This window comes from Solenopsis invicta, chromosome 1, assembly GCF_016802725.1.
Source record: "Solenopsis invicta isolate M01_SB chromosome 1, UNIL_Sinv_3.0, whole genome shotgun sequence".
Lineage (NCBI taxonomy): Eukaryota > Metazoa > Arthropoda > Insecta > Hymenoptera > Formicidae > Solenopsis > Solenopsis invicta.
Genome location: NC_052664.1, coordinates 10,535,468 through 10,607,556, shown reverse-complemented (window position 1 = coordinate 10,607,556; position 72,089 = coordinate 10,535,468). Strand labels below are relative to the sequence as shown.

General features: G+C 31.5%; 1 long non-coding RNA gene across 2 annotated transcripts; it reads left to right on the top strand.

The window, feature by feature from the left end:
- The first annotated feature begins 24,393 nt into the window (after positions 1 to 24,393).
- On the top strand, positions 24,394 to 42,951 carry LOC120357903. Of its 2 annotated transcripts, none has more exons than XR_005574909.1 (3): positions 24,394 to 27,496; positions 32,863 to 33,021; positions 42,865 to 42,951. It is a non-coding gene; the product is annotated as an uncharacterized LOC120357903 (long non-coding RNA). The 2 variants fall into 2 exon arrangements; XR_005574908.1 differs by having other exon boundaries at positions 24,401 to 25,136.
- The last annotated feature ends 29,138 nt before the right edge of the window (positions 42,952 to 72,089 follow it).

The window sequence follows — 72,089 nt, the reverse complement described above, 5'->3', positions numbered from 1 at the left end:
ATATTTTATTCCAACGCATATTTTCTTATAATCCTTTCGACGTGCTATTGCCATTAAACATTCCAAACAACAAGCTAAGTTGAATGATTGTAGGTTTAAATTTGTACTCTGCTTCATCAGAATAACTTAAACTTTCATTAATCGTTATTATTTTAAAAATATAATAATAAAATAAATAATATAATAAATATAATAAATATGAAAAAATATTTATTAATTTAATAAACAAAGTTTACTCTCTAGACAGTCATGGAAAGAACAGTTATATCACAGCATCTACAAAAACTAAATAAATTTATATTGTGTTATTAACAAAATTATATAGGATGCCTAAACATGTTTAACATTTTAGCAACCAAGTTAAATATTCGATACAATTTTTTAAATAATTTAACATAAATATTTTTAGATCTGTAATTCAGCAAAATTGTTCTTTTTGTTCATACATTCGAAAAAAATCGTGTGTCAAAAGTTAACTTATATAAATGATAAGTTTCGGATGTTAGGTGAACCTCAGCATTAAAAACTGTTTCATTAGATATACAGTTGGCGGTGTAACATTCATTTCAAATGAATTGGACATATTACTGATCTTAAAAAAATAAAACAATTATCATGAAAGCTTGGGTAATAAATAGTTAAAAAGTTAAAAGTTAATAACTTTTAACTTAATTTCATTAATTTTAACTAGTTATTTTTAAACATTTATTTATGAACTTTTTTCTACGTTAATTTTTTTTATCTGTATAAATGACAGTATAATACATCGGTCCTCAGAATATGTAAAACAAATGTTTAATGCAGGTGGTTTGCTATTTGATGACTTACGAGGAAAATTAACCAACCGTCATTTAAAAATAACGCTCTTATTAAAATTTAATAATTACTTTAATAATGATAAATTTTAATAGGATTATATTTTATCGATATATCATATGTAAAGTTATATTTTACATTATACGTAAAATCATATTTTTAATAATTTAATTATAAAATGTAAAAATTGTAAAAGAATACATGGCTATATATAAAAAATAATATTTTTTCTTTATTTCATATAAACTTAAATTATAAATAAAACAAAAAATTTATTTGATAATTTATACTATAATTGTTTTGTTATTTTGAATAATGTAATTTTAAAAAATTACAATATTTCAATTTTATATAAATAATGATTTTAAAAATTAACTTTTATCTAGAGGCGCGGTTGCGACTCGCGTCTATGTAGGAGAAGCGAGTCGCAGACCGACCCTCTTTTACGCGAGTCAGCGAGTTCCAAGCACGCAAGATTATCAGATTTCAGTAATGGCTGAATCGATCAAGTTCTGAGTAGTCTCAAACGATAGCTTAGCCCCGACTTGTATAATAAAAGTGTTTCTATTTTTTCTCTCCGTGCCCTACGAGCGGAGATATCGCGACTAAAAGTCTAAATATTTTACATTTCATTTAAGAAACGTCGTCGTCGCCCTCAGGAATTCTCCCTTTCATATTTTCGACACGAGTAGCGCTGGCATACATCAATCAGCCGTATGCGACTTGTGGTGTACTTGTGGTGTATGTGGTGTAGTACTTCTTGTCATCTTGTCATCATCATCATATCCGTCGTGACAGGTTCTTTAACCTGATCTTTATTCGTCAGTCATTATTAACAATAATCTTGGTAAAAGTCTCTGACTAGCTTTGTTTTATTCTTTTTTATTGTGAATTTATATATTTTATTATAATTTATTGCAGACATAAAGATTGCATTGAACATTGAGCTACAAAATAAATTATGATCAGAAATATTTAAATAGTCCGTCAGTGGAGGAGACAGACATTGCGCTGCAAATAAATAATAAAATATCATTACAAGAACACGATGCCGATATTGAAAAAAATATAATATAACAATTGTCAACTTTGAACAATCCGTTTTTCATGAAAGCTATGGAAGAGTACATGTCATGTGAATTATATAAAAACGATACGGTGGATGCTCGTATGCATAATACTCATAATTCTAAAGCAAGATCAGGTACATAATTTAATCGTATATATATATATATATATATATATATATATATAAAACTAAGTGGTATTTACCTTTTGAAAGAAAAGGTAAAAAAAGGCGCCTATGTGTGTGCGCGCACCTAAAAATCTTTATTTTTTCAACCCAAATAATATGTATTAATTAATATTTTCTACAAAATCTCTTATTCCAACCTAAGTGGTATTTACTTAAAATAAATATCTTGAAATTGTGCAATCTAATAAACATGATATACGTCTAATAAACATGATATACGTTTATTCAAAAAAATGCATGAAATCTTTTAAAGTGCGCCTATTATGAAGAGAATATACTTTTTCTACAAAATCCATGGTAGTATTTGTATTTTTTTGAAAAATATTCCTATTCTAACCCAACTGGTAGTATCTTTAATTTTTACACAAAACCCACGTTGTACTATATCTTCTCTGTATTGTCATTGAAAAATCTTCCTATTGCAGAAATTCAAGTGATAGCATCTTTAATTCTCATTGAAAAATTTTATTTCAACTCAAATGGTATTTCAACATTTAATTTCAAAGAATTAAAGAGGAAACAATACAAAATGAGAAAATTTTATTAAAATAAAAAATTTTTAATGTACAAAAACATGACTCTGCTAGATAGGAAAAGCAGAAAAGACATAAGAAAGAATGCAATAAATGTAACACTTGTAAAATATGCATTATAAAAGCAATTTATGAAATAAGTTTTAGTTTTATTAACATTTAAGTAACATCGTAAGTCAAATTAAGATACCACCACTTGGATCTTAAAAAAATAAAGATGAAAAAACTCTTTATTTCAATAAAATGTTCTCATTTCTGTTAACATATAAATTATTTAGGTTAAAATAAATTACAAAATTTTAATATGTTATTTATTTTCAATTAAATACTTGGGTTGGAAGATTTTTCAATAACAATACAGAGAAGTAGTAGAAGAAGATAGTAGCAATTAGGTTTTCTATAGAAATTATTCAATTCTTCTCATTGTTTTTTCTATCTAGCAGCGCCATGTTTTTGTACATCAAAAATTTTTTATTTCAATAAAATTTTCTCATTTTGTATTGTTTCCTCTTTAATTCTTTGAAATTAAATGTTGAAATACCATTTGAGTTGGAATAAAATTTTTCAATGAGAATTAAAGATGCTATCACTTGAATTTTTGCAATAGGAAGATTTTTCAATGACAATACAGAGAAGAGATAGTACCACGTGGGTTTTGTATAAAAATTAAAAATACTACCAGTTAGGTTAGAATAGGAATATTTTTCAAAATAATACAAATACTACCATGGATATTGTAGAAAAAGTATATTCTCTTCATAAGAGGCGCACTTCAAAAGATTTTTAATACGGCGAAGATGACTCCAAAGCCAGTCAAAACGTTTGTTCATTTTCGTAATTCAAAGATGAATAAATAATTTGTATAATATTAATACGATTGCGTACTTTTACCCGCGCTGACTCTTATTAGCCTAACTCCCGATTACTATTTGTTTTATTTTATTTACTATTTATTTATATTATTTTATAGTTTGTTCTTTTCACATATTTTATATATTTATTTATTTACCATTTATATTTTATTTTAATAATTATTTTATTATATTTTTTTTTTATATCTGTATCCATAAATGTATTTATAATTAAGGTGAAATTTTATGGCGCTTCTATAAATTTATTCGCTCTTCAAATTGGCCAGAATGCAGATAAAAATAAGGTGAAAATATAAAAGTATTATTAAAGGATTGTTACGTCGAAATATTACGATTTTTTATACGCGGGTAACCTAACTACAGATAAAAATTCAATATTATCCGCGATAACAAATGACAGCTGCATACACGGCAGCCCAAGCTCCATATCTTTCCGTCACATTTAACATTTCAATAACAAGAAATTAAAATTAATATAATTTGACACGATTGAAAAAAGATGAATAAAGCCAAAGCGTTTCATTTACTATACATATATAGAACATTGTTTACGTAAGATTTAATACATCCATTCTATCTTACTTTGGTCGTGTAACTGATCTTCCTTAAAATTATCAATTTGCTTCAGCATATACGAGCCGTTACATAAGATATAGATAACAGCTCGTACATGCTAAAAACAAATTAATAATTTGAAGAAAGATCAGTTAATTTTAGTTGAACTCCAAATTTAATTTATTTAAAAAATAAGTTAATCTCAAATTTAATTTAAAAAGGTTTATTTTTAACTCTTCATAACAATATCGATGACATTATAACGATTATACCGATACTTGTCAAGAATAAGGATCTTCGTTAATTTTAACTTTTTATTTAATTTTATCTTTTTAACTGTTATCCATTCTGTCCATTCTGAAATACACTCATAAGTTTTAATTATTCTTTATGTTTTCTGTTATACACAAATTTATGTGTCCGAAATGGCTTAGTTTTAAAGGTACAGAATGTCATGTTGAATACACAAAGTATGCACATACACAATTCATTTTCGAAATTTTTTGTAGAAACAAAATTCTTTTAACTTTGACACTTGTATTTTTGAAACCAAGTTGTTTCAAATATTTGATTAGAATGAAAAATATAAGTTTTAAATTAACGTGAGAAATCACTTAAAAAAATTTTTTAGAATACCTATGGAGCTTTCTATATAACAATTTATGGACATGTAGCATACAAAATACTCATATTTGTAAGTAGAAGTGTTTAAGATCTTTTTTGTTTTTGTAGCACCGCGCGCGATATTTTATTTATGTTCTGTGTTATATCAGCAAGACGATTCTTCATGAAGCATTTTGTCATAAATCCGTCAATCAGTCTGAATACTTCATAGGGTATAATTATGTTTCTTTTTTTTTCTAATAACTTACAATAAAAGCTTTAGACGTAGAATTACCATCTGACAAATTTTTGATTTAAAAAATTTTACTTTCTTCACTTGTTAAAATTAAGTTTATTATATATATATTTATGTACATTTTATTGTCATAAAAAGCATACGATTACAAATATTAAAAATTTTTTTTATTTAATTATAATTTTTCCGCATATTGATACAGCAACGACCAAAATATCTATCTCTACTACTTTAATAAATATATATTTACAAATTGAACAAGAATGCCTTCTGGTCGCAGCTAGGTGATCTTCGTGCTTGTATTACTTATGTGATTTTATGCACTTTCCTCAAGTTCAATGAACTGCGCGCCGAATTAATTTTCAGTCATAACATAATTCTAAATTGAAAAAGATTAAGTAATATTACGTATTATTAATTATTAACCCTTTTTAAGATTGTACATTCTTTGTTTAAGAGCGATAATCGACATCATAAATTGCTCAGAATTATGATTACTTATTTACGCTAGTATAAACTAAATTTCTCTGGTCCCAAAATTATCCTAGTGGTTTTTCCCCCCTTTCTTTGTTACTCATTTAATAATTAAGGATATAACGCTAGATCAACCTTTAAAGTTTATACCTAGGTTTTAAGGTTTATCTTAAGTTCATATGATTAAGTTGACTTATTTTCTTCCTCTATAAAAAATTTTGTTATCTGATTTTGTTTTCTTTTATTAATTGTATCTATTTCTTTAATCCCAAGCTTATCTTAGAGGTATTTCCATTGCTTTATCTATTTATTTCAACAGAATTATTTCATGAAATATCTATCTAGGATTAGTTTGAGGTCGTTCTCCCTTTTTTATATTTCATTTTTTCCTTTTCTTATTTTATTAACTTATAATTATGCTAATGTGCTACTTGGTGATTTATGCTAGGCATCGCAGAGTTTGTTACTTCCTTAGTTCGTTGAGCGCATCCCATGCGGATGAGCAGTTTTGAGGATTGTTTATCTCTTCGTTGCTCCCGCATTTTAATTTAAATGAGATGGTTGCTGATGGTTATTTCTCACGGGCCGGATGATCCGCATCCACCTTTCTCGTTTTTCCAGCAGCAAACGGGTGAGCTCTCGGATCTTTCGGGGTCATCTTGCTTTGGCACCTTCTGGCTTGATGTGAGCAAGCCGACATAGGATGGCTTCCCAGTTCCTTTCATGGAAGCGATCCTCTAATTGATGTAAGTCAAAGATAGACCGTCGGATCACACGGCCCCAGTCGCGCAAGGCGACCAATACAGTGTTCTCCGCCAGGAAGTGGGTCACCACCCTCCCTCTGCCATCCTCCTCTTTCTTGGATTGCTACTTGTTCGCCAAAAAAAAAACGGGTCCCATGAAGCGCAGGAATCTAGCTCTTCTAGACATTCTGCGAGTAAGATTCTCCGGTAACTCCTCTAGGTCTTCTCGGGCGTGGTCTATATGCACCCAGAATAGGGTTGGTGACTTCACCTTAATGACTCTGATCTTCAGTGAACCGCGGGTCAAAAAGGTAGTGACGGATTTCATGATTATCGGAGGTAATGTTTCTACTGGTTTCGGAGTAATTTTATACCAAGCGTCCCCCAAGAGATACATAGGCGGAGCAAAGGTGTTGCAGTTAATTTGAGTGCCTTGTCTCAATAATATATGGGTTTGGGGAGTCAGAAATAATGATTGATTTCCTCTTAATACAGGTAGTTGCTCATAGCAGTTTTGAGTCTGTGCCAATTTTACTTTGACCGGTACACATTTTATTATGTGAATTACCTCTCCGGCTAAGAAAGCCATGTACCCAGGCCCTCTCATAAAATGATAGGCAAAAATGTCGCGTGATTGTGTTGCTATGGTCAAGGCGTTTTGCATCATTCGTAATTCAAGATTATGATTGAAAATTATTTTGGCGCGCAGTTCATTAAACTTGAGGAAAGTGTATAAAATCACATAAACAATACAAGCACGAAGACCTAGCTGCGACCGTAGAAGGCATTTTTGTTCAATTTGTATTGATACAACAACGATCAAAATATCTTTCTCTACTACTTTAAATATATATTTACTTATATTCGTTAATTTTCAATAAAAAATAATTTATTAAAAAAATAATTAGATTTAGACAGGTATAAAATTACTTCTATTACGGCTGCAGGTGATGCATATTCTGATTTAACGTATACTGAAATGGAAATGAAAAAAGCAAAAAATGGTTAAGAACGATACGAAACTGAAAAAACTCAATGCACGTGAGAATAATCCGTTTTTCATGAAAGCTATGGAAGAGTACATGTCATGTGAATTATATAAAAACGATACGGCGGATGCTCGTATGCATAATACTCATAATTCCAAAGCAAGGTCAGATACATAATTTAAACGTATATATATATATATATATATATTATCTTTTCAAAAAAAAAGGTAAAAAAAGCTCCGATGTGTGTTGCGCGCAACTTATATTGAAATTGTGTAATCTAATAAAAATGATATACGTTTATTAAAAAAAAATGTGTGAAATCTTTTAAAGTGCGCTTATTATAAAGAGAATATACTTTTTCTACAAAATTAAAGTAGTAATATTTGTATTTTCTTTGAAAAACTTCTATTCTAACCCAACTGGTAGTATCTTCAACTTTTATATAAATCCCACGTGGTACTATCTCTGTATTGTCATTGAAAAATCTTTGTATTTTAAAAATTCAAGTGATAGCATTTTTAATTCTTATTGATAAATTTTATTCTAACCCAAGTAGTATTTCCTTAAATATTATGTAATTTAATTCAACCTAAACGCATTTTTTCAAAAAAATCTTTTAAACAATCAAAGTGTACTATTTTTATATTTCCATTGAAAAATCTTTCAATTTTAACCCAAGTGATTGTATTTAATTTTAATAAGCTTCAATGGAATATATAATATTTAATTTAAAAGATTAAAAAGGAAACGGTACAAAATAAGAAAATTTTATTGAAATAAAAATTTTTGATGTACAAAAACATGGCGCTGCTAGATAGAAAAAGCCGAAAAGACATAAGAAAAAATGCAATAAATGTAACACTTGTAAGATATGCGTTATAAAAGAAATTTGCGAAATAAGTTTTAGTTTTTTTAATTTTTAAGTAATTCTAATCGTAAGTTAAATTTAAGATACCACTTAAATTTTATTAAAAAAAATAAAGATTCTTAAAATATAAATTATTTAGGTTAAATTAAATTACAAAATTTTAATATATTATTTATTTTCAATTAAATACCACTTGGTTTGGAAGATTTTCAATGACAATACAGAGATAGTGGCAATTATGTTTTGTACAGAAATTATTCAATTCTTCTCATTGCTTTTTATATCTAGCAGCGCCATGTTTTTGTACATCAAAAATTTTTATTTCAATAAAATTTTCTTATTTTGTACCGTTTCCTTTTTAATCTTTCAAATTAAATATTATATATTCCATTGAAACTTATTAAAATTAAATACAACCACTTGGGTTAAAATTGAAAGATTTTTCAATGGAAATACAAAAATAGTACACTTTGATTGTTTAAAAGATTTTTTTGGAAAAATGCGTTTAGATCGAATTAAATTACATAATATTTAAGGAAATACTACTTGGGTTAGAATAAAATTTATCAATAAGAATTAAAAATGCTATCACTTAAATTTTTAAAAGACAAAGATTTTTCAATGACAATACAGAGATAGTACCAGTACGTGAGATTTATATAAAAGTTGAAGATACTACCAGTTGGGTTAGAATAGAAGTTTTTCAAAGAAAATACAAATACTACTACTTTAATTTTGTAGAAAAAGTATATTCTCTTTATAATAAGCGCACTTTAAAAGATTTCATACATTTTTTTTAATAAATGTATATCATTTTTATTAGATTACACAATTTCAATATAAGTTGCGCGCAATACACATAGGCGCTTTTTTTCATCTTTTTTTTGAAAAGGTAATATATATATATATATATATACACGTTTGAATTATGTATCTGAACTTGCTTTGGAATTATGAGTATTATGCATACGAGCATTTTAACTTACGTTAATTTATTCTTACGTAACTTTAACTGACAATGAGTTAATTTTTTATTCATATAACTTTTAACGTAACCAAATTAATTTTATGCGCCATCAACTTTAATTTAATTTAGATAAAAATTTATTAACTTACCTAACCCTGAAGAAAGTATATTTATATTATTTTCTTGTACAATCCATACATCTTCATTATTTCTTTATAATTTATATTTAACTTACATGAATGATAACTTAAAGCTTTTGACATTTCTTGAACAATGTATCCAAACTTATTTGATACTGTTGGAAATATAATATTCTTTTCAGATAATTTAAACATATTTATACTTTTTGTTGATATTCAGGAATTCAATTTAACGAGTTAGTACAGCTATTGTCATAGTAGGTACAGTCTCAGAAGGTAATCTCTTGATTGTAAGTAAGTTGTTTAGGTTTTAAAATTAAATATAATGATACGAGAAAATATAAAATGCAAGATACCCCTTTTTCATGCGATTTGCAACTTTTAATTATTTTTGGCAGTTTTTTCACTATTGTCTTTCAGTTTATTCTCTAACGTCTATTCTCTTCTTTTTACTTTGTGTCTCGCATTGTCTATTTCACTTGAGGAAATAGAGAGGTGCAAGCGTTTCAGCTTGCGAACTGGGTTTTAGACATACCTGATCTACATCTATCTTTCTTAATTTAGTTCGATTATAAAGAAAGAAAAAAGGTGCACAAAGGTGTACATGAAAAAGAATCATTATTATTTTATCCTTTGAGTCCGCGCGTTTCAAATTGAGCATCAACAAACGCATAGAGCATTATTTGTTTTTCTTTAATGTTCCATGAACATTAAGAGAAAATAATGCTTTATGCGTTTGATGTACAATCCGAAATAGCCTTTTCAATGTATTATCCATTGTCGAAAAATAAAAGAAATAAAACTATCGCATCAGTGATAGCAATGACACAACACAGAGCGTATAAATGTTCCATCTCTTATTCGAACGCTTCTCCGCAAGAAAAAAAATAATAAAATAAAATTTTTAATAGTTTTTCATTAAAGTAGCAATTATATCTGTATAAATTTTTCCTTTTTTATCTATTTACATTTATTTTTCTCATTTTAATTTGATTATAAAGATGTGAAAAAAAAGTTTACGAATGTGAAAATGAATTGTGATTATTTTACACACCTTACGTTATAAATTACAGTGATAACAAAAGAAATATTATTGGCGTACAAATAATACTTAAATACAAGTCAATTCATTTTCTGCATGCTTTATCTTCTAAATATATTTTAACAAATCATAATAGAACAAATATCAGTTTATTGCTCATTCCAAGGTGGAGAGTATTTTTTAATGAGAAAATATTAAAAAATATATAAGTTGCTAAGCATAGATATATCAAGCATGAATCTACTATAAAGTAAGACAATGACATAGTAACAGCATAAAAAGAATAAATTCATTTGATTAAGAAAATATTGCATAAAAATTATGCAACAATACTGCACAATGCAAAGCGTTATTTTACTTTTGAGTACGATACTAGATTTTATTTTATTTTATTAAAATATAATACTAAAAAACTACATTCTAGAACGTATACTAGATTTTTAGTGACAAAACAGTAAGAGACTCTTTTTTCTACTTAATCTTTGATTATCTGACTCCGAAGGAGTTACATTATTACGTTTCTCTGGACGTCCACTGTCAAGTACTCTGGTCGAGGGTCCCGACTGCACAATGCAAAGTGTAATTTTACTTTTGTTTGAGGACGATACTAAATTTTATTTTATTGTATTAAAACATTATACTAAAGAACCGCATTCTAGAATTTTACTATGAATTTTTGGTTTCAAAGGACTGAGAGGCTTTTCTTTTTCTGTTTGGTCTTCGAGTACCTGACTCCGAAAAAGTATCACCTTTCATTGGACGTTTATTATCAGGTATCTTGACCGAGTCGCCGAGGGTCCTGACCATGTTAACTGACAATGAATGAGAAGCTCTCACTCTATGCGTATCTCTTTCGCTGTTCTTCCCGGCGCGGCGCCTTTTTGTCTACTACACACACACACACACACACACACGCACGCACGCACGCACGCACGCACGCACGCACGCACGCACGCACGCACGCACGCACGCACGCACGCACACACACACACACACACACACACACACACACACACACACACACACACACACACACACACACACACAGCCATATTAGGCATAAGTATAAATATATCAATATCTACACCAAACATGTGTGATGGTATTATTATACTTGTTCAATAGCAAACGTTCTGCAACTGTGCGAGGGAAAGTAATAGCATACTGCAACATAATTATAATTAACAGTGTTGATATTTTACAAAATTAAGTAAAGCAAAACTAATTGTAATCAAATCTATCCTGATTAACAGTCAACAAAAATAAAAATAATTAAAATTAGTTCAGAATTCTCGAAAGTTAAAACAATTAGTAATCGGGATTTAAGCTAATGAGAATCAGCGCGGGTAAAAGTGCGCAATCGTATTAATATTATACAAATTATTTATTCATCTTCGAATTACGAAAAATAAAAATAAACCCACTCAGAGTAGCTATAAGTATAAAATAGCTAATGCAAAATGGAAGATATTGTCAGATGATACACTATAATTTGATATATTTATATTTTACATTAGAAACGGTCATAAATGATTTACAAGACAGTGAAATGCAATATTTGTCACAGCATGTTTTCTGGGAAAAAGCATTCTTATTTACAAAGACATCTGCTATACATATGCGCATCCAGAAATAGTGACAGAAATACGAGAAAAAATTAGACTTACAAATTTATCAAAATATATCGATTTTGATGAAGAAAATTATAATAAGATAAAATGCAAACATTATGATGATAAATTCGTTATATTTAACAAATTAATATACTTTTTACATCATTACTTGAAGGAGCATAATATTTTTATAGCTCCAAACGATAGAAGTTTATTTGAAAATTTATGTGTAATGATTCAACAGACAATAGTTGACAAGAATAACTGCAAGAATAAATGCAGATGTTGGTACCAACGGACCGGAAAAACAATCAAGTTCGTAAGACGCAAAAACTTAACATGGTAATCTTTTACATAAAGAAAGAAGTATTTTATATGTGATTTATGTAAACGTATCTTCGGCCGTACTTTATGTACAAAATACAAAAACACTTTGTAACTAAACATCCAAGAACAATAAAGACAATGAAAAAAATTCTTTTAAGTTGGTTTAGACCGATATTTCTCATTTGACGTCATGAAGAGAAAATCATATTAGACAAGATGTATTATTGAAGGTTGCATTATCAATATATTTGATGGAGCATTAAGAAAAATATCCTGAAAATAACGATTGGATTAACTCGTTAAAAAATTTTGTGCATGCATTATTTTATAAATATGAATACAACAATGTTTGAAAATGTATAAAAAAATGACGTAGACTTAATGATATCACAATCCATAACTAACGAGAGGGCATGAAGTAAGATTAAAGAGACGTAAACTGCAGAGATTGAAAGTGGTCAAAAAATGTTCTGTGGACCATAGCGTCCACGGAACATTTTGTCAATCTTTGGCCAAATGTTAGACAAAGATAAAATAACAACGTGTATCGTTTTATCTTTGTTTAACATTTGATGAACAACAAGGGTAAAATCAATATCCAAGATGGCAACATTATGGTCCACGGAACATTTTCCGTAACCAACTTATTCTCCTTAGCCTATACAGTTACATCTCCTTAATCTTCCTTCATGCAAGAGGGACAACACAAATGTAAACGTTGACCATTGTCAACTGCTAGGTGGATGTTTGCTCTATGCAGAAGGTAAGAACCTCGATAAATATTGTGAATATATCATCTTGTAAGTCGTTTTTAAATATAATTAAATACAAAATTCTTATCAAAAATAGCAAAATATTAAAAAATAAATATTTCATACTTACTTATTAAAAAGTTACCAACAATTTATGTATATATTGTGTTATATTAGATATATTGAATACATGTTTGCAAAAATATACAGTTATTCAAATTAAATAAAATTTCTTAGAAACATTTATATTGAAATTATAGTTCTAATTTATCACTTATCTGTTATGTAAATATGTATTCATAATTGATAAAAATTCTATATTTGAGATGTTGATCAAGTATTTTCTAATTCAAGTAGTACTTGCGACTAGACAACAAGTTTAACTGATAATTAAATCATTAGAATTTAACCTTTCAAACAATTGGTCAAAAATATGTATTAGGAGGCTACATTTCATAGTGAAATGTGGAATAATTAAAAATTGTAAAATTAGCGACAACTCCTGACGACTATTTGCTTGTTATATTATTCAACATATGTAACGATTTTATGAACTAATGTCAATATGTAATAACTATTATATATTGATAAGAAGGACAACAAGGATATTAAAAACAGATTCCAATTTTGAAATTTCAAAATAATGAAATACTACGAACGTGTTAAGGATCAATAGGAAAAGTAATTACTTCAAGTTATAAAATAGTTATTTGTATAAATTAAATTAGTGCTTTTAATCGCTACTTGCTCGCTTTGATGTATTATTGTACATGTAATGTCACTTTATGTTGAACTAAACATCGACTTTTATAATTATAATACTTATTAAATGTACTTAATAGATATTCTGGTATAAACTAATATTCAACATTTTTTATGTTTATCTATTTATTTCATAATGTATTTTATGTAATATTTTTTAGTGCTGCAAATAAATGCGAAAATAATATTTAGATTATATATATATATATATATATATATATATATATATCATATTTATACCAAAAAATAATTAATATTTACATTTTTGACAAAATTAAGACTGTAAGTTAATTTCACTATATTGTAATATTGAAATCTGATTATTGATCTAATTTTTACGTAGGATTTATTATATATCATTATGTATCTATAATATTGCTGTGTATAATTAAAAATTATAATTGTATGTGTTTTAAATATTATAAGTATTGTAATAAAAAATATTTTAATGTCATTAATTTTTGAAAAAATTGATTTTTCAACCTTATAAGTAATTTATCAGTATTCTTGTATTACACCTTGCATTTTTGTAGATATAACTATATATTATTTTTATACAACAAATGATTTTTTAAATTATTGATTTATTTATTTCTGCATAATGAACAACGATCAAGTTTTTATGTTAAGTAACGCCAGGTTGCTTTTACGTCTAAATTCATAGAAGTTTTTCAGATCTTATATTTCAGGTCTTTGTTTCGCATGTGGAAAAACATAGTACGCAATATAAAAACAGACTAATCTTGAGATCTGAAAAACAAATATAAATTTGGACTTTAGGATGTATCGAATATAGTGTTGCACTGCTACACCTATGTGTCCTCCTCGCTATCAGTCGGGCTCGAAGTCAGTTGGTCGCAAAAAATCAATATGTGAATTTATAGCATTAAAGAATAAATGTTATAAATATTAAAATAAATATTAATGATAAAGTTGTGTTTTTTACGATTCGATTAAACTTCATTGGATTCGGCGTTAAAGAATTTAAATTCGCACATCTCTAATTTAATCACACAAATATTTCTAGTATATTTGAATATGAAATCGTGTGATTGTGAACTTCAATGATCATATCTTTGAAGTTTTACATGCGCGCAATTATTGGTTATTTATACGTCATTTGGATAAAGATTGTAACTCTTAGCAATGAATAAATTTTGTGAATATAACGCAACTAACGATGTCAACATCAAAATTTATTTGCTATGCTGTTTTCTTTTTTCAGTCTTTGTACTAAATCTAGTATTTCATGTAACATTATCCTGCGTCTCACAGTGTTAACAAGTTTTCGCGTTCACGATTCTCTCATTTTATAATAGCTTTTTTGGTCTAATTCCTTTTCCTCTTTCTTTCACTGTTTATCTGTTCTTGGTCTCCTCTCACACATTTTCTCACTTTCTCTTTCCCACTCTCTCTTTTTCTCTTATTCTCGCTTATTCTCGTTCATCAACCAATGAATGGTTAACTTTATTCCGCCGATTGACCACTGTACGCACTCGCGGACTGTGGCATACGGCCTCCTTCCACTCAATTTCCAACTTTCAAACATTAATGGTACCCGCCCCTCTAATCTTCCATCAGTCTACTCCCAATCAAGCGATTTTTTGCAATCGTTAGATACATATACCAAGTTGTTATTAGTAGAGGCGGAGCTTATTCTGATAACTTATACCATAACTATAATGCTAAAACTAATATTAATTAATTGATTGATGAGATGGTATATTACTAATACTTATTTTTTAAATTATTCTTTATTAATTATTATTATGATTTCAACAATTATAAGATATATTTTTAATAATAGGTTGATCTTTAAATTCGATATATTCCTTAATTGGATCTATTCTCAAGTTTTATCTTATGAAGTTAAATTTATTATAATTATCTTAATTATAATAATTTTAAGAGAGAGGAATTCTTTTGTAGATTTTGTAAAATTACAAAATTATTTTTGATATTTAGTGATATTAGTGCCTTTATTTTTAGTATTTTTTATTGGTATATTGGCTGAATTAAATCAAAGTCCAATAGATTTTGTTGAGAGTGAGTCTGAGTTAGTTTCGGGGTTTAATATTGAGTATTTTAGTGGAGGGTTTGCATTAATTTTTATAGTGAAATATGGGATAATTATTTTTTTTAGGTATTTAATTTTAGTTATATTTACTAATTTAATGTATTCATTATATATGTATATATATATTAATATTTTATTATCATTAATTATTTTTATACGGGATATATTACCTCGAATACGGTGATGAATTAATATATTTGTGTTGAAAGTATATTTTACCTTTTATTTTAAATTATATTATTTTTATTAGAGGGTTTAAAATTTTATTAATGTTAATAATTTATGAAAAAAAATTAATAGAAAATTTAATTTTTTTAGTATGTTTTCGAAACATAAACTTATGTCAAGTTCATTAACTGATGGTAGATTATTTAAATTTAAGGTAGGAATTTTGTTAATTGGGTGATAAAAGGTTAAATCAAATTTTATTAAATAAGGGTACTAGAATAAAGTAGAGGAAATAAGTAACTGATAAGAATTGACTAATTGTGACAAATGGTATTTCAATTGGTTGGGTCCTGGTTCTTTTTCATACGCGCGAATTTATTGCTGTTTAAAAATAATTTTTTATTCTAGCCATCTAGTGTAACTAACACATAAAGAAGAAGTAAAATACGACATGAGTCGTAGGACGTATTTATCTATTTTATAAAATAAAGTGTACAATGACGAAGATAATGAAATACCTTCAGTGAAAATTTATAAACATCTTTTTATGTAAAAAATATAAAGAGGAGAAAAAACAGAACATTATTGAGCAAATTAAATAAAAGATAATATCATAATCGTGCTGGTATATATTCCGAAGTTTGAGTGAATTTGTACATTAAACATAACTTTTTTCTTAATTTTAGGATAAAACAATTAACGTTTCAAAATTTATTGGAACTTATACTGAGATAACAAGAAATATATGAGGTAAATAATCATAATCTTGTAACCGCTATCGCCGAGTCTACCAAAAATAGATTACGAATATTTACAGAGAAGAGCTGATAAGAGGTGAGAAGCGAGCAAAGAAACGAGTATGCAGAGTGACACGCAATCCTCCCAGCTGCAATCATCAAGCACGACGACGCCGACGCCGCAAGGCTGGCAGATAAAAGTACTGTGACAAAAGTACTTGGCCAATCATTGCTTAAAAAATTGATTTTTTTTTATGTTACTTTTATGTATTTAGCTTCAATTTTTTTTACTTTCTTAAGCAAAATTATTTGCTAAATGTATCAAGCATTCTAGAACTATGTAATGTCTATTTAGAACACTAACAAAATGATTTTTTTTGAAAGTGATGGGGTGCGTGAAGTTAGCCCTCCATATTTTAAATCAAATTTTTGCGCCTTAATGTACAAAACTATTTTTTATAACTATCTAAAATTCTAAAACTCTAGAACTATCAAAAATCTGTACAGAATTCTAAAAAAAGTCAATCTTTTAAACAATGGGGGGGGGGCAACTTTACAGTTCGCAGACAGAGGCGCAGGGCAGCTTGATTTGAAAATTCAGGCGTATCGAGGCTGCGAAAATAAACAGCCGATGTCGGAAATCTTATTAATCAGCGACGCAGAGGCCTCATCGGTGAGCACTTTCTCCAGCAAAGGAGAAAATCGGGCAAAAGAAGATTCAGAAATCAGCAGAGGACGGCGACGAGGATCGCAGCGGCACCGCATAAGGAACTGAAGATCGTGTGTGAGCAAAAGAACGCGAGTGCGGCGCGAATAACGTGCAAAACTTTTATTATACTATTATAGAACAAAACAAGCGCGCGCTATAGAGCTTTTAATGATGAATGTATATTATATTATATTATATATATATATATTTTTTTTTATATATATTGTTGAAAAGAACAAAATTAACCTACTTACTTAATATAATATTTAGTTCCTTGAATAAAAATTGAATTGTTTAACCTAAATATTTTGTTCTTTTCACAATTTTTCTATTTTAATATATTAAATTTTTGCTAATAAAACGATAGCTTTATTCAAATCTATCCAAAATTTTATTACTTAACCTCAATTAATGGACATGTTGATCATATGTTTCATTTGTTTAATAAGATAATTATTTATGCTGTACGAGTATTTAGTTATCTTTACTTTATATTTTGGCAAATGTTTCACATTTTCAATTCCTGTAATAAAAATTTAATTGCTTCAACTTAATGCAAGATTTTGCAACAAAATATTTGTATCGACGAAATAAATCTCTATGTGCTTTATGAAACTTTTTTGTGAAAGTGACAAAACATAAAAAAAAATTAATCGCCTAAATTGTTCGTTAAATTACATCAATAAGTAAATGAACTATGTATTGAAGTCATTCAATAAATTTTTTAATTATATCCAATGTTTATTTTGTTATCTCAACTTTATCTTTCAATACAGATTTCTTGTGTTTAGTTTAAGAAACAAAATTTTAGTTGCTTTATATTTTCGCGAATATAAATTTTAACTTTAATTTAATAAAATAACATAAAATTTGTATTTATTGAACTATATACGTTATTGTTTCAAGTCATTTTTTGTTTAAATATAAAGTGACTTTGTAGATTGGAGTTAAGATTAATCAAAGACAAAAAATTTTATCTGAATTCAACACGAACAAGTTCATATATCAACAAAATATTGTATTACAGTATCACTATATGTTTTCATAATTTCATAAAACCTTCAATTTTGTTGATTTAAAAAAATGTTTTGTTCATAATAGTAACAAATTATTTTTTGTCATCGTAATAATGTTTAGTCAAACGTATCGGACTAAATATTTTAGTAACATGAAACAAACTTTGCGTTTTTCAACAAATTTTTTTTCTCAGTGTACACATATGTGTGTATTTTATATCATACTATATTTCAATATAAAGTATAAAATATCTCGTAAACTATTAATCTTTCGATAATTGTATCTTAATACTTTCATACATAGACTAATGAGATAAATTTATTGGTGTAAACAAAAAAACATAGTTGCTTTTTAAAAAAATTATGCAGTTTGTAATATGTAATTTCATTCTTTTAAACAATACAGCACTGATTCTTGCGGTAAGACTTTAAAAAAATTTCCACCTTTCATATTTTATGTGCAATACTTCTATTACTCGTATAAAATCGATATTAAAATGTTCTAAGAAACATATTTCTAAAGTAAACAAAAATCGAAATTTATTATTAACTGCAATATAACAAAAATTGGTTACGTCGGTGTGAAGAAAAAAATTTAAGTAACCCCGCGTGCGTTCTTCGGAATAAATATTTAATTTTAAAGTTTTACAATTAGTAACAAATTTGTATCTTGATATAACTTGATAATACGATGTCTGGGGATGATTTTGATATCATAACCATGTGAGCAACAAATTCTTTGACGATTGGGCAACTTTAAAGCACGAACCGCGTGTTCCCCGGATAAACAGATTATTTCTATTGCGTTAAAGTTAGCAACAAAATTAAATCCTGTTATATTTTGATGGTATGTACAATATCCAAGGAAGATTTTAATACCATAATCATACGAGTAACAAATTCATTGATCGCGTAATTTATTTTAGAACTTGGCATTCGCGTTCTTCGAATAATTATTCTTAATATTATGCCATTAGCAACGAATTCAAGTAATGGTATGTTTCGATGTTACAATATCTGAGAATGATTTTGATACCATAATCATGAGAGCAACAGATTATTTTCTGATTGTTTTTTCTTTATCTGTCTGCTGAGGAGTTTTCCGTTGTCGTGTATACTTGTTGCACGATAAAAGAAATAGAAACTAACATATTTTATGAGCAACAAATTTTCATGTTATTTTTATATTCAGTTTTATTATTATATATACATCTATTGTCCCTCTAACTTAATCTTCCGTTAGCGGAACATTATTTAAAAAGAAAACTAACAGAGCAACAAATTGTTTTTTTTTGGCAATTTTTTAGCAACAAATAAAAAAAAATAGTTTTAATTGATTCTGCTGACTTTGTTTTGCTAACTTATAATACGTGAGTTTTCAGTTACCACTATCGACTACGCGATCGAGTATAGAGAAGAACACACTCCTCCAAAGGAAAAAGGAGAAAGCACGAAGAACGCACACTCAGCTCCAAAGGAAAAGGGAGAAGGAAAATGAGAATAAAAAAGAGAGAGAGAAAGATGAAAAAGTGAAGTTGACTTACACCAATTGAAGAAATTTAGCGGGAAGTTTCTTAGGAATCGAAGTTTTCCTTCAAATCGTTGTAGAGTGCACTGTGGAATTCTGAGATTCGCTTTGGCCTATTTATACGCTTGCTTCTGAATAATTAAAGGGCATTGTAGTGGAAAAAATGTTCTTAATCCGTTACCATAAAAAAAAATTCGACGGTAAACAGCGGAAAATCTTCTTTAACATCGACATATACTTAAAAAAGATCTTAAAAAAATTTTGTTTAAGTTGACGATACATTGATTAGAATACCATTGCTGAAATTATGCGAAATTTGATTGCACGTAATTTCATCAATTTGTATTCGGCAATGCCTTGAGTCATCCGTTGATGTCGATTTCGATCATAAAAATACGCGCTGAGTCGGCCCCGAATGTCTAACTTTGTATAACTTCCCGATTCAAGTTCTCAAATAGAAATGGTTGTATTTTGATAACTCTAGATAGCATTATACTCGAATATCTGAAGTTAGCTACTAAATTTATAATATTAAAATATATATTATACTAAATAATAATATTAAAATATTATGATTTTTATTTATTAAAGGTTGTGAAAATTACAATTTCCGATGTTCAACGTTACATTAACCAACATTCATCTATTATTTATAAGAAATTAATATTGGCAGTATAAATTGAATCTAGTACGGAAAAATGGGACAGGATGCATTTTTCTATACGAGGTTTCTATATTACGAAATTTTCATCCGAGTTGCTTGTGTTCACGAATCGAGTTTCAGTAATTTTTTTTCGGATCCAGAACTCGAGCCGATTTCTAGCATCATATACACAAAGCTTGGATATACAAGCTTGGATACACAAGAAAACGTTCATAGTGCAATTCTATTCTTTTCTCGATATTTTAATCACGATAATATTCTTACATCATGAATTGAATTAGCATCGCCTAATCAGTAGAGGAGCCGAGTAATTAATAATTTAAATTTTATGGTTCTCTTATTTTTTACAGGTATCTTTGTTTCCCGAGTGTTGATAATTATTCACGGACAAGACTATTCCAAAACTCCTTGATATGTTTATTATTACCGCATAGCTGCCGCTCTCATGTTTTGATTGTGTCGCCAAAACATCACCGATAGGAACCAGTTTTCTTAAAAAACTCTGCACTTTGTCTCAAGGATACAATCAATTCAATGTCGCCCACTCAAAGAATGCGGAAAGATTTAAGTAAGATATGTATGCTGTGCATCTAGTTTCCCCCCCCTCTCTCTCTCTAAAAAAAAGAGAGGGTAATAAAAGAGAAGGTAGATATAAAAAATATGACAATGAGAGTAACGAAATTAAAGAAAGAAATTGCAACACTTTCGTGTCCAAGTTATATCTTGGAATGACGAAATTGACCGGGTGGAATCTCACATAAAATCAAATTATGTAGGTGTTTTCATCATGCACTTTATTCTCTTTATATATACTTGTATGTATACATACATGTACGACATACGTATATTATAAATGTCGCATAATTAATAAATTATTTTGATCATTTTTTAACAGATTATTCAATTAGACGGTGCACCTTCTCGTTCACCAAAAGCAACTCAATTTAATAATGGAAATGTTAATTATGAATTACAAATCTGATCAAGTACCCGAATTTCATGTTTAGAAAAATATAAATTTGAAAACACATTAAATCTGCCAGAACCGGAAGAAGTTAATTTTTCGGAAATTTTGAATACAACAACAAGAGTCAGTAAGTTTCTCAGGTTTATTAATTTATTATATAAATAAAGAAAGTCGACAACACTAACAAAAACTAATTATACAATACATCACATTTTTTAATGCATCACATTAACATTTTAATATAAAATAAAATTCTTCTTTAACAATAAATAATTATTATAGTGATAGAAGGTTATATCAAAACAAATTTTGTAACATTATATAATAATAAATTAAATAAAAAGATAGGTTGCTGTTCAATAACCGACGGAAGATACAAATTGGAAGTTCACGTATTAAACTTCGATACAGAAGATTATGATGACTTAAATTTAAAAAAGGAAGATAAAATAAAAATAATAGGAATGATACAAACAGGTAAAGTATAAAAGAAATGAGTACAAATTTATATAATATAAAAAATGTGAAACAATTTATACACTTTTTAAAAAATTAAAAAATTTTTTTTTATTCGTGTGCACCAATTACCATATCTATTTATCAATTTATTAAAATATTTATACTTTTAACTAAATATATACTTTTTATAATAAATCTACATGATTACATGGACATTTTTTCCCATTTTTAATTTAAAGGGGAGCACCAGACATTGTCCCCTCCGATTTTGTTGAACTTTATATATGTTATAAACCTATCCTCCCATTAATTCATCCTAAAGTAATAGGACCCGCCTCTCAAGCATTCGCGAGAAAAACGCGTTTAAAGATTTACGTGTGCGTAATGTACTGTGTAGTAAGAACAGATTGACACCTAAGCAGCGTAGCCTAGTCTGTAAGGCGCCTGACTACAATGCTGCATATTACTGGTTCGAATCTTACTTTTCTCATTTTTTTTTAATTTCCTTGCAACGTACTATTGTGTGTGGTGTATGTTTTTAAATATTTAGCCTATAAAATAACTGTTTTAATTATACAATTAATTATATTTCAGAAATTATAAAATTCATCTATTTATTAATGTTTTTAAGGTTTTGTGAATAAAAAATAATATGATTTTATTATATAATTTTAGAATGTGTTAATAAAATATTATTAATTATATGTTGAAATTTATTTTCTATTCAATTAAACAAATTTCAAATTATTTTTGCCACGATTTTTCTTCTTGTCGCAACGAATTTCGGCTACAAAGACAGTCCCTTTTGGCAAGGATATCTGTGTAGTTATACACGCGCTACCTGAGAACTTGTTTTCTTTGTAACACTACAAGGTCGTTTAAACGGTTTTGAGACCGTTGGGTTCATTCGAGCAGTAGCTAGCGTTCAGAGCATACCGTGTGTAAATTGCAGTGCGAATATATCATTTATAAAAATGCAAGAACCAACAAGTTCCAGTGCAGAAGAAAATATTTCAAGCCCGGAATCTCCGCCGAATGAAAATGAAAAATAACCTAACAAACGCTCTTATTTATTGCAAGAGTTTATTAGTAGCAGAAAATCTGCTAATACTCACAAAACCTTAAAAACATTAATAAATAGATGAATTTTATAATTTCTGAAATATAATTAATTGTATAATTAAAACAGTTATTTTATAGGCTAAATATTTAAAAATATACACCACACACAATAGTACGTTGCAAGGAAATTAAAAAAAAAAAATGAAAAAAGTAAGATCCGAACCAGTAATATGCAGCATTGTAGTCAGGCGTCTTACCGACTAGGCTACGCTGCTTAGGTGTCAATCTGTTCTTACTACACGATACATTACACACACGTAAATCTTTAAACGCGTTTTTCTCGCGAATGCTTGAGAGGCGGGTCCTATTACTTTAGGATGAATTAGTAGGAGGATAGGTTTATAACATATATAAAGTTCAACGAAATCGGAGGGGACAATGTCTGGTGCTCCCCTTAGTATATTTAGTATTACACACACACACACACACACATACACACACACACACACACACACACACACACACACACGCACGCACACACGCACGCACACACGCGCGCGCGCGCGCACACACACACACACACACACACACACACACACACACACGCGCGCGCAGCTATAACGTAGTAAACAGGAACAACAAAATATTATTCTAACACTATCATTCTCGCGATGAATGTAACAATTATGTCACAACCATTATGTCATAATATTATTATTACATCATTAACCCCATACATTATTAATCTCACGATGCATGTAACAGAACAGTTATATCTATAATTGTCAAAACGCAATCTCCACGATGACAGCGGCTCACGAAGTAAGCACAACGCGAGAACCAATGAGCATTTTGGAAAAGCGGCAACAATAAACTTCGAGAGACTGCGACTATCGATTTAACACGGATTTTTTCAGAAAAGAATATTATTTTATTAGTTTATTTTTAGCTTGTTTAGATTTTAAACTCATAAATAATATGTTAAGCAAGTATTCATTAGTGGGTGATAAGGTAATAAGCATAGGATGTAATTTACCGGTAAAAAAGCCGAATATAAATAATTAAAGTCAATAGCGTTTAGAATAATAGATATCACCAGTAAAAATGCAAGTACCAGCTAGATGTAAGATTAGTTGTATAATATTAATCGTAATACGATTACTGCCATATTACAGTCAATCTAAAAAAATCATAGAAAACGCCAGATTCTGTCTGTAATTTTTTGTGTGTAATTTTTTCGGTACTTTTTTCGGCAGTTTTCATAAGGGTGTGTGTGTGTGTGTGTGTGTGTGTGTGTGTGTGTGTGTGTGTGTGTGTGTGTGTGTGTGTGTGCGTGCGTGCGTGCGTGTGTGTGTGTGTGTGTGCGTGTGCGTGTGTGTGTGTGTGTGTGTGTACACGAGGAAGAGAGAAAAAGAAAGACAGTGGACCGAGAAGAAAAGAAAAAGTAAAGCGGCAAAGAACGTACTTTTCGGTTATTGTACTTATTTATCTGTAATTATGCAGGCGAACCAGCATTCGTGCTGTACATTTCAGTCTCGAGCCGCCGGGCGGCGAAAGCCCTATGATGGGAGTAAAATCATGGCAGAAAAACGCCACAGCGCGGCAGATGAGGAGTCAGTATGTAATGGAAGATGTTCAGAGTCGATCTTAGATTAAGTTGGAGAGTATATTATTGTCGTTTATTTATGTTTTTTTCAAAATGTATATTAGTTTAATTTATTTTTGGTTATTATACAAGTGGCACGAAAAAATCGGTGCATGAAATCTAATTTTGAACAAGAACCGTGCGATTTTCGGGAGTGCGCATAAATAATATGAAGGATGCGTAGACCGTGAAAAAGAATCGCGAGTGCGGCAATGTAAAGAATTATTTGACCGTATGCGTGGTCAGAGAATGTGCGCGAAATAGGAACATAAGAAACGATTACGCAAGGCTAAACACGAAACAGCGAGCGCAAGTGATACTTATAATTAGTTGTAAAGAAAGACATTAATAAACATTGTTAATTTTATTATAAAGTGAATGATGGTAAACTTGAGTCATTACGTACCTATCGTCATTACCCGATTCTCAGTGAACCTCAGGGCGTAGGTGGAAATAAAACAATAAAATTAACAAAGTGTATGATCACGAGTGCATTTCTTATCCGACGGACCAGAGACGTCTAGAGTATCATTGGTATCAATTTTAAAATACACTTATATAACCCAAATATTAATACAATTTAAAGGACATTTTGACTAACATCTTTGATATTTTAAATATAACATTTAAAAGAAAATAATGAAAATTATCAGATATAATAATAGTATATATTACATTGAATCACGTACATTAATCAGAATCTCAGGAAAAATGCTTTTTTCTTTTAGATTTTTTGTGCCTTTAACTAAATAAAATTTGTCATAACATTTAAAAACTCGTCACATTGCACTGTTCTAATGTTTTACTTCTTAATTCATTTTGATCTATCAGTAAAGATTAAAATTTTTCAAAACGCTCGTTTTTTAGTTGCGTATTTGCGCAAGCAACTCTTTTAGAACAATGCTTATATTATTTTTCTTTGGTTTTATTGTTTTGTTAACGTTCTCAAAAATATTCGCAATTTTTGAATTATAATTTTTAGTTTCTTCTATATTTTTTGTTCAACTATCTTGTATATTGATGCTTGTATATTATCTACACCCTCATTATTTTTTTCATTATTTTCTTTTTTATTGCACGTATCAAATCGAAGCTGTATTTAAATCTTTAAGTAAATCCAATAAATTTATTGGTTTACTACGTTTTTCTCCATTGAGGTCATGCATTTTCTCAAAATACTTGTCGGCTTTTTCTTTTCTGTGCCAGTAGATTTTATAATACAATTAATGAGTGGAAAATAGGCTAATGAGAATCAGCGCGGTTCAAAGAGCGCAATCATAAGTATAGATATTGAATCATTTATTTAATTCAAAATTACAAAACAAACATTTCGACTCGCTTTGGAGTCAGCTGCAGCGTGACAAAAAATAGAACAGGCAATAGAAATAGAAGCCGTCATCAGTCATCGAAAACGGGAAGCATCCCAGTCGCCAACGGTTTGACAAATCCGTGGTGGCATTTTTAACAGTGAAAATATCGCAAGAGATGATCCTTAACTGTATAACTGTCGTGTAATTATTTTGAATCTCGAAAAATTATTCTAATTGAGACTATATTTTCTCATCGTCGTGTCGCAAAAAATGACACTTCACCATATAATTGTCAAATGATTATTTTAGATGTCGAAAAATTATTTTACTTGCGATTGTATGTACTCATGGATCTCATTTCGAGCTGATGACGACTAATGAAGCTTGAGATAAGTTTTGTTTGAAGAAATCAATTTCTTTTGACGAAGTAAGCACTCAAACGTTATTTGTTTCACCCCAACACGTGCTCACGGGTCCGAATTACAGTTAGTCCGTACTAACTGATCGGAATATTCCGTCTTACTTGAACGTTACGCAGGTGGTTGAAAATAATCAACGGCAAATTCAAATGTATGAATACTGTAAGAGAATCTTAAACATAACAATTATCGAGCGAGCTATAAGGAGCATGATAGCGAATAGTAGCCGAATGGGTCACAGAGGAAGCGAGGGCGCAGAGCGTCAGGTGACGAGAAAAGGGAGCAGGATTGAGGAGACGCCCCGTGGGCGCCCACGAAGCATGCGAGGAGGAGAACATGCTCCCTCTTTGGACGGTTGCTTCTTCCCGTCTTTCCTTCTGACTTCGCGATCCACCTATCCCCTCCATACAACCGCTCTCGGTCCCTACTATGCTACAGAATAGGCTTGTTTTCTATTCCTGCACTAGACTGCACTGGAACGTTTCTTCTTGCTTTCACTAACTTTCAAATATATATCTATTTCATTTTAAGTGCACACTAATTCAGGGAGTTCAGGAACAGAAAACAAACGGTATGTGCACGTGACTCGCGCGTGTGGAAGGGAAAGCGGAAAAGCTCGAGCTATAGTTTGTGAGCCATGCCTGGAGGAGAGCATCGAGAGCGCGGTATGAGTGTCACGTGTAAGAAAGTCGGGATTAAAAATTTGAGTTTTGGTTGGATAGAGTGAGAGAGCTTCGGGGCGTAGTAAGGCCTCCTCCGCTCACTATTAATTATTCTCATTATTATTAAATTAAATTATTCATTACGCGGTTCTTTGGGAAACTTAATTCAAGTTGTGCAAAAGATACGGCGTACCACGTGCGTAAAGTGGTATCGGATTACGTAATTACTGCTCTCCCCGGTTCGGTTTCCGACCAGTTAACCGTCAATACATTCACGTTCGGCAAAAGTAATTATTATAGTTATTGTAAATCTATTTGAGCCAGACAATAAATACGTTCGTGACATTTTGTGCCATATACAAAAGCAGTGAGTTATCTCTAATTTTCATCCTGACCACCCAACTCCATGAACAAACGAAAAAAAAGTGAACGCTGACTCTTTATCGATTTGCTGTAAAGTGCAGTATCTTACAAATACCAAAAATATATAGAATAACTTGACGGTAAGTCGAATATTACAAAAAAATTAATTAATCTTGTATCATTTTGACGGATTAGATCGATTATAATTTACTCAATAATGAAAGATACGCATGATGCAAATATTCGGTGTCCGTTTGTAAGTTGAAACTTTTATCTTGTAAATGGATATGTAGCATTTCGGAAATCAACCGCCTGCCCAAGTAGCGCTCATTATCTAAGATGTTGATGTTCTCCCAATCAAATTCGTGATTACAAATAAGTCTGTGTTCTGTAATTGCAGAGTGACTGTGCGTGTTCCAATTAATGTGGTTGCGATGTTCATTAATTCTTGTTTTTTAATTTCCTGCTGGTTTGGTCCACAATATCTATACTTATCAATATCTATACTTATGATTGGGTTCTTTGGCCGGTATTCATAGTCGATTCTTATATTTAAGATCATCTTAAGTATCATCTTAAGATGCCATCAACCAATCAGAGAGCCGTATTAACATCTTAAGACGTTACTTAAGACGATTTTGAAATAAGAATCGACTATGAATACCGGCCTTTGAACCGCGCTGACTCTCATTAGCAGCCTATTTTCCACTTAATTGTATTTCAATTTCGAGAGTCCGGAACTAATCAATTGTTTAAATTTTGTGAGTTTTAATATTTTATTTGGTACTGGTATTACAAAGTGAAAGATAGAATATATCGCAAGTTACATTATGCGTAAAGCGTGAGACACACAAAAAGCGGAAGAGAAAAGGAGGCGGAAAAAGCCAGACGTGGCAAGTACCAACATAACGAAAAATAACTAAATGTCATGTGTGTTGTTAATCTATAGCAAACAAAAAAAGCGCGAGTTACAAAAACTAACAGATTTCATGTAACGGTAATATCAATGATACGTACATTTTCTTTAGAATTCACCAACGTTGGTGACACTTATCTGCTTTTTGTTGCATTATACATAATTGGTTAAATAAACATTATTTTTTATCTTTGTTGCAATATTAGCCCAGATCTTTTCTCTTGAAATGCATTTTGTTATTAAGAAGATGAAATTTAGTTTGTACAATCTCCAATAGTTTTATTGTTATTTTATGAGTAAATTGTGTAAATATTAAAATATTTAATATTATTTATACATATCTGTAATAAATCTTTAAAAAATAATAAACTGTAATTGCTAAATATTTTAATTATTATTTTCATTAATTATTATTTTATAACTAATTATTCTTCTTTATATGTATATATGTTGCATATTTTTTAGATATTTGACAATGTACATACAATCAAATATCACACAAACCAATCTCACGGAGATAACTGATCTTACTGATATTATTGTCAATAATAAACAGAACTTTACATTAGTAGATGCGGAAAGTATTCGCGAAAATAAACCGCTTTCTTTCCATAATAAAAACAACATAGAACCTGTCAAATCTGACAGTGTACCCTCTAATAATTTAAATTTTGATTTAAAAACGCTTTCGACTACATCACCACATAGAAACACTATTTTAAAATATTATAATAAAATTTATAATACTTTAAATCCTCCATTAAGGGGGTATCCTAGTTTAGGAGACTGAAAAAAAATAATTTTCATAATTTTTTTTTAAAGAAAAAATAATGTTAATAGTTTTTTAACTTTTTGCATCTTTTAGTATAACTATTGTAGAGTACAAAAAATTTTTTATTCCAAAAAGCATTGTTATTTATAAACAAACAAATTAAATTTTAAATTTTACGCGTTGCCGTTGCTTTTGTACAATCTCAGAATTTTAATTCTTATTTAAAATAAAGAAACAATAAACATTTATAATTTTCGTATAGTTTTATTCTATATAAAGCTAAAATATTAAAAAAATATATATAAATTAAAACTTTGTGCGACTTTAAAAAAAAGTTTATATTTCTACTAAGTCCATCATTTTATGCAAAAAATTGTTATTCTTGCTTTTTTTAACGAAGATCATATAGAGTAGTAGTTAACTAACGAGCTTCGTACGAAATTATTTGGTAAAATAGTTTTTTTTTAATCGTGTACACAAAATTGAAGAAAATACAAAAAACTGATTTCGAGAATAACGCGTTTAAAGTTTTCAATGTAAAAAATTTGTAGTTATATGAGTACTTACAATATAATGTTTGGAGGCTAATCTGTTATTCCAGGGACCTATTATTCCATACAGTAATTCCTCAGCTTCCTCATTGAAGTCATTTTGAATTATTCGGGCCACCCTACGAGCTGTTCGGGCTTTTTTTGTGCAACTCTGTGCTGTTGATACTCCTGCCTTGATATTCGTTGCGCATTATTTATATTTGCGTAATGCTTGCACTCTGCTCCAATAATAATGTCTATTGCATTCATTACTTTTAATACAACAGTATCCTTCATTAAAAATGCCGGCGGCAAGAAACGCGGTGATTTGAACGATTTTTACACCGCAATTAAGATGCTTTGGCATCAGTTTTCCTATAGTGAAATTAAAGCTTCTATTTACGTTCTGGGTATGTCCATCCAGACATTGTGTTAATAAATCTTCTTTGATAAGTTCAAATAAATTGGAAGTAGACGTTCTTTGATATCTGAATGGAGTGGAGAGGGATGATTATAATTTTTCAATTTATCCGCCGCCTCGAACTTTCGATATTTGCACCAACTGTCGGCTTTGGCTGGACGTTTGTCGTGCCGCGGGTTTTTATTTGTTGAGCATAAATGTTCTAACGTTGCCCATATTGCTTTGCATATCGGACACAGAACTTATATTTCTTATAAAAAGTAAGCTTTTTGATAAAGTCTGTTAACTTTACCACCTAGCTGGTGGTTTTTTTGTGTTTCGGAGTTGCGTGCCCATTCGTTTTTCCACATGCCCAACGCATTCAAACCAGATATATGTATATAAATGCTGATCTATACTTGTTTGACAAATGTTTTTTCTTTATAAATAGAAGCAAACAACTAAGAAGCGGAGCGTGCTACGAACTATGCCCGTCTACCACGCTTCGGTTATAAGCGCTGCATTTACCGAAAGACTTCGAATTTCACTCTAAAATTTTAAGAACATATTTTTGAAGAGTTGTACAAAATTTGATTTATGAAAAAAAATTGATTTTTTTGACCGTGTAAACTAGGATACCCTCTTAAGAACAAAATTGGTTAATATAATATCAAGACATATTTATAGTTACATTTGGAGATATTAAGTATATATTATAACGTTTTTATATAAAAACATGTATTAATTTTTTTTAAATTATTTTCTAAATTATATTTTTCAGCCGCTTAACACATTTACAATACAATTTAATTAATTCTAAAATTATACACAAGTCTACGAAATTTAGGGGAGCCTTATGCTTTGAACTTTGAGAGATGTTTTTATAAGATTTTGATGCGCTGAAAATGACTGCGTTGTTCGTTTTCTTTTACTATCCTCCATTTTTTTAAATAACTGCAAAAACAGTTTTTTTCGAACTTGATTTTTTTATAAATTTTTTCTGATTAAAAAAAAATGATAGCGAGGTCAGCTTTATAGCATTTTACACAGAAATGTTCCCACAATACTAAAAATATTTTTACGCAATTTACAAAATGTTTTATATAAATCGTAAACAAAAAACTTTGATAAAATCGTAAAAAATGGTAAGAAAATTATAAATTTTGAATTAAAAAAATCAAGTAATTTGAAAAAAAAATTTTTTAAATATTTGTCCATTTAAGGTTTATAGCTGTATGTTTCTAGTTTAAGTCTTTTTTTTTAAATTAATTTTCGACCATTTATTAAAAAGTGTATAATTATTGAATTATTGAATTTAAAGCATGAGTTCCCGCGCGGCGTCACCTAAGTGCGCGATCAGCCTCGAGAGGACATCATAAAAAAATAAAAACCAAAAAATATTGTTTTTGTAATTACTTACAAAATGGTGATGAAAAGAAGAGAGAATCTCCTTTCGAGTATGATCGCGTACTGTAGGTGACACCGCGCACGTGATGCATTTATGCTTTAAATTCAATAATTATTTAAAAAATGGAAAGTGATGGAAAAAACGGACAACGTAGTCGTTTTCCGTGCATCATAATCCTATTGTAACATCTTTCAAAGTTCAAAGCACAAGACCTCCCCCCCACCCCTCTAAACTTTGTAGACCTGTCTTTTTCCTAATAGTAGTTTCAATTATTATACATATATTAGCTGTATCCAAAAATGAGTCACCAACAAGAAAACCTAGAATGGCTAGAGGAAAGTTGATGGACAAATGTAGAAATATGATATATAAATGTGGTGATAAGTATTACGTTAAGAAAAGGAAAAGTAAAAATAGTAATTCAGATGAGCAACAAGAGAAAATATTTGAGAAGAGTACAATAATTGAAATAATCTAGAGGAGAAGAGGGTAATATAGCACTTATTACCATTTCATTGAATAACTTTGTTTATAATCAATATTTTATATTGAAACTGGAACGATTTTATTCGTCAAAGTGTTGTTTAACAGATTCTAAACTCAAAGTAATGAAATATTTATTACTTAGGACGTGATTTATAAAAGTATACACATTGCATAACCGGTAGACGAAAAAAAGTGATGGTAATACGGCTAGCCTAAAAATAATTTAAAAAAAATCAATTTAGTGTAAAATAACACAATATTTTGTTAAAAAAATATATTTAAAAAATTTTTTATTGTTTAGAATTTTCTTGATTTAAAATTTTCTTGTGTTTAAAGACTTTAGAGATATCATTAGAAATATCATTTTATCCTCATTTAACATTAAACAACAAACATAAAATGATATGTTTAATATTTCTAAACATCGCCTTTAGAGTAACAATCGATTTATCGAAGAAATATGTTAATATGAAAATTTTGTTTAAAAAAACCATATTAACAAAATCTTATTTTATTGTTTAATTTTGAACAACTCAAAGTGTGTACAGCCGAATAAAAAGTTAAATAACAAGAAACATTTTAGTGTACATACATTCGTGTGATAATACGCTCAAGTTTTAAAACAATGAGGAAGTATGTATGTTTAATTAAATGGTAAAATATACTTTGAAAAAGTTTAGAAGTGCTCAAAAGTAAAAATTAGCGTTATAACAATTGTCAATTATTATGTTTTGGCATACTAACGCCACTAAAAAACGGTGGGTTACTAATTGAATGACTCCATAAACAATTGTTAGAATTCATCACCTAATAACGGAGATAATGGTGGTAGTCGTAATATCTACAGTAGCTATAATATTCTCTATTCCTCTAATAAATACATAATTAAATAGTTAGATAACATTGTTAAATGACAAGTTATAATGTGCAACTAATTATCTTCTGTTGTATTAAAACTATGGTAAATATATTTTAAATAATGTATTATTTTCAGATATTCAACGAGATATATTATGGCTAAAGCACAATATAGAACTTTAGACTGAAGTTATTGAAAAATAAGCTACAATTTTTTAAACAAGAAGAAACTTTGCAATTCAAAACGAGTTTCTTAAAGAATGGACACCTAAAGATAAATCAAACAATATATTTGGTAAGATATTATCAATCATAGAGTGCTTCTTAATTTGTATTTACATAAATAATTATACATACATGTATATATAAATGTATAAATATATAAATATATGAATACACACACACAGAGTGATTATTAATGAATGTCCCCACTCTTTACCACAGGAGCATGCATTTGTAATTTCTAATATAATTATATGTTACAAATACGTATCCGTCAGTAAATCATGCTCCTATGGTAAAAGTGGGGACATTCATTAATAATTACCCTGTATATATGTACACACACACACACACACACACACACGCACACGCGCACGCGCACGCGCACGCGCACGCGCACGCGCACGCGCACGCGCACGCGCACGCGCACGCAGCACGCACGCACGCACGCACGCACGCACGCACGCACGCACGCACGCACGCACGCACGCACGCACGCACGCACGCACGCACGCACGCACGCACGCACGCACGCACGCACGCACGCACGCACGCACGCACGCACGCACGCACGCACGCACGCACGCACGCACGCACGCACGCACGCACGCACGCACGCACGCACGCACGCACGCACGCACGCACGCACGCACGCACGCACGCACGCACGCACGCACGCACGCACGCACGCACGCACGCACGCACGCACGCACGCACGCACGCACGCACGCACGCACGCACGCACGCACGCACGCACGCACGCACGCACGCACGCACGCACGCACGCACGCACGCACGCACGCACGCACGCACGCACGCACGCACGCACGCACGCACGCACGCACGCACGCACGCACGCACGCACGCACGCACGCACACACACACACACACACACACACACACACACACACAAACATATATACACATAATTATTATGTATAATTATTATATAATTATATATAGAGAGTGATTATTAATGATTGGAACTACTTTTTACCATAAAAGCATGATTTACTAACGCATTTGTAATTTCTAATATGATATTGAAATTACAAATGTGTCGATAAGTCATGCTACTATGGTAAAAAGTTGTTCTAGCCATTAATAATCACCCTGTATATGTATATACACCCAAGGTTTTTGATTCTGTCCATGGGAAAATTTTCTAAACTGAGAAATCGCTATCTTTCTACATACTTACAGTTTATGATTAACGTAACAACCACACCCCAAGCGTATTCTTGCCGGGTTGGTGATAAACGGTAAGGGGAAATAGAAGATAAACTCGGCTTCACGTATGCGTAAACGTGCCAAATATTTCCAAGTCTAACCGAAATTATCCTTTATTCGTTCTCTGGCCCATAAGCTAGCGTGCGTTTTTCCCCCTACATCAATTATCACACCCTCTCTTATCTAAGATAGCAGTTTAGGTTCGGTCTATAGTTTCCTAATAGCGATTTCGGCTAGGGCACACCAGTTGCACATTTCAGGTGTCGGTGCAGCTTTCGTGTTTGGCTAGTCAAATAATGTCAGTCTCTCAGTGGTGCCGCGTGTTTGTCTGGGCTCGATACACCTCACAAATGCATATTGGGTGTACACAAAGTGGACCTGAGAAAATAGTTGGGACCAGTTTGTGTGTCACCGATAAGGTGGCACACCGATGTGCCTCAGCCGAAATCGCTATAAGTCTATGGTAACGACCAATAAGCTCTAGTTGTTTCATTAATCATGAACTGCGAGTATATAGAAAGTGGTGACTTCTCAGTTTGAAAAATTTCCTCATGGACAGAATCAAAGTTCTTGTACACTGCGGTGCAATGATTCGAAAGATCATACTAGATGGCTGACTTACCGACGCCACAGTCTAACATATACAATGTACGCTAGATTGTGATGTCGGTAAGTCAGCCATCTATCCTTCGAATCATTGCATCGCACTGTACACATAATATATGTATATTTAAGGACATATTTAATTTTATTTTTTTTAGATTAACAGATTGTTTTCCGTTTATTAATTTTTTAATTTGGTATATCAATAAGTCAAATTAACCAAATAAGCAATATTATATCAATATAATTTTTTGATAAATAATATATACGTAATATAACATTGTATATTGTGTATAGTTATTTTTGTTGAGTAAGAATGTAATATGTAAGACTGCTGTTTGGTTACTGATATTGTTAGTGTTTATTGAATAATACATTGTTCTAATTTTTTTTAGTCATTAAACATCAATATTGAATGTGTAATTGAGCTACAGAGAACAAAGCCTCTTAACAGAAAACAACCGTATGCAATTCAATTTTATATACTTACAGAAGGACCATATGCAGAAGAAGTGGTTACAAAAATATGCACATTATTCGCAAAAATGCTGTTTTGAGAAAGCGTTTAGATTTTCAAATTTAGTTTACATAAGTATATCAAGTACTTATATAATTTTTCTGTTATTCAGCTATTTCAGAGCCATATAGTAGTTCTTTCTCTTCTTCGTGGGCCTACGGATCACTCCCTTACACCCCCCATGTGTATGCGTACGTGCGTGCGTGCGTGCGTGTGTGATTTACTATTCTTATTTGCACATTCTCAATGTCTCTCTCGCCGTGTGACAGATTTCCTAGCCTTGTAAACGTCGTTTTTTTACACTGTCTGAGTGCAACCGTTGTGTATCCGTTTCAACTTGTGTGAGATTGGAACTGTGTCTGATTGGGAGCGTTGTGTGTCCGATTGAAAAACCCTGCGGTGTCCGACTGGTTTTGTGCGCACACATCTGGGACCTTTCCATTAAATTTTGTATTACTTCTTGAACTATTGATTGAGTTAACAACATATGAGAATACAGATTACCAATGAATTGTATAATGGATTTATCCAGAATATTTTTAAATTCCTTAAATTTTGATTGTATGTTAAAAGTATAGTTCCTTCCTGTAATTTCTTTTTGTGTAATTTGAATTTCACCATTAAAAGAGCAAATAAGAATTGATAACTTTTAGTACATTTACTTGTTATAAACAAATTACTATTAGAATTTTTTAAATTATTAATTAAAATAATACCGAAATGGTACTTTCAAATTGTCAATAGATTGGAAATATACAGGCTAATAAGAGTATATCTTATTAGCCTGTATATTTCCAATCTTATCGCGGTTGTTAATGCGCAAGTTTAAACAATTAATTTTCTTGCCACTGAACTTGCGCATTAACAACTGCAATATACTCTTATTAGCCTGTATATTTCCAATCTATATTAATCCTTAAACACATAAGTGGGTCTGAGAGACCCCATATGAAGTTTCAAACGCTTCCTGTGTGAAGACGAAATGAGATAGGAGGTTCGGACCAAGACGTAAAAAAATTAGAAATCTCCTTTTTTGATTGATATGGTTGATCAACTTTTTTGGTCAACTAGAATTCGAACGGCACGGTAGCAAAGTTTTGTTAGGGTAAATGCGACCCATATAGTGTGTAAGTGAAACTTTTTTGTGAGTATTTTACATAAAAAAGCTGGACAAAATACGTTCGAACTGGTCGGTTTGCAGATGTTACTCGCATGTACTCTGTCCAAATGTTGGAATACTATAAAATGCTGTAGAAAAGGGAGTTTTTTCCAAAATATATCATGAAACACATCAATTTTCAATTTTAGACACGATTAATCAAAAATACCTCATATTCGCCTTGTTACATAAGTACATTTTTTAATAAAAATGATAATAATATAATTTTTTTTCAAAGTATGAATCTTTAGCTTTAAAACGCCGTATTGTAAAGTCTTTAAAAGTTTTTTGTTGCAAAGATATGATTTTTTTTTTAAAAGTGGATTTTTAGATGCCCAAAAATACTTCATATTTTCCATGTTACATAATTATAGTTTTTAAAAGGAATAACTTTGCCAAATATTATTTTGAAAATGTGACTCTTTAGCTTTAAAACGCCGTATTTGAAAATCTTTAAAAGTTTTTTGTTGCAAAGATATGATTTTTTGAAGGAAAAGTGGATTTTTGACCAATTTCTCATTTTTGCTTAATGGTTTTTTCTTTATATAACTTCACAATAAATTATTTTTTGGCAATGCCAATTGTGCAGTCACACTCCTGAGATTCTGAACTTGCATTAAAAAAAAAAAAGATTTGTAAAAAAATATTGATTGTAATCAAAGTTATAGTTTCTCAAAGTTAAAAAAGTGTCCCAGATCCGAAAATGTGTTTCCGTATTTTACAGGATCGGTGTGTTTAAGGGCTAAGTTATGTTTAGTTATAATATGTTTTTATAGATAAACCTTTTGTAAAAAGACCTCCTGCAGTCTGTTGGATAAACTTAATTATTTTGAATATTATGTGTATTTTAAATGAAATATAAGTTTATTTATAATAATAAATTTTTTTCCACACAAACAAAAATTTCTTTTAAAAAAAAAACCAAATTATTTTTCAAAATAATTTTGCTTTTAAAATATTTTATTTATAAGGAGTACACACTGTGAGGTACTTACAATTGCTTTATTCGAAATTACATTTGTGGGCATTTAAACGAAAATATTTAAATAAACGTATTGATGTCTTTTAAACGGAGCAGCTGATTGAAAATCGAGTGCTTAGCAACTGTTAAACAAGACACCGTAACGCCCTGCATTTATTAATAAAATTGCAATTTTTAATTTATGTTAGACGGCCTATTACGCCTTACAACTCTTTAAAATACTTTTTTTAATCATCAAACGATATTGAACGTGTAATTGAGCTACAGAGAGCAAAATCCCTAACAGAAAACAACCATACGCAATTCAACCTTATATTTACCGAAAGACTACATACAGAAGAAATAAGAAGAATTTACTTATATTAATGTAGATTCAACGGTTAGGTATCAATTTAAATATGTATTGAAAGCGTTCGATACATTATTTAAATTATTTTATACTTTTGGGGCGTGTTATCCTGCTCAATCAGAACATTTATCAAACATTATACATTATTCAAAGGTCAGTTTACAAAATTGAAATCTAATGAGATAAGTATATTCCTTAGATATAAAATATCTTATGTGATAAGTATTTTCCTTAGATATAAAATATTTTATATCTAAGGAATATACTTATTATATTAGATTTCAATTTTGTAAACTGACTTTTGAATAATGTAGTATAAATGTTCTGATTGAGCAGGATAACACGCCCTTCATTTCATTACACGAACGCTTTCATTACACTTTTAAATTAATACCTAACCATTGAATATATTAATATAAATTCTTCTTATTTCTTTTGTATGTAGTCTTTCGATACGTATATAAGATTGAACTGCGTATTCTGGTATGGTTGTTTTCTGTTAGAAACTTTGCTCTCTGTAGCTCAATTACAAGTTCAATATCGTTTGATGACTAAAAAAAGTTAGATCAATTTATTATTCACTAAACACCAACTAACAATATTAGTAATCAAGTAACCGTCTTATATAATACTGCAATATTCTACTCAACAATAGTAACATTATACACAATGTATAACATCTGTTATATTACATTTATACATATAATTCATAAAAAAATTATAGATGATGATATAATATTGCTTATTTGGTTAATTTAACTTATGGATTTACCGAATAAAGCATTAAATTAATAATTAAGTTTATAAATTAAACTATAATTAAGCTATTGTGTATTAAAATACTATTATATGCATTCTTTGATAATAATTGTTAATATTCCTGTTAAATCAATCAAAACTTATTAAGTTGATGATGGATCATGAACTGAAAATAAAGATAAAAGATATAAATATTAATCATAAAAGATTTTAATGATTAATGTTTATATATACATTTGACAACACAATTAAAGCATCATCTATTCTGATTCTCAAAAATAGGCGAAATTCAAAAAAGTTTAATTTTGTCAAAAATGATCGTAAAGTAATGTTCAGAAAAGCATTTTAAAGCTCAAAATCTTTAGTTTTGAAATTGATAATTCATTAAATGATTTACTCGATGTTTACTACACGGATTTAAATAGGGACGTGTTAAATCTCAAAATTTTTTACAAATTTTACAAAGTTCCACAACATGAAATAAAAATTGTGCACAAATGCAGTTTACAGTGTTTGAAAGCATGAATCCTTATCTTTAATTTGTGTACTTATTGAGTGTTGTATAATGTTTTTTCACCGAGTTATTCAACACTGAAGCAACAATGGTCTTTTTTGCTTTAATGTTGGATAACTCAGTGAATAAAAATTGCATAAAACTCATTAATAGAGTGTAAATTAAAGATAAGAGTTTATGTTTTTGAAAGATGTAAACTGCATTTGCAATTTTTAATTTATGTTAAATAATCTTGCAAAATTTATAACTTTGTAGTCAATTCCACCAATATTCAATTTTCATAAGGATTGTGCGGGGTTTTTTGTATGTTTTTTTTTAAATGTGAATGAATTAAAGATAACAAAAGTGACAATAAAATCAATAAATTAAATGATAAATGATTAAATATATGTAACTATTTATACATGAGCTAGTAATCACGCTTGATTTTTATTTCAAATTTGTCTTAAGTAATATCTTAAAATACTATTGTAGCTTTGTGATTAGTTAATGACATCTTAAGATGGTATTTTAGACGATTTTAATATAAGAATTACCAGGATTGGAAACGTTACTTTAAAAACATAATGCGTTATCGTTACTGTTATTTTTTGTAAAAAAGTAATTAGTTATTGTTACTCGTTATTGATTTCATAAAGTAGTGCGTTACTGTAATCGATACTTGGAAAATAATAATTCGTTACGTTTTCGTTACTTTTTTGTAATGCTGAAGTATTAAGCTGTTAGATTTTAAAATTACATTATTTAATAATCAATACTATATGTAATAATAAGTATTAAAACTTCAAGTTCTCCAAAATATAATTATGTAGAATATAGCTTTTTTTATATCTATTAAACTTGTATAACAATTTTTCTAATTCTTTATATTAATATTTTATTTATTTTTTATTTTTTTATAATATACAATTTTTATTAAAATTTAGATTAAACATTGCTTTTAGATTTCAAATCTCGTCACATTTTAAATCTCAAAATTAAATGCAAATTTTTTCAATAATATTTTACAAAAGAAATATTAAGTTTTTATATAACAATAAATATAAAGTTTTAAAGGAATTCTGTACGATTTGTGTAAAGAAAAAACATTATCAGTTATTTGAATTTTTGTCAGGAAATTATTAAACATATTAACATATTAACATATTAAAAATTTAACATATTAAAAATTAGAGAAAAACAGATGTTTTTTTGTGTTCAAATCGTGTGGAGTCCTTTAATATAAAAAAATGAGAAAAACTTATTTAGTGTGTGATAAAAAAAACATTCCACGTACACTCAAGAATATCATTCTTTTATTGAATCTTATTACAATTGCGATTTGTAATCATATTTGAATGATTGTGATTGATTACGTGATGATTAATCAAATATTGATGAATACAACAAATTAATTTTAAACTAATTTAATGATTAATCACATATTTACACAAATTTTCCAGTTGTATGTACATTGAGCATTATTTTAATTCAGTAAAATTTACTGTTATTTGATTTAAATAGAATTATTCATTCGGAATACTTGTATCCAATCACGACTCCAACGCTCAATCAGCGCTTGATCGATTGAATAGATAATAAGGAACTAAAGTAATGATAAAAAGAATGGCTAAATTTGTTACCGTTACTATAAAAATATAACGACATTAACGATGTAACCATTATCGTTACAGAAATAAAAAAGTAACACTTGTTACTGTAAAAAAATAACAAAACGATAACAACATCCAACTTTGGTACTAATATGCCAATACACGATAGCTGACAATTGCCATCACTTTAATAGAGCGAGCATTTTTGTCGGCAAAAGTATGCTATTTATTTTTTTGCTCGGATTGCTTTACTAGTTTGTTGAACAATTTAGTGATTTTACAATACTTTTCACCGTTTGAGCACTGATCTTCAAGTCACCAGAAGAAAGTTGTTATTTTATCCTTAAAAGTCACTTTATAAAAACAGTTACTTACACTGATAATATCATTTAATCCACTAGTATAAATTGGTGATGGAGCAATTTCCTTCTTGAATCTATTATTAGAAGTTGGTTGAAAAGAAAGAATTGGTCACGGTGGAGCATTTTCAGTCTTTGGTGAGTTGGAAGCTTTCCTCTTTTTAGCCCTTTTCAGTAGAATTATTTAATCTCATTGTTTTCTGGGAGTTACAGTCTGATTCTTTTTGAGAGAGTTAAATTCATCCTCATCCATGTAGTAGAAAGTCTTTCGATTCTCTAAGTTAACCAATCTAGCTTCAAGAGATTTAATTTATCTGTTAGATTAATTGTTGGATTGTTTAGTGGATTTGGATATCAATACACAAGCTTCTAGTTTAATTATAAAATTCAGTTTACTTATGCTGCTACATGTTTAGACATGTTCACCTAATAATGGTTGAAGTAGATCTGACGCAATCATTCTAGAAACGACGCTCGCTACATTCATACTTTTACAATTCCATAAATAGCTCCACGCTAACCATCGCATAGTATAAATGTACTCATACCTCAACACCATCATGTAGTAGACAATTTTTCTTTATCAAAGATAAACATTTTATTCTAAGTGCTACAGACTCGTCACAAGAGTTACCCTCAAGCAATGGTTGCCCCTCTCTCCTAGATAGAATTCTTGGGGTCTGCCTCTGTAGAGAGTGGTTTGCCGGGTTTACTTGGAATACCACCTGAGGTACAAGTATCTTTTTAAATTTTAGCCATTGCTTCAAAATTGCTAATTTTTGGTCCATCCGGAGTATTTTGTTTTCTCGATACCATCCGGTGAGCATTCCCCAATGTACCTTCAAAGAAATCGCCTGATGGGGGACTAGATAATCCACACGGGGTAACATTTTAAAAATAGTTTTTAATACATTATTTTGTTTTTGTGATACTACTCAAATTATTTTCAAAAATATATAAATTAAATATTAATATTTATTAAATTCAAATTTAAAAAATCATTCTAGAGTTACAATATTTATCCCTGAAACATGTTTGAGGAATATAAAATTTTAAAATATTGCTGGCAAAAGGAATAAAACCTGAAATAAATTGAGTGTATACCTTAAAATCCAGAGGTCTTCGAAATATTTATATTTCGAAATTTTGCAATTTAACTTGAAAGATTTTGGAGGTATACTCCAAAATGTCGGGGACAAAGTCAAAAGTGAAATTGGAGGTTATCCTGAAATTTAGGGTTTCTATTTAGGAGTAATCCCCAAATTTCGGAGTATACACTGAATTCAATCTTTACCCGGGAATATTTGGAAAAACATTTTGAAATTTGAGGGTTACCCCCAAAGAGAAACCCAAAATTTCGGAGTTTATCCCGAAATTTTAGAGTAAACCCTTAAAAATTCAGGGTATATCCCGAAATTTCGGGATTTTTTCTGTAAGGGTTATTCTGGAGTCTATCATTTTGGAGTTTGGATGCAGATTACTCGCGTATATCCTAGATATCACACAAAATTTATGATAAATATTTATTACTATTTATTTTTTTAAATTACTATATAAGTATTTTATGTACACAAAGGAAAAATTATAAATTTTTTTTTAATGTTAAAATGTAGATTATATCTTTTTTACAATATTTATGGAAAATAAAAGAATAAATATTTGTTGTAATATCATTTACATATTTTTATAAATAAAAAATTTATGTGATATTTACGATAACTCTTTATAAACTCTTTATAACTGTTCAATTAGAGCCAATTAGCTACTTAAAAGTGTTATTAAATAATATATTATAAATGTTGAAGAATATTTTTGATAACGATACCAATTAATCTTGTCTGTACTTTTTCAGGTCGGCCATCCATCATCAATGCAAAATATTTGGACTTAAGGTGCAGAAGAAAAGAATCAGTAAATAGACTGAAATTGCTGAGGATATTTCAGAAAAAAGAACAACAGCAATATGCGTGACTATATTCATTTTATTTAAAATGTTAAATTTCGCATAAATGTTTTAATAAATCACGTAAAAGGAAACGCAGAAACATTAGTGAAATTCGAAATAATCTTCAATGCAAAAATTCGTAAAAAATAGCATTAAGGGAAAAAGCACATTAGGAGGCTGTTTGTTTAGACTGTATTTTATTTTTTTTGAGACGGATAAAATAATTAGAATCTATTTAAACTTTGGTATCATTTTGTTCATATTTTTAACTACATGTGACATTTTTCAAGTCATTACATGTAACAAGTCGTTTCTTATAGAAATGTCTGAAATGCAAGCTACCATCTATCGAAAGTCATCAGGTTATTTGCAGGAAATGTGGAGGTCACAGTTTTGATCTGAAAGAAAAATGGCGAATGTTCTGGCTTATTGACATGTTTTCTAAGAACATGAACTAACTTAAAGAAGGATATCTTAATTAAAAGTGTATTTTTTTATTGCAAAACAATTGCAAAAAGTGGTGAAAATTAAAACTTTTTTTCAAACACCCTTAAAACATTCAATTTTCAGAATTTTCAGTTGCAAAGTTGTTCATGTTCTTAGAAAACAGGTCAATAATCCAGAACATTCACCGTTTTTCTTTCAGATCAAAACTGTGACCTCCATATTTCCCGCAAATGACCAATCTCTGATGATAACCTTTGATAGACGGCAGCTTGTATCTTGGACATTTTTATAGGAAACGACTTAAAAAAAAGTCACATGTAGTTAAAAATATGAACAAAATGATACCAAAGTGTAAATAAATTTCAATTATTTTATACGTTTAAAAAAATATAGTAAAAAATCGGATTTGGCTTAAAACCGCGGACGGGTGATCAACGGTTGGCGCTCAGGGTTTTCAGAACTTGCAAAGAAACTTACTGACTAAATTTTGACAAGGGCCGCGTCGAGTTTAAGTATCACGGATGAATCCGAACATCACAAACTCGGATATACGGAATGTGCGACGGATTAAACTGGAGTATGAGAGCAGCGAATGGCAGAAATGGGGAGAATGAACAGCAAGTGATGTTCCGGGCTCTATGCAGCCTTTTTTATATCAAAGGCGTGGGTGAATCAAAACTTTTTGATCCCCCAACGGTTCGGTCAAGTCCAATCAGGATCTCTTTAGTTTGTCTAATTATATTATGATTGGTCAAAAGGTGTCAGTATTGTGAAGGGATGGAAGTAGGATATTTGGGTCACGAATTCCATATATAGTTTTGGTGGCAAGACTAATTCTCGGATGGGGCATGTCGATCGCCAAATTTATGATTCTGCGAGTGAGAAGTGTTTGGTTTAATATAACAGTCTCCGTGACTACCTGTCACATTAAAACCTCACTACCCTCGCTAGTCAATGCGGAATCTTCGCATCGGGCCGTTGCGAGTTTTGAGACCCCGTGTTGACATCCGCCATATAATTTTTATCTTTAGTGCGGTTAATGTTATTAAAAGATCAAGAGTGTATCGCGTGAGGCAACTACTTAAGCGTGTCTTGCCTCAAGCCGATGACCCTGGCTGGTTCGTTTAAATTCTAGTTAGCCGTTGGTTCATGTGGAGACTTGTACTCCCCTTCACTTGTACTCCCCTTCCCTCGTACAGACGGACGACGTTAATGCGTTGGAATTCTTCGGTACATCCTCGGCACTCGTCCGCAGGTCTAATGCTTACCTTTCGCAGAATGCGCAATTTGTTCCACGGCCTATGGAGTCATTATGGACCAGGTTATGTGGAGCAACGCACCCATAAACCGATTTTTGGCCAAAGAGTAATCTGGTCTCGCGTGGCAGGTTCCACAGATCTTATGGTAATTTTTATGACTTTGATAAATACGGCATTTTTCCAGCGTGGTAACACACCGAAGTTTCATCAGGTGCCGATAAGTATTCTGACGAGTTCCTGGAGGGGAGGTGGCACTTTGATTTTCAGTCCAGTAAGGATATATCGGCATTTTGTATGCTGCAATTTACGGTCAAGTAGCGTTATTTAATTAATAAATTGTAGAAAGATAAGGAAGGGTATACCGTTTGTTTTACGATGAAAATTTTTAAGTTTACAACTTAGCTGTTGGTTTCGTTAATTTTAATGTTAGTAGAATTTCTTATAATTAGCGCTCTCTTATTTCTAATAGTTAGGATCAAAAAGAATCTAACAATCTGATATGATTTTGTATAAATGTGATTTATTTCTTATTTACGGGAGTTACAAATTTGATATTTTCAAGTTTGGACATTTTTGTGTCCTTTAATAATCTGAGTTTTTTTCTTTTCTCTTTTTTTTGTTATTATTCTCTTACGCTAATTATGGTATAAATTTTGAATAATTATATGTACGAATATATATATAGGATTCTTTTTTCCTTTTGCGTTATTCTCGATATTTGTAACTTTGAATGTGTATATAAGTAGAGAATTCAGTACAAAACCGAGATTTAATACATAAAAGGTTAGTGAAAAAAACCGCGTAGTGACTTAAGTTAAATTTATTTTTTAGTACATTTTCTCTTTCTTTTTTTCTTACTTTCAGTGGTGTAACGTTTTATTAATTGTATATGTATATAATTTTTAATTTATTGTTTGTATATATATATATATATATATACACATACGCGAACGTCTTATCTTATACTGTGGGAAAGGTATCCACTGTTACTCTATCCTTTTCTTCACTGGCGTGGCCTAAATATATCAGAGCTTCTTTCAGGTGAATCGTCTTATGGATGATGGAATTGTTTTTTGATCCAAGGATGGTTAAGTTTACGAGAGCTGCCCCACGCCATAGAGGGTATTTAATGCGGATCCATCCTCTCTCTCCCTCCACTAGGAGGCGGCAAAGGGCCCGAGTTTTCGCAGCCAATGTGTCCGTAGGAGTTGGCGGGGCTATAATGCACTAGCCCGCAGATGATGGCTTGTCAGGAAAGTTTCTTGAATCTTTCTTCTAGTAAATAAAGATCCTTAAAGAATCTCCAAGTTGTCTTGCTCAAATCGGCCAGTGCTATCAGCGCCATTCCACGAGCTTGATCAACTTTCATGATCAACCCGTGTTCCTATTTTTCCTTTTCTCTTATTGTAATGATTTTATCTTCTCGTATCTGTTTGGGCCATAGATTTAGATATTTTCTCTTTTGTTTCATGTGAAACTCTAGTTCGGTTTGAAGTTTTTTCAGGCTATTTTCACTTGTCCGGAGTTGGACCCAAAAGAGTAACGGACTCTCTATCCTTAAGATGTTACATTTGCGACTTAATTTTTCTGTATCGATGAAACTTGTTTCTTCCATTTTTTTTTTACAAAAGATCGAAGAATTTGTTACGACGTGCCCTTTATGTATCAAGGTTAGGTAGGGAGTTATTCCGAAAGGGCCTTTTATAATTGTAGTAACGACTTCATTGTTTGGGTGAACGGGTGGAGAAATCGGATGCTTAATGATGGAAAGTATATTTATTTCGGAGACTTTGTGTACAGTAATCGCGGTTGATTTAACGACGATTGGAGAACGGCAAGAAGCTCGTCTAGGTTAAAACCAGTTGATCCAATGGTATAACAGCCGTCTGGTAGGCGTCAGAGGATAAGAGGAAAAACATCAATGTGGATTCAAATGTTTGATCGGGACTGGGGATGAAATAGCACCGGGGAGTGGGAGGTAGATAGGGGACTTCTTCGAAGAATTGCACGCTGGAAGCGGATAAGGGGGAAGATTGTTCTTTTTCAAAGTCGTGAAACTCGAGGGTGGGAAATTCAGGATAAAATTCTTCTTCGGGTAGTTCATGTGACCCAAGGATTGGAGATTCGGGGAAAGGAGGAGAAAGAGAGATGGGGCTGTTAGAAAAAAATTTGGTAAGTGAGTTGGCTGGAGGCTGATTCGGGGGAATCTGCGCGGGGTTCGATAGGGGATGGCCATTCTTCTGCACCGAGAGGGACCGGGGAGTAAGATGGTTTGAGAGGAGGGGAAAACAAAGGGGGAAGTGATAGGATGGTTTGGCGGAAAGATTTGGGACAGGAATGGTGGAAATTCATGGAGGAGAATTGCTAAGTTTGCGAGGTGAATCAAGCGTATTTGTGTGTAAATCAGTGCCGGGCGTAGAAATGCTTTGTATTTGGCTAACGATTGATTTTTGTTTTGATACGTTGAAAAAAATCAATGTTGTGCAATTAAAATGTTCTTTTTAAGATACAAGTGATCTTCTAAAACTTTTACAAAATTATTGTATTCTAGCATAGTAGATGTTTGAGGCGCAATTAATGCTGCTAATGTATTATAGTGTGTAGCATTGATAAAATTTAATAGCATTTTTGTACATAACGTTTTGTCTAATGCAATACCTTTTATTTGCAAATAATTTTCAAATCATTGATGATGGTACCTGAAGCTTTCTTTCTTTAATCGAAAATAATTATGTGAAAAAGATTTCTTTTTATATTTATTTTACGACACGCTTACTTGTGTTTCTGTCTCGGACTGCAATGTTTATGATACAATAGGAGGTGCGGTCGCACCCCAATTAAAAAATTATTTCTGCTGATTACATATGATGTCATTGTGATTTCTGGTGTTTTATCTGATTTCATGATTATATCTGATTGCAAAATGATTACATGAGGATTTCGTAATGATTTCAAGGACACTGTCCCACGATTACATAAAGTGATTACCCCCTTGATTTGATCAGTTACGTACGCGAGTTTCTTACTGAATATGTAGTTAAAACACAGAATAAATAGTTGACTGACTCGCATTACAATTGCATTCATTTCCTGCAATTCTTCTTTCGATCGAGAACACTCGATCTCGACAAGGACGAACATCGCTACTTGTGACGTTTCCGTGCTGGCCGACCACGCTGCGCGCGACTATGCTCTTTTCGCAACACTGGCTTGTTGCCTTATGGATCAAGGCTTGGCATTCTATTTGTCGCACTTATATAGACTTTTATCTTCATCCCTTTGCGCTCTCTCTGAGTGAAACCGGCGTTTGTGGTCATCGCGAAAATTTAAGTTTGCATCCGCAACACAAATAGACATAGATTTTTATACCGATGGTTGTCATCTAGATAGGTCAGGAAGTATTCACATTTAGTCAATTGTTAATATTATTATTGTCAATATCATTAAAAATATTAAAAGCGTTAGGAATGTTAAAAACATTACAAACATCAAAAATATTTTTAAAAATAATATGTTGTTTAATGCTATTTTTTACCAACTTTTCGCATCGGAGATTATTTCAAATTTTACTTATTATGTTTCTGCGTTACCTTTTATATAATTTATCCATCTGAAAAAACGTTAAAAATGTAAAAAATGACGTCAAGTATATTTTTTGGTAATATGCTAAAACATAGAACAAGTTAAACTAAGAAGAAAAGTTTTTACGATTTTTCAAAATTCGCAATAGTTACCGAGATAAAAATTAATAAAGTCGTCAAATGAGCACGTATTTTCCCTACTCACCGCACGCGGAAACCGTCCGTCGATCGCCAAGCTAGAGGCAGCTGTGGCAGACGGCGCGGTGAGATGGGAGAAATAGCAATGTCTAAAGCCTGTCGCAGACAATGCGTTTTTCCTTGCTGGATTTGCTTGCTTGCTACCGTATGAGCAGCAGTACTAGCAATGGCTTCATACGGTGCAAGTTTTTGTGCAGGTTGAACAACTGGAATTTGTTTGATAAAATAAATATGGATGAGATGAATGAGATTATTGCAACAGTGGTGCATCGTCATAAAATTGCTATTAGATTATTTTTAATTATTGAAAAATTGCGAAGTGAATCCACTTTTAAACTTTGATGTAAAGACGACACTTTGATCGTATAACCTAGTATAACTCAATATAACCTATATAGACTGCGTCCTGATTAGCTCTCTCAATAACTAAAGAGGTCTGAAGTCCACTAAGGAGCTAAAGTCGATCGCGATCTGTCAACAAATTTGTTTGTTTTCTCTCTCTTCAAAATGAGTGTCAATTTGTTAAAGAAGAATTCACAAAATCAATTAACAGACTGATACGATTACATGATGGATAGTCAGATGCACATTAAGATCTTCGTCACGAATAATAGAAACAAGTAGGCAGTAATGACAAGGAAAACAATAGTTGCAACAGTTTTATTGAATTTGTTAACTCGATGTGAAATTTAGATCTTTGTACAAATTTGACTCCGCACTTTACTACGTAATTATGTTAACGTTATACAGGGTGTCCCAGAGCAATGTATACATATTATCACGATGAGGTAGAAGAGATCGAGATAAATCAAAAAGTCTAATACCATTTTGCGATATTTGCAATAACTTTTGAGTAATAAAATATTAAATTCGACCAAATAAGAGCGCGCGAAGAGACAAGCGATCGCTCGCCTGAGCCGTAGGACCGCCTACAGCGGCCCCAAGCAGAACAAGTCAAAATGACATCAAAGTGATTCACAATTGTGTCAAAACGACATCAAAATGAATCGTAATTGATTGAAAAGTGACTTTTAATGATCATTATGCAGTCACTTTGACATCATTTTGACGTCGTGATGACTCCCTGTTCTGCTTGGGGCCCGACTGTAGGCGACGCCGCGACGGTAAGTGGCGCAGGGCGAGGGGAAGGATAGCTTGGTACCGCACCGCTCCCTCATGCCCTCGCACCACGCTGTGGCACGCATCAACGCTGTACATACACTCGCGATCACGATTATTAAGTATTTTGTTCTTTGTAATATTTATAGCATTTTTTATAGCAAAAAACCAAAAGTTAAATAATGTAACTTTGCAAATATAGCATTACATCTCTCTCTAAAGTACAAGAACACAGTAAATATTATTTCTTTAAACAACAGTTCAAATTAATGCTATTTGAATCTCACCATTATGTGTAATTTCAAGTGAAAAATTTAAACTACTACCATTACTTTATACTTTTCATATTGAGCAGGGTAAGACACTTGGATAGATAGTATTATGTTGATTATAATTTATCCTCGTTCTAGCGACAGTTTTCATTAGAAATATTTACGTAATAATATAGCACATTGTTACATTGTTAACTTCGTGAATATAGCATGCTGACACCTCTTATTCTAAAGCACAAGAAACCAGTAAATATTATAAGTTTTAACAACAATACAAATTAATCATATTTGAGTCTTGCCATTATGTAATATCAAAAATCAGTATTAACTGTTACTTTTTTAATACTTTTAAATACGGAACGATATTCGGAGAAAGTGTGCTGCTGGTTATTTATCGCAGTTCTAATAGAATATTTTGCTCTACAATCATCAATTTAAGCACAGTTACAGCAGCAACATATTTTTTAATGTTAGATTTTATATTTGTTTCTTATAAAAATGTATTAAATTAATGACATTATTTACATTCACAGTATCCTTTCTCTCGCCGCGCGTTATACAATTTACCGTCGCGACGTCGCCTATAGTCGGGCCGCGGTGAGCGGTCCTACGGCTCAGGCGAGCGATCGCTTGTTTCTTCGCGTGCTCTTATTTGGTCGAATTTAATATTTTATTACTCGAAAGTTATTGCAAATCTCGCAAAATGGTATTAGACTTTTTGATTTATCTCGATCTCTTCTACCTCATTGTGATAATATGTATACATTGCTCTGGGACACCCTGTATATTATAGCGGTTGATAAAAGCCTATACTAAGACAAAAACTAGTTCCGCGTTGCTTATTTGTCTGTAATGAGAAAAGATATATATCTAAAAATTATATACAAAACAGGCGCGCCGAGTACGCTGCTAGAGATTTTGCTCATTGATTTATTTGTCACATTATTTGCTGTTCATCAACAATTAATTTTTTTTTAATTTTTGCGCCTCTTGTTACGCTATTTATTGCATTTTATTTTCTCTTTTCATTTTCTGCTGTATTTTATACACCTTAAACGTCTTTTTTATTCTGTATTGTATTAAGTTATCGCGAGAAATAGTTTTTTTAAAGTATTGTACGTATGTCCTTAAATTTATTTTACTGCATAAAATATGTTTTCCAATTATTTCTTATTCTGATGAATATACTTAGAATAATTTTTTATTTTATTTGCTTTTGATGGTATTATATTTGGTGTTATAAATTGTTGTTTTAGCATATTACAAAAAATATACTTGGCGTTATTTTATACATTTTTAATGTTTTTTAGGTGGATTTACCGAATTTTTATTAAGTAATAAATAGGTCAATAAAGACTCAAGCAGAACAGGGAGTCATCACGACGTCAAAATGATATCGAAGTGACTGCAAAATGATCATTAAAAGTCACTTTTCGATCAATTACGATTCATTTTGATGTCATTTTGACATAATTGTGAATCACTTTAATGTCATTTTGACTTGTTGTTCTGCTTGGGGAGTGATAATATGTAGATGTTAATATGAGAATATATAATTATAACCAAAAGTTTACATTCTACCATGTATGTTTCGGGCTCACTTGCCTCTTATCAACATATGTGATAGTTTACTTAAAAATCCATGAAAAGTTATTGATAGTTTTATAACATTATTAAAATCCATGAAAAAATTATTGAAAAATAAGTACAGTCGGACGATAAAAGTCAGCTTATCCGCAGTTTGACGCTTACATTAACAAGAATTTCTTAATTGTCTTGTGATTGTCCATCCCGTTACAATAGAGTGATGTCATTGACGTGGATGTATGTATATCCCGCAGTTAGGGGTGTAAAATATTTGCAACTTGTTATAAACAACGTTCTATCCATTAGAATGATAATTATGTTAGATAGAGTTAACATAACGGAGTCATACGTGTATGGTACAAGAGAGTCAAATACAAAGTTAAAACTTTTGGCACGGAAATATGTACTTGTTTCCGAGATGATATCTGTGAGACTGTCGAGAGTCTCTTTTCAATAATTTTTTCACGGATTTTAATAATGTAAAACTATATTGATAATTTTTTAATGGATTTTTAATTAAATTATTACATGTTGATAAGAAGCAAGTGAGCCCAAAACGTATACGGTGGAATGTAAACTTTTAATTATATATTCTCATATTAAAATCTACATATTATCGCTCTTTATTGACCTATTTAATATTTTGACACTGCATATGCATATATACAGCTAGAATTATATTTTATTTTGTTATAGTAATAATATATTTTTTAAAATGTGTAATTGTATTTTGTATTCGTATTTAAAAACATAGCAAAATTATATTGATATTTGATAAAGTTATAAAATATTTACAACAACTATGTTTAAAAGTTAAAGTTAAAGTAATGAAAAAAAAGCTCATATAGGATGTATACTAAATGCTCTAAAAGATTTTAAGGGGTGATTCCTCTCATTAAAGTTAAAAAAAATTTTGTTTTTTTCCAACAATTTCAAAAACCAGTCAAGTTATTTTGATAAAATTTTACGTATGTTTGAAGAATGTAGAGACTCATCTTTCGGAGCTATACTTCATTTTTTTATTTAATTAGGGGCGTACCTAAAATAACTTTTACCTTTTTTTACTGAAAAAATTGGTACGCTATTGATTTTTTTAATTTAAAAATTTTTTATGATAAATGAGATAAATTAGTAAAAAAATGATTTCTTTAACATTTTTGATAGACTAAGCCGTTTTCAAGAAAAAAAGAAGTAAATTTAAATTTGTAGACTTTAAATTAACAAATCGTTTTATTTATTAACAAATCGTTTTATTTATTAGATATAAATACATAAAAAGTGGAAAATAAAATTAAAGCAAATGTTGAAAGTGGCTACCTTCTACCATTGTGCATGCATCTTCTCTTCAGTTGGATTCTACGAATTTGAATTAATTTTTTTTCGAAAACAGCTTAGTCTGTCAAAAATATTAGAGATCATTTTTTTACTGATTTACTTCATTTATCATAAAAAAAATTTTAAATAAAAAAAGACAATGTCGTATCAATTTTATTGATAAAAAAAGATACTCGCTTATTTTTAGGTACTTTTATGATTGAATAAAAAAATGAAGTATAGCTCCAAAAGATAAAGCTTTAGGCCTTCAAACATCCGTAAAATTTTAGGCCTTCAAACATCCATCAAAATAACTTGACTAGTTTTTGAAATTTTTGGAAAAAACGGAATTTTTTCTACAACTTTAACATTCTGCATCTTTAAAATTAAGTCGTTATGGCCATATAAAGTTTTCGTCTCGAATTTGTGTGAGAAATCAACCCTTAAAATCTTTAAGAGTATTTAGTATACATCCTGTATATGTACACGCACATACATATATTGTATATTTATACAGGATGTCTTACAACCAACAAGCAATATTTTAACAGCACATTTTGGAGGTAAAGTATAACAAAAATTTTAATACAAAAATGTTAAGACTACAGTAATTTTTGAATTATAAGCGATCAAAGATAACTAGTAATGTCGCGTAGAATTCGCACGTTTAGGTCCGTAATTGTACAGCACATTTATCGGTTTATCATTTGATCGGTTATAATTCTAAAACTATTGTAGTCTTGACATTTTTGTACTAAAATTTTTTGCTCGACTTTACTTCGACAATAGACTATTAAAACATTGCTCGGTTGTTGTGAGACACCCTGTATATAGAGGGTGTCTGATAATTACTGATAATACTCTTGCATACAGATAAAATGGACCAAACTGAATCAAAAAGTCTTGTACCACTTTGCCATTTTTGCATTAGTTAACGAGTTATAAATTAATAAAGATAGCCGAATTAGTCCGGTCCTCCGCCAAATCCAAGCGCGCGTTTGAGGTTATTAGGTGCGAGGAGAGTTGTTTACTATCGGCAATGGCTACGCAAATGTTATCAAATGTACTTTTGTGTTTAGCATGCATGATGTATGCAGCTCAAAATTGTTATTTAATTATGCGGGTTAAAATTATAGTTTTTTTAATGCCAAAATAATTTATGTAAAAAAACTAATGTAGAAAACTAATTGTAAGTATAGTTGAGACGTCTGTGTAATACTTCGTAGAAGAATAAATCCTTAATATTTATGTAATTTACAAGATCAATTAATTTACTCGTAAATTGGCTGTACTTTTTCTTATATTTTGCAAAAAACATGAGCGTTTATAGAATTATTATTCCTATAATATTATATAAATATGGTTAAAAATTAAAATAATGTTATGAATATTTTAAGAATATTATTTATTATTTTTTTAGTATCATGAAAATATTTTATTAATGTTATTTGTCCACTTTACACTATTGATGTATTACTTTAATATTTACACTATTGAATATTACTTTAATATTTATGAAATGTTATAAAAATATTCACATATTTTTTAGATTTGAAGTAATAAACATTTCTTTTAATTATAAAATTGTTAATAATAAATTTAAAATCTTTTTTTGGTAGTATGAAATTTTACATACTCTATTTTGTACGTAAACTTTATTTTATTTTGAGAAAAGTACTAGTATTTGCATTAATATTTTAGAAATATTATTATTATAAACTTAATTTAAATGATTTAATGTTATATTAATTAGAATCTTATTTAACATTAAATAATATATTGCGCGTTTACATATACGCATAAAGGAACATTTGTCTATGCTGTTAAAGGATTTTATTTCGATAAGAATGACGGAGGACGTGAATACGACTCAAAGCGGAGGCCCAACGTGCCGTTCTTGCGTAGCTATTGCCGATAATAAATAATAACTCCTTGCGCGCCTGGCAACCTCGATCGCGCATTTGGATTTGGTGGGGAATCGGACTAAATCGGCTGTCTTTATTAATTTATTAACTCATTAACTATTGCGAAAATCGCAAAGTATAATTGCAAGTATAGGACTTTTTGACTTACAAGGAAAAGCACGGAAGTGTTTCCCTTTGATTTTGACGAGCTTGTAATACATTGTAGTACAGATAAAAATAAAAAATATTTTGTTACACATGCCCAATCTCACTTTTACGGAGTGAAACACCCCTTTGAAGAAAATTGGTTTTCTTTTTCAAAGCGTATATTGTTGAAACTATAAGAGATAGAAAAAAATGTTTTAATTGAAAGTTAAATGGTTTGAAGAGTACTTTGGAACAGTGATAAAAAAATTTAAAACAATTGTTTACACTTTTGTCCACTAATTACCTTTTTTGAAAACTTTTTATTACTGTTATAAAGTACTCTTTAAGTCATTCAACTTTTAATTAGAACATTATTTTTCTATTTTTTATAGTATTAATAATATATATTTTGAAAGAAGAAAACCGATTTTCTTTAAAGGGGTGTTTCACTCCGTAAAAGTGAGATTGGATATGTATAAAAATATACGTGGTCCTTATTTTTATCTGTACTACAACATATTAAAGACTTGTCAAAATTGGAGGGAAACTTCTGTGCCTTTCATTGTCACTTTGATCCAATCTATAAGCGTGTTGTATCATTAATTGTCAGACACACTATATATATGTGTATGTGTATTGTATATTATATATACAAGGTGATTCAGAACGACCCATGTGTCCCTGTAAAGACGTGTTCTTGGATAAATTCTGAGACGATTTTTCCTGTACGAAAATTTTGTCCGATGCTTACTTTTTGAATAATAAGACAATAAACTCAGCGAATCACGGGCCGTGTATACATGGTAGACAAAGGCGGCGCAACTCACCGTCTGACGCGGGCGCTTACCCATGTCGGACGGTGAGTTGCGCCGCCTTTGTTTACCATGTGTACACAGCCCGTGATTCGCTAAGTTTATCGTCTTATTATTCAAAAAGTAAGCATCGGACAAAATTTTTGTACAGGAAAAATTGTCTCAGAATTTATCCAAAAACACGTCTTTACAGGGACACATGGGTCGTTCTGAATCACCCTGTATATATATGGGGTGATTCAGGTTAACCAGAGGAGTCCGCACGTACGTATTCCTCATGAAAAACTGAGTTGAAAATGTTAATAGTAAAATGTTGTGGGGTCAATAGTTTTTAAGTGGTAAACGTTTGAAATCGTCCAACCACAGGGCGTGATGTTCGCACTGTTAAGGTGATGCTAAAGTCGTCCTTTTTTACCGACCGAACGTTAATTTTCAGGCAAGCCGTTCTTCTAATTGCATTTACAGATTTAAAAATCCTTTTCCACAATTAAAGTATAGACAGTAATGTATAATGGACGCTATATAAGGATAAGGAAAAGAAAAAAAATTGAGAATAATTTTCTAATTTTTTTCGTTTTCATTATCCTTATATAGCGTCCATTATACATTACTGTCTATACTTTAATTGTGGAAAAGGATTTTTAAATTTGTAAATGCAATTAGAAGAACGGCTTGCCCAAAAATTAACGTTCGGTCGGTAAAAAAGGACGACTTTAGCATCCCCTTAAGTGTGGTGTAACCAACCGTCGGGCGCTTTGACGGGTATCGTTAAACGGCATGGTGCCGAACAAGTATTGTAAAAGTTTCCTGAAATTTCTATTAAAATCTCCTTCTATATTCTTGAGTTTAGTTTAATTGACAAGAAGTAATGTGAATTGCAAATTCGATAAAACATCATTTATATAAGTAAAAAATATGTTTTTAAAATACATTTTGGGTAAACAAATAAATTAATAAATAAAATTAATATTAGTTAAATTATCTGATCAAATAATATTAAAAGCATCCGGCAACAAACATTTTTAAAACATCTTTACAGAAACAAAATACACAGGAAATAACAGCCAATTTACGAACAAATTAATTGATCTTATAAATTATATAAATATTAGAGGAGAAGAGGGTAATATGGCACCCATTTTTATTTTATTAAATCATTTTGTTTATAATTAATATTTTCTATTGAAACTTGAACGATTACATTCGTCAAAGTGTTGTTTGACAGATTCTAGGATCAAAGTAATGAGATATTTATTATTTAGGACGTGATTTATAAAAATCTAATGCTCTGCATAATAGGTGGCAGAAAAAAAGTGGTTGTAATTTGGCTACCTATAAGAATAACTTAAAAAAGTTAGTTTAGTTTAGAAGAAACACAGTATCTTGTTACAAAATTATGTATTTTTAATATTCCTAATTAGAATTTTCCTAATATAGAATTTTCTTGCGTTCAGTAACTTTAAAAATATCATTAGAAATTTAGTTAGAAATATCATTTTATCCCTGTTTAACATTAAACAACAAGTATAAAATAATGTTTTTTTGTTTCTAAACACTGCTCTCTAGAATGACGATCGATTTATCGAAGAAATATTTTAATATAAAAATTTCGCTTAAAAGACCATATTAATGAAATTCCATGTTATTGTTTTAACTTTGCATAACTCAAAATATGTATAGCTGAATAAAAAGGTAAATAATAAAAAAAAACACTCAAGTATATGTACATTCGTGTGATAATACACTCAAGTTTAAGAATAATGAGAAAGTATGAGTAATTAAACTCTCTAAATTTGAATCAGTGGATAGTCACTGATTATCCAGTGGCATACTTGGCACTGATAAATCAGTGATTTTTTTAACCTAAATGTCAATGAAAAGTTACTGGTAATCATTGAAAAGTTCTTATTGATCAGTGTATTAATAAATACACTCGTAAATACTAATAAATACGCAATAGTCATTAATAAATACACGATAAATTCATAGATTTTTTAGTTCAGATAATCACTGATTACCAGTGGCATACTTGGCATTGATGTCAGTGATTATCCACTGATTCAGATTTAGAGAGAAGGTTAAAAGTCAACCTTACAAAAATGTAGAAGTGCTCAAAAGTAAAAATGCTTTATAACAATTGTCACTTATTATGTATTGTCATATTATCACTAAAAAACGGCGGGCTATTAAATGAATAACTCCGTAAACAATTATTAGAATACGTTATCTAATAACGGAGATAATAGGGGTAACCATATTGTCGACAGTAGACATAATACCCTCTTCTCCTCTAAGGATTTATTTCTCTAACAAAGTACACAAGTATAGTCGAAACGTTTTGTGACACTTTGTTAGGAGAATAAACCTTTAATATTTATGTAATACATAAGCCTAATTAATTTGCTCGTAAATTGATTGTTCTTTTCTTTGTATTTTATTTTTGTAAAGCTGATTTTGAACTATTTGTTGACTGATATTTTTAATATTATTTGATCAGATAATTTAACCAATATTGATTATACTTATTAATTTATTTGTTTACATAAAAAATATATTTTAAAAACACGCATTTTTTACTCATATAAATGATGTTTTAACAAATTTGAAATTGACATTACTTTTTGTCAATTAAATTGAACTCAAGATGTTAATAGAGATTTCATTGAACTTTTATAATACTTGTTTGATATCGTGCCGTTTAACGGTACCCGTTAAAGCGCCCAGCCGGCCACTTGGTTGCGTCATACATTATACTTGGCGACACGAAAATCACGCTCTATGGTTGGACAGTTTTGAACGCTTACCATGTAAAAACTATTGCCCCCACAACATTTTGCTTTTAACATTTTTGACTCACAAGAGAACCTCGCGAAGTAAGAAATTCAGATTTTAATGAAACTTAGCATAATGTAGAGGGGGTAAATACATAAATTTAGAAATTTTTAGTTGCTGCTAAAAATTTCAAAATTCGTATATTTACCTCCTTTACTCATATGCCAAGTTTCATTAAAATCTGAATTTTTTACTTTAAGAGGTTTCTTTATTAGTTTTTCATGAGAAATACATACGTGTTGACTCCTCCGTTTGACCCGAATTAACCTGCAAGCAATATAAATAATAATAATTATATATATATATATATATGTTAACCTCAATATTGTGTTAAGTAGTTTATGCTTATTTTGCTAATAACAATAAATACTAGTTTTTATATATATATATATATATATATATATATATATATATATATATATATATATATAGGGTGAGTATTAATAACTGTTACAGCGTTTTACCCTAAGGAGATAACATACCGACAGAACACTGTAATATACTCAGCGCTCGTTAGATGACAGCTGCGCCGAGCAGTGCCGAGTGATACGTACATATAGGCCCCTGCTAAAAAAATTTTCTCCGATTACATTTATATAATTTTTTAAAATGTCTGTATAATTTTCTGTATAGTTTTTTCAGATTTTTTTATAAGAATTGAAATACTTTTTATAAATGCTTAGAATGTCTATATCTTTTTTCAAAATTTTTAAATGTGTTAACTTATATGAAATATCCTAAGTTTTCTCTTATTTTTTGTTATATAATTTCAGATAAAATATTATAAAATTTAAAATAGTTAAAAGTATTTTATAAAAATTATAGGATGAGAAATCTCAGAACATTTCAGAATTCACACGAATAAAAAATCTAAAGAGAAGATGTACACTTTCCAAGTAATTCTGATCATTTCCGAAAAATGTTCCAATTCGTACAAAGATTACGAGAAAAACTTTTATTAGAAATGTTTTCGAGAAAAATATGAAAAATTCTCATAATTATGGAATTGCTCTAAAAAGTTATGGTATTTTTTATTTTTTGTTGGAAAAAGATTTAAGAAAATCTGATTATTATCATTTTTATACATCATTTTTATATTATGTAGATATAAAATGTATCTAGTATTTTAATTTACGTTATTACGTACTGCGTTTATTTATTAATCAGATTAATAAATAAAAGTAATAATCTAAGTAATAAATGCAAAATATAACGGAGTATGCACAGCTTTTCCTGGAGAAACTTTTATCCTAGTTTTCTATAAAAGTTTTCATAATGTATTATGCCAACAATTTATAAGTAATTGTGTAAACTTGTGTGAAAATTTTTTAAAATTTTGTTCACATTTTTCACTAAAACATAAAATATAAAGCTTCATAATATCACAATAAGATCAGAAAACAATCCCATAAGAAAAAATAAAGTTTTAAGATTTTCTAATATTTTGACACACTTTTCCAAAAAAGACATAACATAAGAAATCACATAATTTCTCAAAATATTTGCATGTAAAGTTAAGTGAAATTCTTCAGATTTTCTAACATTTTCTTAAATCTTTTTCCAACAAGAAATAAAAAATACAATAATTTTTCAGAGCAATTCCATAAATATGAGAATTTTTCATATTTTTCTCGAAAACATCCCTAATAAAAGTTTTTCTCGTAATCTTTGTATGAATTGGAACATTTTTCGGAAATGATCAGAATTACTTGGAAAGTGTACATTTTTTCTCTTTGAACTTTTTATACGTGTCAATTCTGAAATGTTTTGAGATTTCTTATCCTATAATTTTTATAAAATACTTTTAACTATTTTAAATTTTATAATATTTTATCTGAAATTATACAACAAAAAATAATAGAAATCTTAGGATACTTCATAGTTAACACATTCAACAATTTTGAGAAAGAATATAGACATTCTAAGTATTTATAAAAAGTATTCCAATTCTTATTAAAAGTCTAAAAAAACTATAAAATTATACAGACATTTTGAAAAATTATATAAAAGTAATCTGAGAAAAATTTTTTAGCAGGGGCCTATACGTACGTATCACTCGGCACTGCTCGGCGCAGCTGTCATCTAACAACGACTGAATATATTACAGTGTTTTGTCGGTATGTTATCCTCTTAGAGTAAAACAGTCATTAATAATCACCCTGTATAAACTACTGTTTATTGGTATTAACAAGATAAGCATAAATTACTTAACACAGTATTGAGGTTGACATTAAACTAAAGTACTTATCCAAAGTTACTAAGAATTAGGATTAATTTAGAATTAGAATTAGAATTGATTTAGAATTAGAATTAGAATTGAAATTGATTTAGAATTAGAGTTAGAATTTGAGTTGACGTAAACTCGCAAGCGAAACTTTTTAGAGTTTTGGCGCGAAGTGACCGGCCCAAACTGTAACTCAGAAATTCCGAACTCGAACTGCTTACAGCTAACTACCCGGGTCGAACTGCCCGGAATCGCAAGTTGCATTGCCATATACCAGGTGTATGCATAGGTTTTTTCCGGTTTCACTAAGAGATGGCACCAGCGAAAAGTACACAGCATATTAATTTGACACATACGTCATTTTGTTCGTCTGACATAGAATTACAAACACATACACAAGTTGAGTCCGCCAAAAACTAGCGTTTTTGTTTTATTGTTCAATGATCATGTCGAGTTTTGTGCCTGAAAACAACATTTGCGGCACGCATTGCTTTTTTTATTTAATCAAAAGAAAAAGGCTGTTGAAAGTTATTGTTTGCTGGTAGAAACATATAGTGAACACGCTCCATCGATTAGAACATATGAGACATGGTTTCGACAATTTAAAAATGGTGATTTCAATGTGAAAGACAGTGAGCGCTCTGGTAGACCACAAAAATGCGAAGACAAGCAATTGCAGGAATTATTGGATGATGATTCAACTCAAACTCAAGGGCAATTAGCAGAAGCATTACATGTATCACAAGAAACAATTAGCAGACGTTTACGAGCAATAGGAAAGATCAATAAACTCGGTAAATGGGTCCCACACAATTTGAATGAACGTCAAATGGAATATCGCAAAGTTACTTGTAAAATGCTGCTTCAACGCCACGAAAGGAAATCATTTTTATATCGAATTGTGACGGGTGACGAAAAATGGATTTATTTTGAAAACCCGAAGGAGAAAAAATCGCGGCTTTCACCTGGCAAAGCCGGTCCACCAAGGCCAAATCGCTTCGGCAAGAAGACCATGCTCTGTGTCTGGTGGGACCAGAGCGGTATTGTGTATTATGAACTCTTGAAGCCCGGCGAAACCGTTAATACACAACGCTATCGTCAACAAATGATTAATTTAAACCACGCATTAATCGAAAGACGACCGGAATGGGCCAGAAGACATGGCAAAATGATTTTGTTACACGACAATGCGCCGTCTCACACAGCAAAACCAGTGAAAGACACCTTAAAATCTCTTGGATGGGACATCCTTCCGCACTCCCCAGACCTGGCGCCATCTGATTATCACTTCTTCGCATCAATGGGGCACGCGCTTGCAGAGCAGCACTTCAACAATTTCGAGGAAGTTGAAAAATGGCTCGACAAATGGTTTGCCGCAAAAGACAAGCAGTTTTTCTGGCATGGTATTCATAAATTACCTGAAAGATGGACGAAATGTGTAGAAACCGATGGTCAATATTTTGAATAAAAAAAATTAATTTTCCTTGAAAATTACGTGTTTTTTTTTTACCAAAAAACTGGAAAAAACTTATGCATACATACTGTCTTAAAACAAAGCTTGAAAAAACGCAACAATTTGGCAGTATTAGTGGGGGTTGGCGATGATGTAACCGCCAGTCGGATTTTCTAAAAGAAGAAAACTCAAATTTTATGATATTTTAAGTGCGTGCAGACTTCTTTGCTACGACCATTCAGCACTGGAAAATGTCAGGGAAACGTCAGTCTATGATTTTATGATTCTAGGATCGCGCATACAGAGTTCTCTGTCACGGTCATCTGATACCAGAAACATTGAAATCGTGATTTTATTACTTTAAGTGTCGTGCGAGCAGATTTTTCTGCCGCGACCATCCGGTACTGAAAAATGTCAAGTTGACGTGAGTCCATGATTTTATGACTGTAACGGCCATGCGTGTAGATCACTCTGCCGCGGCAATCCGGCACTAAAAAATATCTAGAAAATGATATCGTGTCTTTTATTATTATAAAAACTCTGTGTTTGGAGTCTATTGCGACTTTTCGGCGTTGGAAAACGTAAAGAAACATGAACTGACGGTTTGATTTGTTATTACTAAATGGCCGACTTGTCGGTCTGCACAGAATAAATGTCAAAAAATTGACCGCAGTGCCACGGATGTGATAGCATGTTTTACAGGGAACATGTACATGTACACATAAACAGCAATTGAATCTTTTTGAAGATATCACATTCTGGTTTTATTTGTTACTCTCCATAATTCTTGGACTTTATTCCCTGGTTTACTATTATTTTTTAATCACTGCGTATCCGTGCAATGTCCTCATCTGATTCCATTTTTAAAAAGATCAATCAAATAAATCTGTAGTTATTAAATATAACACTTAAAAAAAGTCAGTACAATATCAAAAATGTTAAGAAAAGATAAAATCACATTCCATTTCTCAATTAATATTTACATTTACCAGAGGTTGAAGCACTAGAATCTTCTGTAGCATGTATTACTGATTCTTTTTTTAAAACTCAACATTTTTTAAATTTTCAGCGTATACTATAGTATTTTTGTAATAGTAAACCTCATCCTGCAGAACTTTCTCGACAAGGTTTATCAAAGTAAGCTCCTTTTCAAACATTCTATGGAAAAGAAAGAAAATGATTTTTTCGATTTAATTGTGTTATGTCCAGGGTTTTCGAGAAAGTTCGTTTATTTCATTTCATTTATTTCATCAGAGTTCGTTTATTTTATTACAAAAGACTAAGGAGAGGCTTAGGGCAGGACGGAACGCGGCGGGACGGGAGCGGGAGAGGGAGAGAGAGAGAGAGAGGGAGAGGAAGAGGGAGAGGGAACGGGAGAGGAAACGGAAGTGGGAGAGGGAGAGGGAGAGCGGGAGAAAGAGGGAGGGAGGGACAGTGAGAGGAAGAGAGGAAGGGCGAGAGGGAGGGGAGAGAGAGAGAGAGACAGAGTGAGAGGGGGGGGGGTTGTTTGCGAAATAAGGAGGATAGTTTGGCTGACTTACTTTTAATTGGTCGGAATCGGTTTTAGGAATACTTTCATAGCCTTGAACTGCGGATAAACTGAGTGCGGGAACAGAAGACACCTGGTTGAACTTGGACCTTGGGTGGTTTCTTGACTGTACTCGTGGTAGATTTAAGATTTTTGTAAGTCCAAAACTCGATTTATAAGATCAAGATCTAACGTGGACTTTGACTTAAAAAAAATCTGATTGCGGAGTGCTTTTGCTCTCCGTGTCAGTCTTTTTTATATTCGGAAGAGCGGGTAAATCAAATACTTTTTAATCCCCCATCAGCTCGGCCAAGTCCAATCAGGATCTCTCTAATTTGTTTATTCGCATTATGATTGGATGAGAGATCTGTGTCATCAAGAGATGGGAGCAAGATATTTGGATCACGATTTCCATATATGGCGGCAAGACCAATTCTTCGAATGGAGCACGTCGATTGCCAAATTTATGGTTTTGCGAGTGAGAAATGTTTGGCCCGATATGACAGTTTGTGTAATTGCTTGTCACATTGAAGCCCCACTGCTAAGCAGTGCAAAAATCTTTGCATTGAGTTGTTGGAAATTTTTAGATTTTGCGCCGATATCCGCCGGCAATACGTCGATCTCCAAATTCGCGATCGTGTGCAAATGAGAAGTATTTATTTTAGCATGGCATCTGATATGACAGCTGCGCAATTTTTTGTGCGCTTGTTGGACGGTACCCGTTGTAGGTTTCCGGTGCGAAATTTAGTGCAAAAGCCTACGTGGTTTTTGCATCAAGCCTATCGAGCCATCCCGAGATTTCCTATCAACAGTACAACAAGTGAAGAAAAAGAATCGTGCACTATTTAGATCGTTAAAGTTATTTTTATTATTTAATGACAGAAAAAATAAAAGTAATAAAAGCAATTCAAAGAATTACATATAACGTAAGAGGAAATTTTGCTATGTTGTTAAGGCCAACTCAATTGTAGCGCCAAAAAGTTAATAAATTTGTAAATTTTTTTGAAAGATAATTATAGCTATCAATTTTAGATTTGTATACTTTTTTCCTAGAGTATATTTACGTACTTATAAATACTTACTTTGTTTAAAGACACATCAGTAATGTCTTCAATAACGGAAAGTGGGAAAGTGTCTTCAATAACAGAAAGTGTAACGTCAATCGGAAGCATAATATCTTAATAATTGAAGTGTCTTTATTAATTGGTTCCGTATATGATCTAACAATCTATATAAAGAATTTATTGTGAATTTAGTGTTACATTTTTATCGTATCATATTTAGCAAGACGTGTTTAATATTATACTAACTTGTTGGATATCCTTTTTATATTTTTCTAAATGCTACATAAAACCCAAATATTCTTTAGCGATGTTTCCATTTTTTTAATTTTCAAAATAAATATTGCAGTATTAATGCTAATGTATTAACTGTGGATTTTGAAAGAAAAAGAATAAAAAATGTTGCAATTAAAATTTGAGAAATATTTTTTTATTGCTTCATGTTTTGGATACATTGTTTTTATGTAGTAAAAAATAAAACTAATATTGCTGTCGCGTATCGCTTTCTCTGGATTCGTTACAATGGACGCGATGTTCAAGAATGGCGTGTACTTAACATCGACTGTATCAACAATTTTAACCAAACGCTCGAACATTAAATCGATACACTCAATAGATTGAAAGTGATACGTATAAGCTGGTTCAAACCCTGAAGCAACGAGGGAGGTGAGGTGTGCGAGGGGAACTGTAGGTGCGGGGGAGTAGGTTGCGGGGGTATGACTCACACACGTGCTTGCACCGTTATCAGGTTTAATAAACAAGGGCAGTGTACCGACCAATGTTTATCAAAATAGGAGTGCTTTGTCGGCGGTGGCATACCTATGCACGTGATAAGGTAATCGCCGTTGAGGGGAGGGGGAGGGAGGAGAGGAACCCTCGGTGTCTAAATTTGAACCGACTTATTATTATTATTATTATTATTTGCGGCAAATTAGGACGCGCGCGGGCCTTACGCCGCCGCTGCGCAAAAATAATAATAATAAAATAAATAATTTACCTGTCTTCTGCCATCGCTGCCTTAACTGTTGCAGCCTGCTACCACTATTGCCTGTCTGCTATTGCTGCCCGCTGCCCACCGCCACCATCACCATCACCATTCTCACCACCCACCACTATTACTATTGTTTTTTGTCTATGTCCTTTTATTTCTCCTTCTCCTTTTTTTTTATTTGTGGATCTCGCGAACGTCCGGCCTGACCTTGGATCCTCTGACACCGCATCAAGTCTAATAAAGCTGCTCCCCGACCACGAAAAGTAATTTCGGAAGGTGCGAGGTCTAGATGAGGCCGGCGTATGGGGGGCAAGTCTATACGGGGGATGGCCAATCGGCCATCCCCGCGGCCAACTAGTGGCGGAAAAGCCCTACTTCTTTTACCATGGAAAATTGGTTTATCGGGCCACCAATTTTCATTGTCTGTGAGCAACACGACCACGGCGCGACCGCGAACGGCTGGTTCTTCCAACCTAAAGAAACGGCGACCGGCACCCAACCGTAGCAAGAACTTCCCGACACTGATAGGCTGAAGAGGCTTAGGAACCACTAAGCATAATTCTATTTCCGAAAGCGAATTGACGTCAATGTTCGTAACCCATTTTAATTTTTTCGATCTTATTGTCGCGCGAGCTCGACTAAGACTGAAGAGCCGAGCAACAGCATTCTTCGTCGCTAAGGGCCATGTGACTCTCTGTAAGGAGATCTATTTCATATAAACAGATGACTTATCTCGACCATTCGTTTAAAATAATCTTAGACGACTGAGCACTTGAAACACTTGTCTTAGCCCGACTTTATTCTTGTATACTCGTATTGTTTTTTTAAAATATTTCAAAAATAAATATTGCGGTATTAATACTAATGTACAACTGGATTTTTGGAAGAGGAAGAATAAAAAAGGTTGCAATTTAAATTTAATAAACAATTTTTATTGTTTCTTGTTTTTGGATACATTGTTTATGCAATAAAAAATAAAGCTAACAGTTTACAATCGATGAGTTGACGCATATCAAAGATATTGCTCTCGCGCATCGCTTTTTCTTGATTCATTACATTGGACGCGATGTTTAAGAATTGTGTGTACTTAACATTAACTGTATCAACGATTCTAAGCATGCGCTCAAACATTATGTCGATATACTCGTACAAATTGAACATACGGCGTAACGTCGATTCACGTCAATCATTGTCACGTACACGTTCGAAGATTCGAGATGTATAAACCTAACGTCATTCATCGCACTAATTTTGATCATTAACGGTCCGACGCTAATAAAATTGTCCTTGTAGTCATTTCAAAGCAATTTGGAAATATTCCATCGATGCTCGGAGAGTCCTTTTCACGTTTCAAGAGACAGTATCAATTCTCGTCTTCAATGATCTCCTCTGGAGATTTCCATGTAACTTTGTGGACCAATGTTGATTCTAATCTTCAAAAATTTATAACTTGTAGCTGTCAGAGCGTAAGGTCTGCTTAATAAGCGCATTGTACGACGCTTCATCGAAATGCTGTAGAATACAAAGTTACTCGCATTACGTTGCATAAACGCTGTTAAGATGTCGAAATTTATCCGTTGCATTGCTTTTATTTTGCTTTGTCACTATAGGATGTGTTGGTCTCTTTGACAAAATACATTGCAAATTGTTTGACCATTTGTCGTTCGTTTGAGTGACTGATGCAAGTCTGGTGTCGCAAAAATTATGTTTCTTTAAGGATTAATGCTTGTTTAATTTTAAAAGAAAGGGAAATCTTTTCTCTCTTTTCAACAATTATATCATTATTATCGCTCGAACATGTCACAAAATGTTTTCGCAATCTGGCGACGTTGTACAGGAATGAAACGTTAACGACGTACATAAAATATGCACATACGTATACAAAACATAAAAAAACGTATATGAAACATGAAAATACGTATATGAAACATGAAAAAAATGTATACGGAACGTGAATAAACGTGAAAAAACGTTGGAGAAACGTCGACGTAATGGTGGGGAAAGGAATAAAACGTATCTCGTATATTACGCATGTTTATTCATGGTTATTTGACCACCAATTGAACAGTTTCAATACATTTTGTAAAGCGCAACATCTCCTGGCAGTTGACAATAGTTAAAGTTTATATTTGTATTGTCCCCCTTGTTAGTTATGGATTTATTATATATTAATTACTTCTGCGTCAATTTATTATACGTTTTCAACCATCGTTATATTTATATTTATAAAATAATGCATGCGCAAATTGTCTTATAAACGATTTATTTCATCAAATATATTGATAATGCAACTGTTCTAATTACAAGCCGTATAGCAACGGGAAATCAATTGAGATTTCCATTGCTATGCATACGCGTCTCGGGATTTAAATTTCCAATACGCAAAAGTATCGGAAGACGCGAATAGTCTTTTGAGCTTCCGGCTCGAAATACTGTCGCCGTAAAATGCTACGTCGCCATCTGTCATCAAATTATAATGAATGCGATTTAGACATTACTGACTATTTGTCAATAAATAGACGATCAAAAGCGGGAAACGATGCAGGAGAGTCAAATCATCAAAACGTTACTCCCCGTGCGTGTCTCACACGTCAGGCCTGTAACGTACTCCAGCGATAACACGTTGGAACCTATATAACGGGTCGTCCGTGAAATTAAGAGTAGAAAAAACGTATATATTTAAACTTTGAGTGTAAGAAAAGAGACAGAATAAAAGTATATGATTATAGCATTAAGAAATCCAGTGTGTCTAACATATCTAAACCCAGCCAGGTGGCTTTTCTTTGAGTCCCAATTCCTTGAGCGCAACAAGATTCTAAAAATATATTAGTGATGTACCAGAGGCACAACACAATTTATAATAATACATTTTGTCCGATATGGTTTTCTCTTTATGATGTTAAATGAGTAATATCTGTCTAAACCATTTTTTAAAATTCTTTTTTCATTAATTTCATTATTCTTGGATGTTTAGTTACAAGGTGCCTTTGTGTTTTGTACACACATAAAGAACGGCCAAAGATACTGTTACGTCCAAGGTCCTCAAGAAAGTCTCAGCGTTCGTTTACTTAATTATGAGAGAAAGGCTTAGGGCAGGACGGAACAAACTGTTGGTTTCGGGCACACATGTTACAGGGAGTGTGCGACGAGTCGAACGCAGCAAATGAGCTCGAAATGAGTCAATGTCACGAAGATTCTATGACTCCCTATCGAACTTGTGCGTCTGTTTGGTCCTTATTTTGTGTAAGCAAATTGAATCGTTTTTACACGGTGTTGTAGCCTAAGCCAACACCAGTGCATAACAACAAAAAGCAATTTCGTTGCTATGCATATTAAATTTTAAGCGAATATTCGTTAAACGCAAAAGCAACGCGCGGATCGTTTTTCGAGACTTCCTCTCGAAAGATGTATCAAAAACGCGATAACGACGGAAGACAAGATAGTCTTTCGCCGGATGTCGCCGCCGATTCAACGTGTCGATCTGCAATTTAGCGTCAGAAATATTGGAGGATAAAAAGGGCCTCCGAATCGGGAAACAGCGGGAAAATAATTCGAACAACCATCAGAGTAACATCACGGCCGTGCGTAACTCATACGTCGAGTCGTGACGCAAGACAAGAGAAGATAACGCGCACCGCGGCTCCATATAACGGGGCACCTAAATATAAGTGCTCTATGTACAAGAAGAAGTAGTTAGAATAAATCTACATTATATTGCAACAAGAAAGGTGTTCCTTGATTGACAACCCGTCTGAGCTGCTGCTGTCCCGTGAGTTCTAACTCTTTGGGCAAAAGCGAATCCCGAGAATACTTACCGACGTGTCCGGACCACTTCCGGGCACAACAACAGAATCGGACCAAGTGCTATTTTTTTACGAATGAGAGATCAGAGATCTCGGTGTCTAAGTAAAGAGTTTTCTTTTTAATATTGAAATTTATATATTTATTTTAAAATAAAGACATAATTTTTGGTTAATAATAAAACTTATTTAATATTAGAAATATTTAAAATTTAACAATAAGAGGTTAACTACGTGTATAGAAATGTATATATATAAGAGTGCAAATCATTGTAAGAAGTTTTGCTGTACAGAGTTTCTATTCTTAAAAAAAAACTTGAAACCGCAATATTATTCTCCTCCCTCTTGATGGAAATTTGGTGGGATGGAGTTGAAGAGATCTGCTATTTCTTCTAATAATTCTGTAGGCAGATTGTTGACTAAGTTTTCGGTCTCTTTGGGGGTAGGCGGAGGGAAGGAAGATGGTTCTGCTGGAAGGAATTTGAATGCCGGAGAGTACGGATCTTTGGGTAGTCTGATCAGTGAATCGGGATTACAATAAAAAAATTCAGGAGAAGGAGATAGAGGGAACTGTGCCAGTGGAGGGATGGGTTCCCGGAAACACGCAAAGCGCTCTTCTGAGGTATCGTAATAAGGGATGAAATAATGAGAAAAAGGTGATCCTGGGGATTACTGAGGACTATAGAATAGGTGAGATATAGGGGGGTAAGAAGAAGAGAGAGGGAGAGAAAAATACATGCTTGGCTTAATTCTACGCTGTTGGGTGCCTGCGTTGCCGATTCCGGAGGCGGCTCGGAGTCACTCGCAATGCATTTCTAATTGATAGACGAGGCGCTCGTTGGTTCCGGCAATTCCGAGGACGGTTAACAATCAGCCCGATGCAACTTTGCGTAGAGTTGATTTACTCACTAAATTGTTATATTGGTTAGAGTTTTGAGGAGGAAAAAACCCAGGTTCTCTTTCAGGTCAAAATCGCGTTATATTTAAAAATTAAATGTATCTTCAGAAGGAAGGATAACTTGACAAGAGTTTCTGCAAAAGCTCGACATGAGAGAGAAAAGAGTAGGATTGTTTTTGAAATAAAAAAAATAATTGGGTTGAGTTACTTGTTAATTGTTGAGTCGGTATTTGAGCATGTTCTAGTTCCCTTGGATTGCGGGGGCACAGAAGATAGCAGGTTGAGCTTGGCTTTCAGGTGATTTCTTTAGAATACTCGCAATTTTTTAAACAAGACTAGAGTTTATGTTCTAAGTTTTTACGCGGCCATTGGGTAATGGAACAAAACTGTTACGAAGAAAAAACGAGTAGCAAGTTGTGCTCCGGGCTTTGTGCAGCCCTTTTTATATTTGAAAGAATGGATGAATCAAACATTTGTTGATCCTTCATCAGTTTGGTCAAGTCCAATCAGGATCTTTTTAGTCTGTTTAATCACATTATGATTGGTCAAAAGGTGTCGGTGTCGTCAAGGGATGGGAGTAAGATTGGGTCACAAGTTCTATTTATGGTCTTGGCGGCAAGACTAATTCCTGGATGGAGCACGTCAATCGTCAAATTTATGATTTTGCTAGTGAGAAGTGTTTGGTCCAATATAACAGTCTGCGTGATTACTTGTCACATTAAGCCTCACTGCCCTCGCTAGCCAGTGCAAAATTTTTGCATTGGGCCGTTGCAAATTTCGTGACCTTGTGCCGACATCCGTCGACAACACGTCGATCTCCAAAGTCGCGATCGTGTGCGAATGAGAAGTATTTACTTTAGCATGGCATCTGATATGGCAGCTTCTCATATTTCACTTTTTGCTGCACTTGCTAGACGGTACCCGTCGTAGGCTTTCGGTGCGAATTTCAGTGCGTAAGCCTACGCGGTTTTTGCATCGAACGCGTCGAGCCATCTCGAGAGTTCCTACCGACAGTATGAGTGAAGAAAAAGAATCGTAGAGCTTGGACGTAACAATACTAAATTCATGATTAAGCGTTACAAATTTAATAAAATTATACAGAGAATTAGTAAGCAAGGTTTAACTATACTCTAAAATTAGTATAAGAATTTAGTAAGGAATAATACACGGATTGAGATTTGAATTTGAAACGCGCGCTCGCGGGCGGAACTTTTTGGAGTTTTGGATAGAACTATACGGGATTGCGGATAGGACTACTGCTATGGAGTCGTGGGCGGAATCCTATATATATACTTCTTAGACAATGTCTAAAGCCCGGCAAATTGGCGATATTCGGGGGTTGCAATTGCCGGCAAGATTACAAAAAAAGGAGTAATAATAATAATAATAATAATAATAATAATAATAATAATAATAATAATAATAATAATAATAATAAACTGAGGGGGCGGTTCTTAGAGCTAAAGATCTGTCTGTGCATGCAGACTGCAGTCCATTGTTCCTCTTTCTAATCGATCATTACCTATGCGAGCCCTGATTTTCTCCAGAAGAAACTCAGGTCAGAAAAATACGGAAACTAACAGAATTATTGCTATAAATTTTATTGCTCTAAGGGCCGTGCGTGCAGATCTCTCTGTCGCGACAATCTGACACTAGAAAACGTCTGGAAAAGTAAAACTGGGGGTTTTACTTTTATTGTCCCATG